At 39.2% G+C, this 72,089-nt stretch overlaps 1 protein-coding gene across 1 annotated transcript; it reads right to left on the bottom strand.

Moving 5' to 3' along the window:
* Nucleotides 1-27,438: 27,438 nt before the first annotated feature.
* On the bottom strand, nucleotides 27,439-62,970 carry igfbp5b (insulin-like growth factor binding protein 5b). The gene is made up of 4 exons (XM_057853040.1): nucleotides 62,257-62,970; nucleotides 36,033-36,247; nucleotides 35,830-35,949; nucleotides 27,439-33,364 (listed from the first exon to the last, which is right to left on the bottom strand). Exons 1-4 carry the CDS (start codon nucleotides 62,594-62,596, stop codon nucleotides 33,227-33,229), a joined length of 813 nt encoding a protein of 270 aa, XP_057709023.1. The 5' UTR covers nucleotides 62,597-62,970; the 3' UTR covers nucleotides 27,439-33,226.
* Nucleotides 62,971-72,089: the final 9,119 nt, after the last annotated feature.

The following is a 72,089-nucleotide window of genomic DNA, read 5'->3' as shown; positions in this document are numbered from 1 at the left end:
AGAAATTTTCCTGTGAAGACTTGTTGGTGAAGTTCCATCAAAGGAGATTATTTCAGCTACTTCCTTTGGTGCGTAAGAGGAAGTTTGGGCGGCTTGTCCCGGGTGGAATACTGATAGCAGGTTGTGTGGCCAGCGTGACCATGTCCAAGTATTCTTAAGCAAGATATTGACAGTTCCAACCACATACTGTGAAGCAGAATGGGGTCAACATCTGGAATTCACTCGGTCTACTATATATTTACAACCCTGAAACCCAGTCCGACGACACCGCCGCACGACTACACTGTAAAAGTGCGGTCGTGGACGTCATTCATTATTTTTTGCCTGACAAAATGTGTCGGCGTGATGCGGCAAAACTGGAGTGGGACAGGAAATACCGTGGAGACAGTTGTAAGCCTGAGTGTGGGAGTTAGCCTGGTTAGTGGAGAAAACCGCATCCCGTGTGCGCATCACTCTGTCTGTGCTATTTTTTTTTACGATGTGATTTGTTCGTCGGATGGAAGTGAGTGTAAAGACTTGTGGTGAGTTGAAATAAATAGTGAGCCCAGTCGTTCAAAAAAAATATTGTATCGATAGTGTTTACTATGAAAACCTAACTTTTCTTGCTTTAGAAAGAGGATAGTAAAGAGTTTTATTTTTTAAGTCACTGACACACTGTTGGAATTAGTGCTGCAACGATTAATCGATTAACTCGAGTATTCGATAAGAAAAAAATATTTGAATTAAATTTTGTTGCCTCGAGTATTCGTTTAATTAACCCTTTAACACCGAACGTGTTGGCAGCGACGCGTTTACGCATGTCGTCTTTGAAGCTTCGTCACGCTGTAATTACGTCACCCACGTGCCGCTGGTTGGTCTCATTTGAAAGTACGGAAGTTGATGTCCACACCAGTTTTTATTTGAAGTCAATCGACCAAGAAAAACGGGAGATAATGTCATTTGAGTTTTATAGTTTCATTGCACTCATAAATATGCATTAAAACGCTGCATGGACCATGTATCTATCTCCATATTTCCATCATTTCTTGTCCTTTTTCAAAACCGAAAGCAGCACAAAAGACTACATATCCCAAGAGCCGTTGTGATGTCAAGAAGGACGAACCGAATGTGGACATTTTTTATAAATTTCCGAGCGAGGCGCCAACTAAGGAAAAGGAGACATGCGAGGCAAGCAACGGCCGGTTGGTTTGAGCGAGAGACTTTGCAACGTGCAGAATGAATCTAAAACTAAATTTAGCGCAAGCTAATGCATTATTTCATTAACTCAAGGAAAAAGATGAGCCGTATTTGTCGTTGTTTTCCTGGGATGAGTCAGAGTCTCGGCGAGTAGAAGTGACAGGTTGACAGCAGCGCGCAAAGTCCGCAAACGTCGAAAGAGTAGGCTGTGTGACGTTGTGTGTGACGCAGCTCCCTGACCTGTTCATGCAGAAGCTTTATTGAGTTCGCAAAAAACAAACCTTTATTGGGTCATATGCCAGAAAAATTTGAATTAACTGAACTACTTGTCAGTATTTTTGAAAATACTTTTTTTTCAATGTTATATATATTTTTACTTCACTATAATCTCTTCAATTTTTATAAAGATGAGTGTTCAAGAAGCTCGATTGCATGTACATATATACTTTAGATAAGGTGATGGGTATAATACCTAACTTCACAAAGAGATATCCTCCAAACCCTTTTTGTGTTAGATGGTATATATTATTTTTTTTCTCACTATTTTGCACTGTATATATCCCGTTTTGACCATAGTATGTGTAAAGGCCAAAAACGCCTATGACCATACTTGCTGTTTGTGTTGACTTGTCAAACAAAAAACTATTCAATCTTATTTTTTTCTATTGAATGTTTATCCTAACAAGTGGAATAAATATTATCAAGCTTCAAAACGGTTGGTCGAGCATGTTTTGTTTTCAATGGAATATTAACATTACAAATTTTGAAAAAATATTTTGGGATTTTTTTGGCTTTTTGGGTCCAAAATGTGGATTATAATTGGTCAGTGAAGAAAACAACAGTTTGGACATGTAGTTCAAGGTATCCTTAAAAAAGGGACCCTGGTCTGGTCTGCCTTATTTCACATGGCTGAAACCAACTGCACCCTGTTAAGACCAACGTAAGCTAAGTTTTTCTTTAGGCTAATTTTTTTAATGCATTCGTAATTTAGTTTATTTGTACATTTGGCTGTTTTTGTGGTAATATGAGTCTGAACAATTTGTTAAGAGCATTGGAAAAAAAACGTTAGCATTATTATAGCATTTAAGCTAGCAGACTTTTGCCATGTAAGTTAGCCAATTGTTCTTTTGTTGTTGATCCTCATTTATTTATTTTTAATACCGTTTGAGGCTCAGCTCAGGTATTTTAATTTTTCATGTTCCTTTTCCGATTACTCGATTATTCGAACTAACTAGTTCATCGATTAATCGACTACTAAAATAATCGATAGCTGCAGCCCTAGTTGGAATAATTCTCTCTCCAGATGCAATCCCTTTTATTTGGTTTTGAATGCTTTGAAATCAAATTTAATAGGGTAGCACAAAACTAGAGTTGTCTGATATCATCGGGTAGCTGATAATAACGGTCAATGTAAGCATGTAAATTTTATCATATAAAAGCGACATTGGTTTTTCATTATTGCTTTAGAGCCAATATGCATGATACCTTCAAAGTGAATATAGAAGCCTTCTGCCTTTGTACAAGGGCTGGTCACAGCTTAGCACAGCAGTAATGCTTATTGACCATTAAATATCTCCAAACTAACATGCCTGGGATTTGTTGTATGAGCAGATCATTTGAATTTATGGTGCAAAAATTAAATGAACAATAAGTAACGAATTATAAAGTCATTACATAAAACTATTGCGTTACCAGAAAGAAGTAGTCACTAAGAAAAGTAATAAAATAGAAAGATATGTGAAAGAGCCCAGCAAAATGCATCTTGGGAATAACTCATTGACAATACATTGTCTGGACTAATTTGTGTCTTTCGTTTGCCTGTATTTGTGATGCTTTGTCGTCACCTATTGGCAATTCGGGGTTTGTTTGTGAATTATTCCTTTTATTTAATTACGGATATTTTGGCTTATTTATTTTTTTCCTATTAGTATGGGATTTGTTTTATTTTATCATTCATTTATCTAAAAATGAGATGCAGACAAGTATCGGTCCTTACTTTTGCTTTTATTTCCTGGTATGGAGGAATCAGCCTTAAGGAGAAAAATAACATTAACCATATTGTTAAGGTGGCTGGTAAGATAATAGACTGTCCACAGGTCTCCTTAAAGTGATCTTCTACCTTAAATACATGTAGGCTCTAATAAACCACAAGTGTTCTCTTGTACTAAATTAGATTGTTAGAAACACATAAAATGTTAAATCAATGGCAATATTTTATAATATTTAGAACACATTTTGACCGATAGCTGGCGCCATGTTTTGCAGGCTCGCAGTGATGACGTAAAGGGGATCTTTCCAAAGGTGTATCATATACAACAATTGCGTATTGCTGCCCAAACTCGCGAAGTAAAATGCCACGATGTGCTGCTTTTGGATGCAATTTCCAGTCAAATTGAAACAAGGGGAGTGACGTGAGTGGTCAAGGTGGAATTATTATTTTTTGTGAATAAATGTGCATAAGTGGAAGCTTCTCCCCTTTTTGGTCCCTGTATGCACGTATCCTACCTACCACCCGTTACAACTGGCGCACAAACATTTTTCCCGGATCCTTAGTCAAGAAAGGGATCCGTCTATTTTCTGGATCCGACGGTCCCACCGTGGCTGCAATATTGGTTTCGGATATGTCTATTTCTTTTCTGAATTCGACGGTCTCACAGCGGCTTTTCGGATCCGTCTAATTTGTGGATTTGACGGCCTGATCGCGGCTGCAACGTTATCATGGGATTGGTCAAATTCCTGGATCTTCGAGTGAGTGAAAAAAACGCGGATTTGGATTACTATTGTTATCTTTTTTGTTGACTATTCTTCGTGGGAGTTTCCCCCAAATCATACCAAATAATTAAAGCACTATGGCACGCTACAGTGACGACAGTGACTCTGACATTAGATCTTGCATGGAGCCCTAGATCGAGGGAGATTATTAGTGGTCTTGTATGTCTTCCATTTTCTAATAATTGCTCCCACAGTTGATTTCTTTACACCGAGCATTTTACCTATTGCAGATTCAGTCTTCCCAGCCTGGTGCGGGTCTACAATTTTGTCTCTGGTGTCCTTCGACAGCTCTTTGGTCTTGGCCATAGTGGAGTTTGGAGTGTGACTGACTGAGATTGTGGACAGGTGTCTTTATACCGATAATGAGTTAAAACAGGTGCCATTAATACAGGTAACGAGTGGAGCCTCGTTAGACCTCATTAAAAGACGTTAGACCTCTTTGACAGCCAGAAATCTTGCTTGTTTGTAGGTGACCAAATACTTATTTTCCACTCTAATTTGGAAATAAATTCTTTAAAAATCAAACAATGTGACTTTCTGTTTTTTTTTCTTCACATTCTGTCTCTCATAATTGAGGTTTACCCATGTTGATAATTAGAGGCCTCTCTAATCTTTTCAAGTCGGAGAACTTGCACAATTGGTGGTTGACTAAATAATTATTTGCCCCACTGTATATATATATATATTTGACCTCAGCTTGATGAGGACATTTATACAATATGTACAAAGACTGCAAGAGTAAAAAGATGAGCAAAAGGCATCTTCTACTTTTAACCTTCCTCTCATCCTGGGCCATTAAGTAATCATGAGACTACATCACTTTGAACCCACTCACCGTCTGACAGAAACTCTAAGGTTAAAAGTATGTGTCTATATGTGCACAAGTAGGTCTGTCCTATATAGGAACACGTCATGTCTGTTCAGATTTGGATGCATACGCAGGTGTCAAGTCAAGTTGTCTCCACACAGTGCATGAATAACACCTTAGGTTTTAACTCATACATGACTTTATTGGAATTCATATGCAGACATTTTTAAAAGGGGGCTTTTCTACTTGGGTTTATTCGCATCTGTCAAAAAAATTCCTTCTTTATTGTCTTAATTGCACACTCTTTTGACAAATTTGACAAATAATCTGTCTGAAAAGCTCAATAGCAGTCATAACCAGATAATGGAATTTCTGTCGAAATTGCTCAAGAATGACATCAAACTGAAATACTGTGTAGTTAATTAAAGTGTACAAAAGTACTGAATGTTATGTATATGTACAGTGGGGCAAATAAGTATTTAGTCAACCACTAATTGTGCAAGTTCTCCCACTTGAAAATATTAGAGAGGCCTGTAATTGTCAACATGGGTAAACCGCAACCATCAGAGACAGAATGTGGAAAAAAAAACTAAAAATCACATTGTTTGATTTTTAAAGAATTTATTCGCAAATCATGGTGGAAAATAAGTATTTGGTCGATGCCAAAAGTTCATCTCAATACTTTGTTATGTACCCTTTGTTGGCAATAACAGAGGCCAAACGTTTTCTGTAACTCTTCACAAGCTTTTCACACACTGTTGCTGGTATTTTGGCCCATTCCTCCATGCAGATCTCCTCTTGAGCAGTGATGTTTTGGGGCTGTTGTTGGGCAACACGGACTTTCAACTCTCTCCTCACCTCGTGGCGTCAAAATGATAACAAGAACGGCGAGCAAAAATCCCAGAACCACACGGGGGGACCTAGTGAATGACCTACAGAGAGCTGGGACCACAGTAACAAAGGCTACACAATGCGCCGCCAGGCCCTCAAATCCTGCACTGCCAGAAGTGTCCCCCTGCTTAAGAAAGTACGCGTCCAGGCCCGTCTGCGGTTCGCTAGAGAGCATTTGGATGATCCAGAAGAGGACTGGGAGAATGTGTTATGGTCAGATGAAACCAAAATAGAACTTTTTGGTAGAAACACAGATTCTCGTGTTTGGAGGAAAAAGAACACTGAATTGCACCATACCCACTGTGAAGCATGGGGGTGGAAACATCATGCTTTGGGGCTGTTTTTCTGCAAAGGGACCAGGACGACTGATCTGTGTAACGGAAAGAATGAATGAGGCCATGTATCGAGAGATTTTGAGTGAAAATCTCATTCCATCAGCAAGGGCATTGAAGATGAGACGTGGCTGGGTCTTTCAGCATGACACTGATCCCAAACACACAGCCAGGGCAATAAAGGAGTGGCTTCGTAAGAAGCATTTCAAAGTCCTGGAGTGGCCTAGCCAGTCTCCAGGTCTCAACCCCATAGAAAATCTGCGGAGGGAGTTGAAAGTCCGTCTTGCACAACGACAGCCCCAAAACATCACTGCTCTAGAGGAGATCTGCATGGAGGAATGGGCCAAAATACCAGCAACAGTGTGTGAAAAGCTTGTGAAGAGTTAGAGAAAACGTTTGGCCTCCGTTATTGCCAACAAAGGGTACATAACAAAGTACTGAGATGAACTTTTGGTATTGACCAAATACTTATGTTCCACCATGATTTGCAAATAAATTCTTTAAAAAATCAAACAATGTGATTTTCTGTTTTTTTTTTTTTTTTTACCACATTCTGTCTCTCATGGTTGAGGTTTACCTATGTTGACAATTACAGGCCTCTCTAATATTTTCAAGTGGGAGAACTTGCACTTAAAGTGCAATCACATTTGTAAATGAATGGCTTCTGGTTGACTAAATACTTATTTACCCCACTGTATATATACACACACACACATATACTCAATGATACTAAATGAGAATAATGAATGGTTGCATTTGTATTTTTTGATACTTCACTTCTATTCTGTATTTTTGTTGAACCACTTTTCAAAATTATTTTACTGTGATCGAGGGCCACCAACAACTTGAACGTATTTGTCTTTAGCGAGAAAAAAAAAAAAAAAAAAAACTACAAATTGAGAATTTTAATTACCTGAAACTTATTCAGTCACCTGAATAGTTATGTCACAATGTAAATGGAGAAGTTCAGAATTTTTTGATATAAGGCTTAATTATAGAGTTAGCGGAGGTTTAATTAGTCGGTGGACTTGGTGTCAACAACTCCTATGTAGTTTGTTTATTATTTGTTAGTTTTAGGGCTCCAGAGTAGCTAAACTAGCACGAGTCAATGGTGCTTGCTAGCATGCCAATAAAAAAACAACAACATATTCTTGCATGAAACTCACCGGTGACCCAGGTAATTAATAGTGTTGGCTATGTTTTCAGGATAAAGTTATTAAAACTCACCAGTGCATCCTCAATATTTGTAGTATTAATAGCAAAATTTGTAATCCATCAACTGTGCAGGGAACTGTCTAGGCAAGCAGGGCGGAGTTATATCATAATCCTGCAGAAGGAACTGTATCACGGCAGTTTGGTGTGACATAGTTTTGGCCGCATGGGTATTTCGAACAATGATCTGCATTTTGAATTTGTTTGACTATGTTAAATCTATTGTTTTTTATTGGCATGCTAGCAACCACCATTGATTCGCGCTAGTTTATGTAACAGAGTTATTATGGAATTGTGTAATTCCACTTGTCCACATTAGAAGGCACAATAGCGCCCCCAACTCATGTGGTGACTATAAATAGACGGGCGCGCTGCAGATGGTGCCAGTTGTATTTTGTCATCAGCAAAGGTGAGTTGGATAGCATTGCTAAGTTGCTATTAGCTTAACCCCAAAGAGCTAATCATTTTCAATTTTTCTTTAGCACTTTTTGGCGAGGCCTGCGAGAGTGAACAGCTCGCTTCGTGTGCGTGTGTTATGCAGGTACAATTATTGTTCATGATTATTATTTTCCTGACAGTTGTAATTTGTCATCAGCAAAGCACGTTGTGGTGAGGCCTGTGAGACTGACCAGCTCGCATCGTTTGCGTGTGTTATGCAGACAATAAAAAGTCGAAAGCATCCATGTCTCTTGGAACTATATTAAAACACAACACAACGCAGAGTCCAGGAGTTCGACTCTACAAATCGCAGCAGACAAAGAAAAAGGGGTTACACTGGTGCCGTGACCCGGATCGGCAGCAAAGGTTTCGGAGGGTGAGTGTAACCTGTACAAGCAGGTCCGTTGTGGAGCATGGAAACCTCCCTGCCGATTCCTTCATGCAGGGCCGGTCCAGGCCATTTGGGGGCCCTAAGCAAAATAATACCAAGGGGCCCATATTTTTGTAAAACTCTATTAAAATTGTAACCTTATGTGCATCTTTCTTGATTCCTGATCTCTTAACTATGTACACGACATTGCCCAGCATTACCTTGAATTGTACATTTGGGGAAATCATCATCTTGTGAAGAGGACGGCACTCCACCTCCAATTCCATACAGAGATACTTCTCAATAGCTCCTTTGAATCATCCAAAATACAACATAAGATTACGTGGAACAAAATTCAGCCCAGGAAAATATTCGTCATCAAAAACGTGTACAGTGGGGAATGCTCAACTAATTAAGTAGATTCACCGTAGACTGATACATGGCATACTACTTGATAATAATGTGCGATATAAATGCAATGAGACAGATAATTTTCTCCAGGGTATTTTGCCGACTATTTTTTTTTACCTTTCCACACTTCGTTTAAGGTGCGTTTAAGCCCCCCCGCTTCTGCAAGGTACACCTGCATTTGCGCAAAATACGCATGCATAGAAAGGAGAAGCCTAATGTGTTACGTCGTCGCCCGCGCGGTTTACCTCTGAACCGGAAACTCATTACTTGCCCGTGGCAAATTTTGATATCACTACACATTACTGTCATTATTTTGTGATCACTGTTTTTTTTGTGATCGCAGTTGAACGCATCACGCAGGAGCGAGACTGAAGGGAGAGCACTTTTACGAGCAGGCGCCGAGTTGTGTGTGATAGAAATAAATCTTTATAAAACAACGTAAGCCTGACATCAATACTTGGGATGTTACAATCGATGCTCAGTTGCGCTCTCACCACTTGGAAAATAACAAATAGAAGCATATGGTGTGGCGCTACGTGTATTTCCTGTAAACTTGTGCAGAAAAGTAGCGATCCTGGAATTGGCGACAATTTTGACAGGCAGAAATGACTTGGGGAAAAAAACTGATCGCGCGCCTCTTTGACTGGGGGTACCACGCAGGTCACTTTTTCAGGGTTTAATTTTTCTCTACGCATTTTTGTATACAGTAGGCTACTCATTTTTGGTCGGCATTGAGTTGGGAGGGGCCAGCCCCGCAGCTGGCTGACCGGAGACAACTCGGGAGACGAGCTCTGTAAAAAACGCTCATCTGCACCTCATCCGCGATGGGAGGACCCCAAATGGGCACTGAATTGAAGCATATTATTGAGACGTCACGTAGTTTGAAGAAAAGAAAAGAGCAGGAATGCCACGTCGTGATCGTCCGCCTCCATTGTTTACGATGCTATCATGCCGCAGTAAAAACAGCGACGGCATGACATCCCTTCCTGAATCTCCGAATGTTGTAAGGAGACAGCAGTCCATATTAGGCGGCGCGTAGGCGACGGGGACACTGCGGCTAATGGCAATTACCAGTACGTCATATTGACAAGCTCAGCTGACAACAACGTTCAAGTCGGAGTGTCTTGCACAACAACAACTTCAACAACATGCTATATTACCTTGATACTGTTGTTTCTTTTCTTCTCTGATTTTCTTCTTCTTTCGTTTCTCTGCTCCAAAGGATAAATTCTCTTCAACATATTCACGCATCTATTTTCCAATCAAGTTTGAGCACCAATCATCAGAAAGCAAGTTCAATGTCACTCCCCAGGTTGCCAGATTGTAATGACAAGAAAATGGATTTTTGCATAGATCAACGGCAATGCACGCCACATTATTCACGATGCTCTATTAACAACGTATAAAATGCGCTTGCCAGATTGGGGGCCTCCTAGTGGTGGCCCTAAGCAGCTGCATATTCTGCGTATAGGCTGGACCGGCCTTGCTTCATTTAGGGACGCTGGCGGCTGTGCCGTTGGCTAGAGCTTTATGAAGCAGTGGTTAGCGTCCCTACCTGCCGAGTCGAAGCGTCGTGGCGCCTCGTCAGAAGTGGGAGCGGAACATGGGCAGTGCTGACACATCGGTTACACTTAGCCACTCCGCAGCCCTGCAACTAAAAAGTACCTAACAAATTGCACAAATTTGTTAAAACCTAGTCCCCTTTAATTATCATTCTCCTGCAATAAACAATGATTAAGAGCGCTTCACTGATTTAATGACAATATTAAACAAATGATTCAAAGAGCTCTATGGGTTAAGCTGCACCTCCATGATAACATTTCCCTCCATTTTTTCCATGCTGTTCTCAATGTACAGCGGGCCCATTGAGGGCCACTGCTGCAAAGCCTTTTCCCCTCTTCCACTGGCACGGAAACAACTCTCAACGAAAAACAAGCCTATCCCGCCTTCGCTCCCTTTCTCTTGTCAAAACAATGAGACGCACTCATAAGTACTGTATAGGGAGACGTCAGCATACATGAGGCAACAGCTTCTGAGCTCAAGGTTACAAGGCACTACAACTGTTTGGCGTACTTCATGGGAAGGCTTTTGTTCAAGCCGGGAACAAACTGTGCTCCCGACAGTGTTTTGAATTTGAATTTAGGCTCGTCCGCTGAAATGTGACAGGGCAAGACAAACAGGGTCACCTATCTAGTGCTTTCTTGCGAGGATAGTAGAGCAGAAAAGAAGATTTGAATAGATGCCACCACTTCCTAAAGTAGGGCTCTCAACCACTCGGCCAATTTTCATCACCGGTCACAAACAACAGCATTGTTTCGGCGGTTCCCAGGGAAGAACACTGTACCTCCTCAACACTCGGCTCCCTTTTAGAGTTGTCCCTCCTTGTCGCGGGGTAATTACTGTAACTGTCACTTTTTTGTTCTTTCTCATCGAAGGAAGAAAATGGAAAGTCTCTCTAACCCCCCTCTTCCCCTTGCCGTCCCCTCATTCTTTTTGTCGGTGGCGTAAACTGTGTCCACTTCAATCACGACCTCATTTCTGAGTATATGTCAGCTCAGCTGGGGACGGAAAGGGGGTGTGGGCCTGGACTGTTAGTTGGGGTAAATAGTGACTGTGCGTGAATGTCTGTCATGCGCATGTGTGTCTGTAGATGGCTTGGAAGCGGGAGGCATGACCTACAGATGGCATGTTATTGGGTGAGGCTGGTTCCACCCAATCCAATTGCACCCTATCCTCCACCCTGCTCGGGGAAACACGCACACACATAGTTACACGCCCCCGTCTCAAGCCACCATACGCTAAACTTAATTAACACCCACCCACTCAACGTCCTACTGTGTTGTTCAATTTGTCTCAAATATTTTTTTCTTTTCTCTGCCCAGTGTCACATCTCCACGAACGACCGGCGGGGTGAATTTTGATGTGTTAACCCCAAGGGCGTAGGTTTGCACAGGGACGGTAGTGACATAACACTCCCAACTTTTCAGGATGCTTTAAATTGTCCCCACCAACTTTTAGGCAACCTTATTTGCATTATATAATGACTTCTGTTATACAGGTACAGAGGGGCAAATAAGTATTTAGTCAACCACCAATTGTGTTCTCCTACTTGAAAAGATTAGAGAGGCCTGTAACTGTCAACATGGGTAAACCTCAACCATGAGAGACAGAATGTGGAAAAAAAAACTGAAAATCACATTGTTTGATTTTTAAATAATTTATTTCCAAATTCGAGTGGAAAATAAGTATTTGGTCACCTACAAACAAGCAAGATTTCTGACTGTCAAAGAGGTCTAACTTTTTTTTTTTTTTTTAGACTAATTATTAATATGCTAGTGCCATCGTCAGCGAGATGTATTTCCGGTTTACACCATGTGGGGGCCTATTGGCCAGTGAAAGAGGGAGACAGGGGTGGGGGTGTCTATAAGCTAAGTAATTGAAAGAGAGTGTACATAAATCACTTCTGTGATCTAGAACCCAGTAATCATGTGAATCTCTTATGAATGTAAGTCCGTTGGCGACCAACCCTACGTCGCCCCATCGCCAATCCCGGCACCAGGACCCCCAACCCGAGCAAGTCCTACCGCATCCAGCAGCACGCGAGCCCCACCGGGCACGCGCGACAGCCACGCAGACGAGAGGAGAAACGCCAACCCAGGGCCACGGCTCCCCACCCAGCCAGCCCGGGTCAAGTGCAGCCCATCCCTCCTCCCGCCGCCCAGCAAAGGAGCCATCGTCCCCGCCCCCCCCAGGATCCAGGGTGGTCCCCCGGGCCACCCGCACACCCATCAACCGGCCTTCAGGGATGGCAGGAGGGGACGCACCGCCAACCCTCCGCCTACCCCCACCCCCGCCCGCCCACCCGGGCCATGAGCCACAGCTGCAGCCCCCCAACCGGCACGGCACGCCACGGGACCCCCAGCGGCCCACCAAGCCCAAGGCAGGGCAGGGCCCCCCGCCGGTGCAGGCAACACCCCGCTGATACACCGGCGCCCAGCCAGCGACCTGCGACGGAGCGCAGGGCGGATGTCCAGTCAGAGCAGGGGAAGGCGGAGGCAGGAGAACGCCGAGGAACTGCCACGGGGCGATGCAAAGTCGGAGCCCCGACCCCCCACCCCACTCCCGCGGCCGGCAGCCCAGGCGGAGGGGAGGCCACACCCCAGGAGCCATACCATAAAGAAAAAGTGTGGGACCCACTTACCACCCTATTACTGTGGCTGCCAGGTTCCCAGCTGGCAGCCATCACCCAGCACCGTGATGGGATTGTGAGGGGAGGGTAGTGCAATGTATGCATTAAAATAGGAGAGCTTGGCTTGGGGCAGTGGGACCGCAGCATGGAATTTCTGCCTAGCCGCCCGTCCCACCGCCCATTGCCAGAGCTCCCCTGTGGAGTATGATGTGTGTGGTGCGTTTAAAAAGGTGCAGGGATGGCGGGGCCTGTGGCGAGGAGGCAACCGTGAGTTACCCCCCCAAGCAGGTCCCAACCATCCCACAACCTTGGTGTGTGGTGCATTAAAAACAGGGGGGAGCCGGGCCGGGACTGTAAAGCCCCGTCCCAACTCTCCCCGGAGAAATGTATGAGCATGTAAGTGCCAGGGTGAAATATCTGGTCTAACTTCTTCTAACGAGGTCTAACGAGGCTCCACTCGTTACCTGTATTAATGGCACCTGTTTTAACTCATTATCGGTATAAAAGACACCTGTCCACAACCTTCAGCCAGTCACACTCCAAACTCCACTATGGCCAAGACCAAAGAGTTGTCGAAGGACACCACAGACAAAATTGTAGACCTGCACCAGGCTGGGAAGACTGAATCAGCAATAGGTAAAACTAGAGCTGTCCCGATCACATCATTTTCAAAGTATCGGAATCGGCAAAAAAATATCGGACATGCCTTTTTTTTTAATATATATATGTATATATATATATATATATATATATTTTTTTTTAATTAAATCGTTTTCTAATTGTACTTAACGTTACAGACATAATATGTTACACTCATCCAGAGTCTTTAGTTTAGGCTTAAGGTAAGGTTATCAAATGTATCCCATTAACGGCGGAAATTAATTTTTTAAAATATTTATCACGTTAAAATATTTAAAGCAATTAACGCATGCGCTGCACGACCCACTCACGCATTGTTTCGTTCAATCTGTAATGGCGCCGTTTTACCTGTATATAGAGCTAAAAGGCAGCGTAAAATGAGTAAAGTGAATTTTGGCAGCCTTTGGAGCCTTTTTTAATTAGCTAAAGCCTTACAATCCCTCTCCCTACGATTAGAAATATCGTGGGAAGCAATGTGGGGAAGAAAGGTAGTAATTGATCTTTTTCTTAACCCTATGTTATTTCCCAACGCAGAGAAGATATATCAATTGGTACCACTACGCACAGTCATGGTTGCACTTCCCATCATGCATTTGGGCAGAACAGTTAAATGGCTACAGTATCATTTACTGAAAGCTCAACAAATACACTAGATGGCAATATTTAGTCACAATATACAAAGTCACATTTATCCTTTAAGAATTACAAGTCTTTCTATCCGTGGATCCCCCTCAAAGAAAGAATGTTAATAATGTAAATGCCATCTTGAGGATTTATTGTCATAATAAACAAATACAGTACTTATGTACTGTATGTTGAATGTATATATTCGTCCGAATTTATTTTTATTTTTTCTTAATGCATTTCCAAAATGTATATGATCGGGAAAAATTATCGGGAATGATTGGAATTGAATTGGGAGCAAAAAAAAAAAAGCAATCGGATCGGGAAATATCGGGATCGGCAGATACTCAAACTAAAACGATCGGGATCGGTTCGGGAGCAAAAAAACATGATCGGAACAACCCTAGGTAAAACGCTTGGTAGAAAGAAATAACCTGTGGGAGCAACTTTTAGAAAATGGAAGACATACAAGACCACTGATAATCTCCCTCGATCTGGGGCTCCATGCAAGACCCTGTGGTGGCAAAATGATAACAAGAATGGTGGCAAAATGATAACAAGAATGGTGAGCAAAAATCCCAGAACCACACGGGAGAACCTAGTGAATGACCTACAGAGAGCTGGGACCACAGTATCAAAGGCTACTATCAGTAATACAATGCACCGCCAGGGACTCAAACCCTGCACTGCCAGACGTGTCCCCATGCTGAAGAAAGTACACATCCAGGCCCGTCTGCGGTTCGCTAGAGAGCATTTGGATGATCCAGAAGAGGACTGGGAGAATGTGTTATTGAGAGATGAAACCAAAATAGAACTTTTGGGTAGAAACAGAGGTTCTCGTGTTTGGAGGAGAAAGAATATTGAATTGCGTCCGAAGAACACCATACCCACTGTGAAGCATGGGGGTGGAAACATCATGCTTTGGGGCTGTTTTTCTGCAAAGGGACCAGGACGACTGATCTGTGTAAAGGGAAGAATGAATGGGGCCATGTATCGAGAGATTTTGAGTGAAAATCTCCTTACATCAGCAAGGGCATTGAAGATGAGACGTGGCTGGCTCTTTCAGCATGACAATGATCCCAAACACACAGCCAGGGCAACAAAGGAGTGGCTTCGTAATAAGCATTTCAAGGTCCCGGAGTGTCCTTGTCTCCAGTCTTCAGATCTCAACCCCGTAGAAAATCTGTGGAGGGAGTTGAAAGTCCGTGTTGCCCAACGACAGCCCCAAAACATCACTGTTCTGGAGGAGATCTGCATGGAGGAATGGGCCAAAATACCAGCAACAGTGTGTGAAAAGCTTGTGAAGAGTTACAGAAATGGTTTGGCCTCCGTTATTGCCAACAAAGGGTACATAACAAAGTATTGAGATGAACTTTTGGTATTGACCAAATACTTATTTTCCACCATGATTTGCAAATAAATTCTTTATCAATCAAACAATGTGATTTTCTGGGGGGTTTTCCCCTACATTCTGTCTCTCATGGTTGAGGTTTACCCATGTTGACAATTACAGGACGCTCTAATATTTTCAAGTGGAAGAACTTGCACTTAAAGTGCAATCACATTTGTAAATGAATGGCTTCTGGTTTTTGAAATGTAAATAAACCAGTCTATGGTGATAAAACAACAAAATTGCAATAACTGCATTAACCATCAAAGTGAAGTCTAACTGTAACTGTAATCTTGAAACAAATCTGAATAAGGAAAAACACTGCAATAAAACTTGAGAGTAGCTGAGATCTGTCATGACAGAACATCGCTTCAATGATATCTGGTGCCATCTAGCGTCGTAAAACACCGTCTCATAACCGGGCTAATACGGTATTTAGGATCTAATTTAATTATCAAGCCTTTTCTTTCACTTTTTTGGATGGATTTGTGTCCAAAATATGATCTGCTATCAGTTTGAAGTCACTTGCTGAAGTAATTTATAGCACCTTTACCTTGAAACATAATTGTTCATTTTTTTTAAGCTTCAAGTACATCATGCTGTCCTTTATTTATTTATGTATTTATTTTTTTGTTTTATTTTTTTTTTTAATTGAACCGCAAAAACATGATGTGATTGTCAAGGAAGGAGCTTATGACGATAAAGAGGAAACGTGTCAATAAGGGGAGAGCGCGGACATGTTGAAAGGGTATTGACAATGACTGATTGATTCACCCACTTTCTGCGACTGTGTTCAACAGGGAATTTTGTAAATGGCTGGAGCTGATGCTAAAAGTTTACGAAGGTGGAGTTGCTGGCAGGAAATTCAATACAATGAGCTGAAAGACATTAAAAGGTCCTACACTGTGGGAAACTACAAGGCCGGAGGTTTTTTCCCCTTCTGTTTCATTACCTGACCTATTTCGCTGCTCATTTTAGACCCCATGTTTGTGAAACAATTTAAAGTCGTTTTGTGTTGCAGCAAGATACTGATAGGATTCCTAACAATACCATTTTAGCAATTTCAACTCTAGATTATTTAAGAATGTATTCACTTTAAAGTGTTGTGCCACTTGCAACTGAATTGACAACAAAAGACTCCTTAATTATCTTAGTTTATTTGAGCTGTGAATGAACATGAGATTTCACAACAAATTTGATTGAGTTGTTTGTACTGAATGTGCATCCAGTGCTTTGTTTACTGGCAGTCATCCTTAGTTTTCCTGACTGCATGTGTTTGTGTATTCACTAATGAGGTGGTGACATGACATAAAATGAGAAAAGGGAGACTGGAGGCTGACAAATGTGATTCTAAATGACAAAAGATTATTTGAAATAAACAATGCCGTTGACTCTTAAGTTTCCAGTACATAGACACAAACACAAACCAGCTTGATTCTGTTCAAGAGACTCGTGTCACCGTCTTCACACAAAAGACAGACCTCTAATTTAGTCAATAATTAGGGGTGCTCCTAAAGCCTCACATATTATGGCTCCTGCTAGTAAGAATCCAAACCTGTGACTGAGCATTTATTTTTAAAGGAGACACACTGTAATATGAAAAATTGACTTTAACTGCTTGGAGACCAATATTTTGTCTCTGGTACTTTATGAGCCATTGGCTCAGCAATAGATTTTACCAGGTTTTGAGTCAATGCCTGATCTAGGAGTTTAGTGTTGATGGTGGGTGTTTTCTTTGGACAGATATAGTAATGATCAGTGTTGTCAGTAACGCTTTACTGTAATCTGATTACTTTTTTCAGTAACGAGCAATCTAACGCGTTCATTTTTCCAAACTTGTTATCTGATTAAAATGTTTCCTTAGTGTATGCGCCTTACTATTTTGTTATTGCCTCAAAATGTACGTAAAATGAAGAATATTGTAGTCATGTATGAAGAGCATTTTCAATAGATAATGTTAGAAAGGTTCCCAGTACGCGTTCGTTTCCATGGTAACCGCTCACAGTTCCTTCCTGTTTTTGTCTCGAGTCACACACGTTTTGTTACTGAGAAAGGCGTGGAAATCGTTGGTGTACATTCGAGCATAGTGCAGCCACCTGTTGAGATGTGCAAGGGAATGTTGATCTGTGCGCGTCCATGAATGAACGTGAGTATTTTTCCTTCATTTTGGAGGGTTACAGCGATAGGTTCAGCCGTTTCGTAGCTTTGACCTTGCAACAGCGGCTAGTCATTGCTCCAAGTCGGCAAGCGTTGTTTACAACAGTGTTTTTCAATGTTTTCAGAGTCACGGCACGTTTTTACATAGGAAAAAATGTTGCAGCACACCACAAACCAAAAATGTTCCAAAATTAATTCCTGTACAGTAGGAGTGGGAACCTCAGGGCACCTCACGATACAATACGATTCGCAATACAAGGCTCACGATAACGATTATCTCAAGATATCACGATACAGCGATTATCAATATATTGGTCAGAAATTTGATACATGATATTCTACGATACAACTGTTGAAAGGGGGAAAAAATATATTTCAAAATAGAAAAAGTACTGTTTAAGTCCTTTATTAAACAGTGACACCTTTTCTGTGAAACATCGCTGTAAAATATGAATCTACTCCAAATTGTGTACCTGCACATATAGAGGAACCAAACCACAACCACTGATATCTCTTGGAGCGATCATGATGAATGACACCCTTAATTTCTTTAAAGTTTTAAATCTTTAAAAAAAAAAAAAAAAAAAAATAACAGTGCTTTAGGTGTCAGTCAGCAGTTGAGCTTGGAGTGGGGGAATGATACAATTGGTGGGTCTTTTCTTCGTATATGACCTTTGTTTGCCAAAACCATTGGTTTGAGCACTTCCACCATTTGCTTCAGCATTTGAGATGTTGGACTCAGTCACAATTTTCCTCACCTTAAAAACAACAAAATAAAACAAAAAATATTAGTTACTTAATAGCTTTTGAGTTGAAATCCTGATTTTTTTTGTGTGTGTGTGTGTTGCAAGTATTGAGTGAATTAAAAAAAATATATATATGAATTGAATGTATAGAAATTAAAAATGCAATAATTACCTATTTTTAATATGTAGGCTACATTAATTATCATGCACATCACCTTATATATCTTGGAAGTTATTCAAACCATTTTTATAGCTTATTGCATCAAAATGGCAGTAATAACAGTTTGTGTAGTAAACTAGATGGAAAGTGGTTCTCAAATAATATCAAATAAATAAGTAAATTCATGTAGGCTTGTTCGATATTCATTTTCATCCAGTTTAGGGTCCTGGTTTATTTTATATCACTCAACACCAAATGTCATCAAAATAATACATGTAAATTAAAAAATCAGTTACATTGCAAAACTTTCTTACCTCAAGTGATGAAAGCAAAGCAGTGAAGAAATCTGTGTCCACTTCGTTACCAGGTGTCAGTGAACCTTATTTTTGTTTGACAATTCTTGCATACAGCAAAGTCCTTGTTCACCTTACTTCCTTTCTTGTTGGTGTAAAATCTAAAGTGTGTCCACATGTGTGATTTGTAGTAATATTTTTGTCACTTTTTCCTCCACCGTTTCCACGAAGCTTTTTTATTTTTTTTCAACCCACTTGGAGCTTCCTCTCTTCTTCTCTAGATAACTTGTGCGCACTTTACCTTCACCGCCACTCTTGAGCGCCCCTAGTGGACCGCCAAGGAATTGCTCAACAAACATTGAGCAGTTTACAGCATCCAATGGCCAATATGTCAAAAAAAGTATCGATACTTAGCAGAGCATATCAATAACCGATCGGGTTGCAAAATATCACGATATATCGCTGTATCGAGATATTGTCACACTCTTACTGTACAGTATACTTAATTATCCAATAATTTCTCAATATTTATTCGAACTCAGTGTGACTTGAGCCTGTTTAGATGAACACAAAGCCGATATCCTGGCTGGAATTGAAGAAAGATGCACACGAAACTCTTCTTTAACAGCTCTTTGTCTCTCTGTTTTAATTTTTTTTATCGCAGTTACGCTTGAAAAGCTCAGAATTATCAGACAGGGGACTTTAACAATGTCTTTAACTACATCAGAGCATCAGGGCCGAGCATCTCGCTGACAATGGCATTGCAGGCAGGTAACATTTATGTCACTACCACAGTGTGGGACTTTTTGAATTTAGTAACAAGTTCAGCAACAAGGTAACTGACTTGAGGGCATTCACATTTACCTATGTAGTTTTTCCTGCCTATTTCTCTGTGTTTTCATAAAAGCGAACAAGTCCATCGATTTGTTTTGAAGCGACGGGTGTTTCTTTTGGAGATGACGTTTAAAGAGCATACGACACCAGAAAAAAAGTCTTAAATGGCATTATTATGTGAATTAGAATCATATTTTGAGATGATTCGACTATATACAACAATTTAGCAAAGCGCAGATGACGAGAAATTAGTCTTTTAATCTGCCGGTTAGCCACGCCTACCATTATAGGGCTTTAGCGTCCCCAACAGGTGGATGACGTCAGCGGTAGACTAGGCTCATCGGTTTTACTATTCAGCCCATTGAGGGGGAATTGTTCAGAACGAGGAAAACGAGACGAAGAGAGCTGCAAAATGTCATTGTTTCAGTCTCTCTACTCCCAATATTTTTACAGGATATTCTTTTTATCCAAGTATTTTCCCCAATAGCTATATAAATGGCTTGAGAAGGACCAGTCAGCCCGTCGAGGGGGAACTATTCACAATGAGGAAAACGCGACGAAGAGAGCGGCAAAATGTCATTGTTTCTGTCTCTTTACTTCAATATTTTTACAGGATTTTCTTTTTACCCAAGTACTTTCCCCAATTGCTAAATAAATGGCATGGTCATGACAAATAACTTGTGCTAAATGGAATATAAAATAATAAAAATCCATTTATTCAAGACGACATGGCAAAATTACTCCATAATGGTCAAAACAGTCGACTTTACCTTTACTGTCACACCTGCCGAACGATATTTTATGACACCTAAATCGGACATATGTCATTTCCCTTCCCCGGCTTCGGAGAATGTAAACAGACCAGAAGGAGTGACAGCTAGCTGACATGCTAACCCGAACCAAGGGATGTTTCAAAGTCTTCGAAGTGGAAAATCACACATAACTAGCCTGGATTATTTGACATGACGACCCGGTTGTCGAGTTTCTTTGTGGATCGGCAAACCGCCCGGCGGAGAGCAATTTACAGTTCGTTCCCTGGAGGAGGGTGGCTGGAATTGTTGTGTAGCTAACGTGCTAACAGCTAACTGCTAATGAGCGTGAGGATAGCTTTTTACATGCCTATCAATGATCAAACGTAAGTAGTCCTTTATTTAAAGGAATTTTATAGTGTTTACTTTGTAATCACTGTATTCGTATTTGACATAATACAAAACAAGATGTTTACTCACTTCCTTGTAAGTCCAATGGTCCCACAGTAAATATCCACGGTGAATGGGAACCTTTTGAAACTCCAAAAAGGCGCATACGCCTCTCCCGCATACAGAATGATTTTTCTGCAGCCGTTTGGCTGGCGTGATGCAAAAAATAAAAGTATTAATCCGCAAAATCAGCTGAATCCTTCGTCCTCATACACAACAGTACACTGTAGCGTGAAGAGGACGTCTTCTACCGTACACGTCACAGCGCCCTCCTCCTCAATGCGAGACCGAAGCCGGAAGTCACTCATTTTCCTGGCGCGGGATTCAAAAAACTAAATAAATATAGCAATCGCTTCCACACACATCCAAGCGGTCCATATCATTCAGGAGCATAAAATACCGCGTGTATTATGAAATAAACATGCTTTTTCGTGTCACAAGCACTTTAAGCTTGCTTGGCACCATGGCGCTGTTGGATAGCTGCTCGTGTCACATGCAAGAACTGCTGTGATTTCTAGCCATTGACCACCTTGTTGTCATTGTGTTGGAATAAAATACAGCGGGAGGATTGACGGCCGTCACATATGGAATAAATAGAAAGAACACGTTGGTGTATATCAACACTTAACGAGTTTAATCCAATGACGGACATTAGACGTGCTGGGGTCCACATTGTTGCGGACACCAAAGTGGCTAGAAATCCAAACAGTTCTTGAAAGCGACACGAGAAATACCTCCCTCATTTGCACACAACCCAACCTTCTACCTAATCCTTCCTTCTGCAACTCCGCCCGACGACGTAAAATAAAAAATGCGATATTGGACCATTTCTCGCGGCACACCTGGCAATCTCTCACGGCACACCGGTTAAAACAACCAGTTCAAAAACACTGTTTTACATCATATTTGTGTTGCACATTTATGCCGTGAGGTGACGAGTTCGTTGAGCATCTTTGGGATGTGTTGTAAGTCCGATTGAGTGTAAAGTGCTTAGATGCCGCCATGTTTTGTGGCCAAATTGACCGCGTGTGCGTATGGCGTATTTCCGGGTTGTGCGCGTGCATTCGCTCTTGTCCCCATCTACAGTGGGGCAAATAAATATTTAGTCAACCACCAATTGTGCAAGTTCTCCTACTTGAAAAGATTAGAGAGGCCTGTAATTGTCAACATGGGTAAACCTCAACCATGAGACACAGAATGTGGGGAAAAAAAAAATAGAAAATCACATTGTTTGACTTTTAAATAATTTATTTCCAAATCAGAGTGGAAAATAAGTATTTGGTCACCTACAAACAATGAAGATTCCTGGCTGTCAAAGAGGTCTAACTTCTTCTAACGATGTCTAACGAGGCTCAATCCGTTACTTGTATTAATGGCACCTGTTTTAACTCACTATCGGTATAAAATAGACCTGTCCACAACTTCAGTCAGTCACCCTCCAAAATCCACTATGGCCAAGACCAAAGAGCTGTCGAAGGACACCAGAGACATAATTGTAGACCTGCACCAGGCTGGGAAGACTGAATCTGCAATAGGTAAAATGCTTGGTGTAAAGAAATCAACTGTGGGAGCAATTATTAGAAAATGGAAGACATACAAGACCATTGATAATCTCCATCGATTTGGGGCTCCATGTAAGATCTCACCCCGTGGCCTCAAAATGATAACAAGAATGGTGAGCAAAAATCCCAGAACCACATCAATCAATCAATCAAATTTATTTATATAGCCCTTTACAAAACCCGAAAGGTCCCCAAAGTGCTTTACAACAAAGACAAACATGGCACATAGTAAATAAAAGGCAGGAAAGTATTATACAATGACATTAGGAAGAAAAGAAAAGAAAAAAGAAACGAAACAACAAATCAAGATCAGTACAATAAAACAGATAAAATCCGAAAACATTAAAAACCCTAAAGAAATAAAACCAGGCTAAACTAATCTTGGGGAAATTGGGGGGACCTAGTGAATGACCTACAGAGAGCTGGGACCACAGTAACAAAGACTACTATTAGTAACACAATGCGCCGCCAGGGACTCAAATCCTGCACTGCCAGACGTGTCCCCCTGCTGAAGAAAGTGCACGTCCAGGCCCGTGTGTGCTTCGCTAGAGAGCATTTGGATGATCCAGAAGAGGACTGGGAGAATGTGTTATGGTCAGATTAAACCAAAATAGAACTTTTTGGTAGAAATACAGGTTTTCGTGTTTGGAGGAGAAACAGTACTGAATTTCATCCGAAGAACACCATACCCACTGTGAAGCATGAGGGTGGAAACATCATGCTTTGGGGCTGTTTTTCTGCAAAGGGACCAGGACGACTGATCTGTGTAAAGGAAAGAATGAATGGGGCCATGTATCGAGAGATTTTGAGAGAAAATCTCCTTTCATCAGCAAGGGCATTGAAGATGAGACGTGGCTGGGTCTTTCAGCAGGACAATGATCCCAAACACACAGCCAGGGCAAAAAAGGAGTGGCTTCGTAAGAAACATTTCAAGGTCCTTGAGTGGCCTAGCCAGTCTCCAGATCTCAACCCCATAGAAAATCTGTTGAGGGAGTTGAAAGTCCGTGTTGCCCAACGACAGCCCCAAAACATCATTGCTTTAGAGGAGATCTGCATGGAGGAATGGGCTAAAATACCAGCAACAGTGTGTGAAAAGCTTGTGAAGAGTTACAGAAAACGTTTGGCCTCCGTTATTGCCAACAAAGGGTACAGAACAAAGTATTGCGATTAACTTTTGGTATTGACCAAATACTTATTTTCCACCATGATTTGCAAAGAAATTCTTTAAAAACCAAACAATGTGATTTTCTGGGTTTTTTTCTCCCACATTCTGTCTCTCATGGTTGAGGTTTACCCATGTTGACAATTACAGGCCTCTCTAATATTTTCAAGTGGGAGAACTTGCACAATTAGTGGTTGACTAAATACTTATTTGCCCTACTGTATGTGTTTATTGCACTTTTTATTGCACAGTTCATTTGTGTGTTGTTGATTACTGTGCAGTCAATTTGCATTGTTTTACATTGACACTGATACGCTGTTAACCCTAACCTTAAGTTCAGAATTTTTGACATGAGGCTTAATCTTTGAGTTAGTGGGGGTTTAATTAGCCGGTGACAACTTCTTTTTAAAGTAACGGAAATAATTACTTTCCCTGGTAACTACTTACTTTTACTATAGAGTAATTCAGTTACTAACTCAATTACTCTTAACTATATATATATATATTTTTTAAAGTAACGTGCCCAACACTGCTTGTCTCTGAACTCTTAACTAATTCCGTTATTTTGCCATCAGAACACCCACCCATCAAAGCTCTCGCAGCCAGAGCCACAGCCACAGCCATTGACCATTCAACCCACCAGCCGCTCAACACCTTGCCCTTGTACAATAAATATCACTTCACACTTCATCTGTTTCCGGCTCGCATTTTGGTCCACATCAACTTTGCCTACTTTGCCTTAACACCAATAACAATTTAATTTCGTTATGTTTTCAGTTTAATTTTGCTATTTCCAGTTTGCTATGTTGATGATATTTGCGTCATCAGCCTTTGCGCTGTGACACGGGAATTAAATACCCACTTTCACACATGCCGCGTCCCGGGTAAGTCCCGGACAATATACTAGGACGCGACCTCGTAAATGTCTGTGTTGCCTCCGTGTCAGTCGACCTGGGAAATTGCTTTCAGACACTAGGGCTACCAGATTAAATCCCGGGATTTAAACGGAGTTTAGTGTATGTCTGAAAGGGGCTTATAATTCGAATTTTGACAAGTGTAAAAAGATGGATGGACAGATGATTATGATTATTATCGTATAAATGGTCACTCAGTGTCATCTTGATGGTTTTCAAGTATAGCTCGTGAATAATACATCAGTATAGTATCCTATAAAACCTTTTCTACCAGGGGAGTTATCTTCTTTGTTGTCTGTATCTGTCTCTCCACCATAAATGTCCAATTATTAGTTGATTAAAGGGTATATCACTGCCATATATGTAGGCGCCATTTGTTTGCATGTCTACACTGTTTCCTGTTATGCGTTAGCATTAAGCTAACAGATGAAAGGCCAAGCGATACGTTTGTTTTAAGTACAGCGTGTCATTCTTTAAGTTTTATGTTTGGTTTGACGATAAACGTCAGCTGGGAGCGGCAATAAAGCACTTGAAACTTAAAAATTATGTCACATACTGTAAATCCTGTACATGTTAGGTGTAATTGTTTGAGTAATGGATGTATGTAACAGGGGTCCTCAAGGCTACAAATCGCCATCTTTTGAATGGGGGATCCTGTTACGGCACCCCCTTGAAGTTGCAACTCATCTTAAATGACTTCCTTGTTCCTGTGCAATCTTTTTTGACTACACAGTGTTGAAAACCAGGTGACTAGCCCCCAGGCAAGGCTTTATTAAGTCACATCCTGCATGCTGTATGATATCCTCGTAGGCAAGCCATGATGTCTCAGACTCAAGTCTAAGAGGTTTATCAGCTCTACCCTTGGAGATTAGACACCACTTAATGCAGGGATAAATCTACTTTAAACTGTGCATTTTAAGACAATCTCAGGCTGCTTATTGGCCCTTTTGGAATTGCTGTTTAGCATTATTTGCCCAACAAATTAGTCGCCTTATTGGGGCCTCAACATGCCTTGAAACCCACCAGTCACAACCATGTGTATCTTAGGGGAAATACATTGGTCTGAAAAAGTATCTGAACCTTTCGGAATTTCTCACATTTCTGCATTAAATCACCATCAAATGTTGTCAAAATCACACAGATGAAAGTAAAGTGTCTGCTTTAACTAAAACCACCCAAACTTTTATAGGTTTTAATATTTTAATCAGGATAGCATGCGAACAGTGACAGAAGGGGGAAAAATAAGTAAGTGAACCCTCTGCCTAAGGAGACTTAAAGAGCAATTAAAACCAATTTTTACCAAACATTTTAAGTCAGGTGTGTGCCCAATCACTGATGAGTGGTTTAAAGCTGACCTGCCCACTATATAACACACACCTGGAGGAAATGTTTTGATGCGAAGCATTGTCTGATCTGTATTATGGCTCGGTCAAAGGAGCTGTCTGAAGGATCTCAAGTCCATCTCAAAGATTGTTTGATTTGTATAAAGCTGGGAAAGGATACAAAACCATCTCTAAATGTCTGGATGTTCATCAATCGACAGTCAAAGAAGTCTACAAATGGAGAGTTTGGCACTGTTGTTTCTCTCGAGCCATGCTCATTTATTTACTTTTTCTTTTTGAATCCCAACAAATTACATATGTGTTCCTTTCAGATGACAATTAATTTCTTCTGGAGGGAAAAATACCAATGACCGTAACTTTTGCACTATAAGGCGCACCTGCCACCCACCAAATTTGACACGAAAATGGCATTTGTTCATAGATAAGCCTCACTGGACTATAAGCCGCAGCTGTCCTCACTGTATTATAGGATATTTACATCAAAAGATATTATCCAGTAACACTTTATTTGACAGGAGCATCATACCACTGTCATAAGACCAAATGAACCACCATGAAGCTTTGAACCAATTGGCTGCAAATCTTCATTGCATCAAGAAGCTTCATTTGGCCATCTCTGCTCCCTTTGGAGACAATCAACCTCTGCTGCCACCTGCTGTCAACACTGTTGTTGTCCAACATGCCTCCTAGCATGCACTGCAGCACTACAGATGTAAATAAAAATCCAAATTCATGTTCTATGCTAATGTGTTCCAGTTTAGGGCTGCAGCTATCAATTACTTTAGTAGTCCATTAATCGATGAACTAGTTAGTTCGAATAATCGAGTAATCGGATAAGGAACATGAAAAATTAAAATACCCGAGCTGACCCTCAAAGGGTATAAAAAATAAAAAGATGAATATCCATAGATGAAATACAACAAAAGAACAATTGGCTCACTTAAATAGCTTAATAACTTAAGTCCGCTAGCTTAAATGCTATAAAATGCTAGCTTTTTTTTTTTTGTCAATGCTCCTAACAAATGGTTCAGACACATATTCCCACAAAAAACGGCTAAATATACCTATAAACTAAATTATGAATGCATTAAAGAAAACATTAGCTCAAACAAAAACTTAGCTTACGTTGGTCTTAACAGGTAGCAGTTGGATTCAGCCATGTAAAATGATGCAGACCAGAGGGCAGTGTATCCACCCTAATCAATAAAAGTAAATGCAAACACTTTCAAAATAAACCATTACAACACCACTTTAATTAAAAGAATATTCGGAGCAACAAAATTTCATTCGAATATTTTTTTTCTAATCGAATACTCGAGTTAATCGATTAATCGCTGCAGCACTATTCCCGTTGTTTCATTAATTGCTAGTTGCTAGTATTTGGTAACACTTTATTTGACAGTGGCGCCATAAGACTGTCATTAGGTAATCATAATTATGACATGACACTGTCATGAGCATTAATGAATGCTTATAATAGATGCCATTTAGTGTTATCCGGCAAATTATCTCGCTTTTAAATGGATGTAAAAGATGCAAGATGCACATCAATTAATTAGTGACGTAATTTGACACTTAATGACATCTGTCATAAGCATTCAGTAATTCCCATGATAGTGTCATGTCATCATTATGACGCTCTTATGACGCCGCTGTCGAATAAAGTGTTCCCAATAACCCGGATAAATAAACAAATAAGCCGCACTGGACTATAAACTGCCGGATTCAAAATTAAGGAAAAAAGTAGCGGCTTATAGTCCGAAAATGACAGTATTTAAGAGCAGGAAGACAGAAAAAAAAAATCTCCCAAAGTGCGTAAATGAATACATAGCTTTATTTAAATAAATGCTTTGCCATAACAAAAAAAGACAAAGGTTACAAGAGTACATATAAATTACAAGTTGAATAAATATTACACAGTGATATTCACTTGAATAATTTGACTTTTATTCTTATTTGTCTTTGTCATTCCAAATACTGACCAGTTCAATCCCCCCTTCCTCTAGCCACAAAAACCATTTCAGAACAACAAATTAATGCAAACCAATTAAACTGTGTCATCCTATCCAGAATGCGTTATGTATTCAGAAAAGCCTGTCATTACTGTACTACTAAAGTGTGAATTGTGAGTTAAAAACCGATCAGGATACGCGAGAGTGTTCCTCGCCTCCGGTCATACTGTCTTACTAACTTGTATCTAATGATTTACAGTCCGAGACCCCGCGAAGGGGAAGTGACTAGGCCCTGAATATGCCCACTGTACAAGGTGATCACTTTTAACTATGACACTGCTCCTGGAAAACAACCCCCCCCTCCCACAAAAAATAAAAAAATACTCAAGCTTAATTCATCCCTGTGGAAAAAAACGGCAAAAGAACGTCTGCTGCCACATGTTTATTGTTTCTGCTGTAGTGGAGGTCCCAGGCTGGGTTTTGCAGAGCCCCTGTCAAAAATATTACCCCAAGTAAACCCTTAAAAGGTGAGCACAACAGTACACAACATTGATTTTTTTTTTTTTTTGTATGTGTTTTTGTTATTCTTCCACTGACTTCATGTTACCACCACATCAATATCAATAGTGGGTGTTTGAAAGAAGTGCAAGCTGTGATTATTTTTTCTTTTTTTTTTTCCTTTTTTTTTGAAGTGGTGGTGGGGGATCAGGTGCCGGGAGTGAGGCAGTGCCTGGAAACGTCATATACTCACAATTGGAAGCCATTTTGAACATACTTGAGTCGACCCCCATACAAACATCAATTGCAGGGGGGCCCCTCTCTCTGGCAATAATATACATTGGCATTCACAACAACAAACATGTTTATATGAATCTTAGCTTATCACTTCGGAAACAAAAATGTAACGTTGAACAACCGATCGAGCACTTTGAATTGTTCCTCTCGTTTAACAAGCACCGACTTCTTGACCCCGTGTCCAGTGTCAGTCCTTACGAGGGGCCGTTTGAAATATCACCTGTGATGTCACTGTTGTGTCACTACTGAAACGGGTTGCATAAAGGAAGGCACTGGGGGCAGGGGGCACGTATTCACAGACGGAAAGCTGTTGAAACGACCATGTTTGGATGTGGTTTTCTCATAAGGTTTCGAGAGGTTTCTAGTAATTCTTTGATATTCAAATTCATCATATCTTTTGTCTGAATAAACCGTCAAAAACATTCAATGACTATAGTTCAAAGAAGAAGGGAAAACCACTTGATAAGAGGAACATGGCTCAAAAAATGTGGGCGGCGTTCTTCACTGTAGGCAAATAAAACAGCACAAAGAAAAACGACACCTCACGAAACACAATCCCGAGGAACCGGAAGGGCGCTGACATTTGATTGTGAACCCTCAAAAAGTCAAAAGTGAGTCCGGTCAGGTGGAGATTTTTGTCTGTTTGTTTTCACTTGCCTTTTTCATTTCAACAGGTAAGTCAGCACCCCCGCTTGGCAGTGTCTGTTCAAAATAGGCACAGTTGGCTTTTCAGGCTAACTACGTACATGACCAAAGAGCCACTTACACTAGTGTAACGATCGGCGTCCTTTTTGATGCCTAACGCTCCACGTCAAACATTAATTTACACTGAGAGCGCTCGCCAAGCAGTAATCGTGACAAAAAAAAAATCAAGAGAGAAAAATAAAATGACATTCCTTTTTCGTAATAGGCTCACTCCATTATACAGCAAAGCACGCACTCACACTGTAAACATACACGCGTTCAAGCACACTTTATTATGTGAAGTTACACAAGTCGAAGAAGATTGCTCCTATCTTTTTAAGTGCTCTGACAGAACCACATACCCAAAGAACTGGTGCAGCGTGTCCCTGTTTCGGGTTTCAATCCCGACAAGTGATACTTGGACGTTTCAATTCTGCCAATTGATATGCCCTTGTTTTTTGTCTTCGCAATTATTTACGTCCTGGCGTTCTGACACGACATGGGATTTTTTGTCTTTGTTAACTCATTCACTGGCAGCTAGCAATTTTACAGCATTTTCACAGATTTATAAAAGGCCTAGAGTCTCTTTCGCCGAATGAAAAAAGGTTTTGTTCCTTAATTTTTTTTGTTCTTTAGCAATCAGCATTATAATATGGGATTGTTTCATCAAAATGCCGCCATTTATGCCGCTCTCACCTCTTAATGCAGACTTACAAACACGACTGATAACTGAAATAGCGTACCACACGAAGGCTATTTTTAGACGTCACCATCGTAAACCGGAAGGGGGTCAACAAACAAGCGCGCTCGCATACAACCCATGCCAGTACTGCTTGTTTTCTTTCAAAAAAAGAACATGTCAAGTAAACACCGCTGCTATGGAACTTGTAGAAACGACTCTAGACATCACTAACGTCCACTTATCCAGGATGTTTTCTCCATACGATTCCCGAAGCCAAAAACTCAGAAGAAAAATGTGAACAACGGATCAACTTGTGCGGACGCCAAAAAGACCAGTTTAACGCTAGCAAGGGGAAGCCATTCACCTTCATAAGCAGTAAACATTTTATTAGGGGCCATTGTCCTACTGATGACAAACCCGATCCATTGCCTGCCACAGCCTGGCCTGAAGAGGTAAGTCATTTTGACATAGGTGGGCTCTAGATTTACCTTTTCTATTGTAAAGAAACAACCTTAGTAAGAGGGGAAGTGTAAATAAATTAAAATAATCAAATTTTGTTATTAAAGAAAAATTAAGTGTTTGTTATCTGTCACTGAGTGGCATTTGCGATCGCCACACAAAAATAGCAATATAAATTCTCCCCAAGAATGGTCAGAAATGTAAGTCAACCAGAGGATATAATATATAATAAAGACAGGGCATATGGTGGTAAAAGATAGCTTGTTGAAACAGGAAAATGTCATTGTCAGTGGCGTCAGGCAATGCACACAAGAAAAAGTTGTCGATAAAAAAAGCTACCTCTGGATCAGGTCGGCTCTTTTTCCCCATTTTTTCAGCCCCCGACACTCAAGCCATCTCTTTAACTGAACATTTGTATGTTCTTCCACATCTTTACCAGTGAATTTGGCACCAGGGACATCATTTTCGGAAATAATTTTAGCTCAGTAAACATCTCTTTCGTACACTATTTACATGCATCTAGCATGAAGGACAAACGCGAGATTGACCCCCCTAGCAACAGTTGCTAACGCCATGAATATTAATGAGCAAAGGTGACGTGTTACGTGCGGTACGCTATTTTGCATTGTTGCCATCTGCGAGCAGTTGCACAGTAGTAAGTTTGGTTCCAAATGGGATATTCACAGCTTTTACTCATCTTCCTCTAAAGCAGTGGTTCTTAACCATGCTATAGTTACCGAACCCCACAAGTTTCACAAGTGGATTGACCGAACCCTTCAGAACTAGATAAGCAATTTTTCAAAAATTCTAAACCAATATAGCTAAGCTAGTAAGCTAATACTTTAACAAATTCCCGTTCAAAATTCAAAAAACAGGTCAAACTCTGAGACCATGCTGCCAAATGGTCTGTTGTATTCCCTTATACCAAGTGCAAGTCACCCACTGAGCAAACCAGTTCTCCTCCCATCGTATCGAGGACTAGCAGTTAAAATAAATGGATTAAGCCTGTAAATTGGGAGCAAACCAGTAGGAAAAAACTGTATTTTTTGGACTATAAGTCGCAGGTTTTTTTCATAGTTTGGCTGGGGGTGTGACTTATACTCAGGAGTGACTTATGTGTGAAATTATTAACACATTATGATATCATTTCACATGTTATTTTGGTGTTTAAGAGTGACACTGATGGTTTCGTAAACTTGTTAGCATGTTCTTTATGCTATAGGTATCTGAATAACTTAATAGCTATGGCCACGTTCGCGTTCTGCCTTTGGCAATGTGTGTTCAATTGTATTATTGACTTTTTTTATATTGAAATGCATGCTTTTAGTTTGTGGCGCTTTCACGCACTCGCACTTGTTTACGTGAAGAAGAGCGCTCACACGCCAGAAGAAGACGGACAGCTACGCAGCGTCTATGAAATTGAGCGAGTGGGTGAGCGAGAGGGAGACAAGGCTGCGAACCTACGTTCATTGTTTATGCTTGTAAAATATCTCTATAGAGGCAACGCCTGTGTGTATCATCTTTTCTGTTGTTGTTGTGTGTTTTCCACCCGCGATCGGACACTTAGAGCCAGTTGTGTGGTTGTTTGAACAATGTGCTAATGCTAGAGAACGCATGCTAACCGTTTATGTCATTGCTGCAATAGCACCTAATTATCATTTATTTACGTTGATGCGAACCTGTTTTGGTATCAAGGACGAAATCGATTCAGCAAATTATACGGACGTCCAGCATCGTCATTTGGGAGTTTAGCTTGCTGTATAGCCAGGACCGAGCTGTAGCGTCCTGGTGAGGACAGTATATTCGTATTTTGTTGTCCATGCATCATGTTACATCACACTGTACACTTATTCAGCATGTTGTTCTCTATTGTATTTTTATATTAAATTGCCTTTCAAAAGGACATATCTGTTCAATGTGTTGGATTTTACCAAGTAAATTTCCCCCCAAAATGCGACTTATACTCCGGTGCGACCTATACTGTATATGTTTTTTCCTCTTCGTTGGGCATTTTATGGCTGGTGTGACTTGAGTCGGGCAACTTGTAGTCCGAAAAATACGGTACTTTGCATAGATTTAATCAGCGCACGAAAATAGGGCTCTGCGTCCCTTTTACTTCGCCAAACTCGTTAGACTTACGATCCCAGGTTAAGAACCACTGCTTTAAGGGTAGTAGAAAAAATATTGATGAGTAAACCAATTTTTGGCAGGGACCGGTTGAATTCCAGTTGACAAGAAATAATCGGCATTGTCAGTGAATGAGTTAAATGGTGGCCCAATTATAGATAAGAGTAAATGCAATTTGTTCTCACCAAATACTAAATTGACAACCCAAAATTAATATTTTGTGCGCACAATATATCTATATCATGTTGGAATTATACCGCCTCCATATGTCACGTTCAAGTCTCTGAATTTTTGCAAGTAATTTGTGAATATACATCTGCTGCACTGTCCTTAACCCCCTTAACCCTGCAGCCCGGCCCTCCGAGTAATGAAAATATATGCATGATATGCATTTATTTTTCGTTAATGGACTGCCACTGAACGTGGCTTGTCCAAAGGGTCCTGAGGGGTCCCGGGAGATGCATTCAAGTGATATTTTGGGACACCAGTCTAATTTGAGACGAGTGCTTGATCAACAACAGACAAAAATAATGTACAGGTGTTCTATTCATTTTGCACATTGTTTCTTTCAAAAGAAATCTCAACCCTCCTGTTATGTCGCGGGTCAAATTGACCCATGTTAAGATATTTCGGTACGAAGTGTCTTCTGCTTGACGTAAAATGTGTACTAAATTCAACATTTTTGTTTTTCACTTTTGGGTAATTTCACTCGCCCCTGGGTCAAATTGACCCTGGAACATCGTTGCCGTTCCTGAGAATCAAACCTAACAGGAGGGTTAATAACTCTTGAGGTGAGAGGGGTGCATACACGTGTCGTTCAGAGAGGAAATGTGGGCCGTGGGTCTTGTAGAAGTTAGGATTTGGGGGGCGGGTGGCTTTTGATTGTGGTCCATTTTCTTTGACGTTTACTCATTGTTGTTATTGGTGCTCTCCAGGTCTTTACATTGAATGTCTCCACCGCTGTAATCTGTCCCAGGAAGTTGAACACCGTACTTGTCCACACACCAACAGATACCCCGTTTGCGGCCACGGGAAGGCTTGCACTGTTGAAAACAGGATTTTATTTGAGTAAAAGCAAGATTTTTTGCATGTATTTTATATAAACAAGTTGCAGCCATATAACATATTTTACATATTCACATCGAGTAATCTCATGTCACATCAAACAAAAATCTCACAAAACTGTACAGCTTGACTTAATAAGCTTTACTTTGTATGAAAAAAGCTAATATTTGAGGAATGACCAGGCAACCATTCACTGCTAATTTATGAATACAGACCGAAATTTTCGAACTATAAGACCTACTTTTTCCCTCATTTTGAATACTTCTGCTTAGTGTGGCTTATTTGTTGATTTATTTAGGGTTAAGAGGTAACACTTTATTTGACAGCGGCGTCCTAAGACTGTCATAAGACCGTCATAATTATGACATGACACTGTCATGGGCATTAATGAATGTTTATAGCAGATGTCATTAAGTGCCAAATTTTGTCTTTAACTCCATTTATGTCCTGCTCAGACCTTTTACATCCACTCAAAAGTGAGATAATTTGCCCGTTGACAGTAAAGGACAACTGTCTTAAGGCAAGGCAAGGCAAGGCAAATTTATTTATATAGCACAATTCAACACAAGGCAATTCAAAGTGCTTTACATCACATGAAGATCATAAAAATCACATTTAAATCAACACAACGTAAAAACCAAGAGAAAAGATCGCATTTAATCACAGAATAAAAATAAATAAATAAAAATAAAACAAAAATAAAAATAAAACAAAAACTACTACTAATAATAATAATTGAAATCAGCAATGGAGATAAGCACAAGCATTCAGTAAGGCTCATGACAGTGTCATGTCATAATTATGACGATCTTATGACAGTGTAATGACACCGCTGTCAAATAGTTACCAGTTAATATCTTTGTGGGTAAAAATATTCCATAATACAGCCAGGACAGCTGCGGCTTATAGTCTAGTGCGGCTAATCTATGAACAAATGCCGTTTTCGTGTCAAATTAAGTGGGCGGCGGCTTATAGACAGGTGTGCCTTATAGTCCGAAAATTACTGCACGTCAACTTATGCCTGTTAGCCTTGGCTCAAGGTTTCTCTCATGAAATGACGCCAGGAAGAGTAGCTGTACTAGTTACAGCTAATGGAGATCAATATAAATACAAATACAAAAACCGCTAATTACCTTAATAAATAAATGTTTTGTTGTTGTCAGGTACGGCTTACAATAGTCGTGTTCATGCTCTCGGTTGCAAATAAACTATTGAAAACCCTAAAGAAGTTGACATTGTCCTTATAGACGCTACGATATACAGCAGTTTTCCCATATGATTTTTTAATGTACACCGTATCTGTTAAGAAGACTGAAAATCCTGTACAAAATACAGGTAGTCCCCATTTTACGATAGTTCCGTTCCTGCACTGGCGATGTAACCCGGATTTCCGTTTAGGTTGGAATTAACCCTTTAAATACCTCTAAACACCCCCTAAATTTAAAAAATATATATATAGCCAAAAACATGAATTATACGTCATTGTAATGTCCTTGCCGAGACTTTGGAGCTAAGCCAAAGCTAGACAGCGAGCTAAACTTCGAAATGGCGACGTCAGACGTCCGTGTGGTTTGCTGATTTTATTCAGCGGCTCACGACATCAACACTTGCAGAATGAAACTAAAATAAAATAAAATTCATTCAGTCTCATCTTCAATAACAGAAAATCAAATTTGCGTGTACAAGTAGCTGCTTAAACAGCAATAACAAACGATTAGCAAGTATCAGTTAGCGTCCGCACATCATCAAAAACAATCATATAAACTCGCCCCAAGTACTCGACCACAATTGAAAACGCACAATAAACAGTAGAAAAGGGGTTATAGACAGCAGTCGCCTATGGATGCTTCACAAGCAACAAATGTGCGCACAGGCTTTCACCTCTTCACTCGACTTCCTCATGTGTGTTCCTAGTGCCGTATGTGGAGTGGGAGGGTGTGTAAAAGCTCTCGTGTGCGGAAACACAACCTGCTCTACGCTTCCAGCGCCAAAATAAAAGCATTCATCACAAAACAAAAGTCAACTTAAAAAAAAAAAAAACAACAACAAAAAAAAACGACGACACTCAGACGTCGTAAAGTCGAAATCACCTAAGTCGGGTACTTCATAACCCAGGGACTACCCGTACGGGCAAACTGTACAGGTTAACAATAATGTCAAATATGTTTTTCAACGAACTGGTGTGGACGAGGGTCTCAAGTACGTGTTTGTTTGCTAAAGCAGAGACAAACCCATACAAAAACACACTTATAGCCAAAAAAGCTAAAAAGAAGGGTTATGATTCAAAACCTACACTCCACGTATTATAAGGCATAAAAGATTTTGAACTACTTTACCGAAATTCGATCTTTTTCCATATCAGAATAATGTGGTCAGGAAAAACTATACGAGAAGAACGAGGTACTGAGCATCATTACGAATAACGTGAAAGATGAAAACTCACCTGTTTGCGTTTGAAGAATCCTTTTCTGTCGCAGTTGGGAAGATACAAAGACAGAGCCATTACTCGAGAAGTATCTTTCATTCCCTGAATGATGCCATCCAATTTTCTGCGGCAGGGTCCCTTTTGAGAGGGGAAAGAATAACAAACTGATCATTTCTCCATTTTCCACTTGATTTCTTTGACATTCCTTATTTGATGCTCACAAATTCAGGTTCGTGTTTGTCCATGGACATTGGGGAGTAGTCCATCGAAGAACCCATGGAGCGTTGCTTTCCGAGCTTCCTCCTTATCTCCTTACGCATGGCGTGTACTTTTTTACTGTTGACAATGTCTTTGGTCATGAGCGGAACTTTAGCCGGCTGCAGCTCCTCTGTAATCTCTGTGGCCAAGGGGTCTTCATGTTCGCGTGACTCACGGTCTAAAACCAGACCCCCAACCCAAAATATATGGTTAATTTATGTCACAACTGTCAAACCAATTGAAACCATTCATTCATTCAGAAAGGGATCAAATCACCTCGTAGACAAAAACCAAGCATATTTGACACCTCCCAAAATGTTTACTTTCTTCCTAAACAATTGCTCTCAAAACAGAAATCAACTCCATTTTGTCAGCCTTTTATAGAATATTTTGACCAATTTTAAACCCACAATAGATACATATATTTATATTATATTATATTATATTATTTTATAGATAGATAGATGGATGGATGGATGGATAGATAGATAGATAGATAGATAGATAGATAGATAGATAGATAGATAGATAGATAGATAGATAGATAGATAGATAGATAGATAGATAGATAGATAGATAGATAGATAGATAGATAGATAGATAGATAGATAGATAGATAGATAGATAGATAGATAGATAGATATACGTATGTACAGTATATATATTAGGGCTGTCAAACGATTAACATTTTTAATCGAGTTAATTACAGCTTAAAAATCAATTAATCGTAATGAATCGCAATTCAAGCCATCTATAAAATATGCCATATTTTTCTCTAAATTATTGCTGGAATGGAAAGATAATACACAAGACAGACATATACATTCAACATACTGTGCATAAGTACTGTATTTGTTTATTATAACAATAAGTCAACAAGATGGCATTAACATTATTAACATTCTGTTAAAGCAATCCATGGAGAGAAAGAATTGTAGTTCTTAAAAGATAAATGTTAGTTCAGGTTATAGAAATTTTATATTAAAACCCCTCTTAATGTTTTCGTTTTGATAAAATTTAAAAAATTTTCAATCAAAAAATAAACTAGTAGCTCGCCATTGTTGATGTCAATAATTACACAATGCTTAAACCCATAAAATCAGTCGCACCCAAGCACCAGCAGAGGGCAACAAAACTCCAAAAAACACAAGTAACAAGTGGTCAATGGCACTGTGCTGTCATTTTAATCTGTGCGGGGCATGTGCGTTAATTGCGTCAAATATTTTAACGTGATTAATTTAAAAAATTAATTACAGCCCGTTAACGTGATAATTTGTACAGCCCTAATATATATATATATATATGCTGTATATATACCATCAGTTGACAAGACACCTCCCACAAACATTGCGCCACGCCTTCCCGTTGGGGGCCGACCCAGGCAGAGCGTTTGACTTTCACAGTGATACCGTGATTTGGTTGAGAATTCAAGGTAATAATTTCATTTTTCGCATCACACATGCACTTTGAAATGTTGTGAATCCAATTAAATGAATGGGAAAAAATTAGCCTAACTTTAGCTTGAAATATTTACGTAAAATGAATGCTAACTGCCCGTCTTTTTTTTTTTTTTTTTTTTTTTGCTTTTAACCAAGAATCTACACTGTTTTACATTCATATCTATAGACATTCCACAATTTAAGCATTTATCTGCAAGAATTTTCATCTTAAAAAGCTCTTTGTTTCGTGATGGCCGCCATGTTGGATTAAACAATACTGTAACTTTGGCTTGAGATATTTTCGTAAAATGAACGATAACTGACCATTTTTTGCTTTCAACCAAGAATCAAGACTGTTTTAAGGTCATATCTATAGAAATTCCGCGATGTAAGCATTTATTTGCAAGACTTTTCTACTTAAAAAGCTCTTTGTGACGGCAGCCATGTTGGATTTTGTATCTCTACACAATAGCGGAATTCAACCTAAATAAGTTGTTATTGTGTATAGAAAAATACAAAATTAGCTTTTGTTGAGTTTCTGATGTGAAAATAGAGTGATTTATTAGCTGTTGAAAACTTGCACTAAGTAAAAAAAAAAAAATTAAGTTGCTATTTTGAGCAAAAACTTTTAATTTAAATATTGCGATGGATCCTTAAAAAATTATAGGTGATTATGTGCATCTAGCATAAAACCTGAGAATTTTATAACAATTTTAAGTTTTGTTATACTTGTACAAAAAAATAATCAGGATTTTATTAGGGAACGGCTTTGAATTTTTTGATGTCGCTGCTCATGGAGACTAATATATGCCTAAGGGAGGTGTCTGTTATGGTTTTGAAAATATTTGAATTTGAAGGTTTTGAAAATAGGATACGCATCGGCCCCTGACCCCTGTCAACTGACAGTGAAGTCTATGGTAAAGAATTTGGTTTGTTATAGAATCTACTCAGGTGATGGGCAAATTGCTTACTAAACACATTGAAAAGGGAAGTTTGGACACAAATGCAACAGCAGATGTTCTTTCACTTGTGTTTGTGGAGACGCACAAGCTCAATCAACAGCTGCTGAAGCACAGCTGACACAAGTGTCCCAAAATAAACATTTCTCCGAGAAATCTGCTGTCAAACACACCCATTCATTTCGTTTAAGATAAACATTTGTTCAAACAGCTCATGAGGTGTATGTCTGGATTGTTCCCTAAAGCTGCAGGTGAAAGTATGTTGTGAAAAGAAACAGCACAGATGTCAAAATTGAATTCATGTAAATGTAATGTTGAAATTTTGAGTAACGGACTAAAAGTGCTGTAAAAATGAAAATTATTGTGTTTCATACTTTTGCGTAACAGGTCAAATTGCTATTCCTGCTGAACAAACGTAACTGGAGGGCGACTATGTGGCTTTCCACCATTGACACTTTCAAAGACCATATTCATTCAACCATATGTTTATTATGGTGCATGTAGTTTATAGAGGTGTCAAACTCCAGCGCATCCGAGAGCACCGTGTCAAATATTTTTACTAGCATGCCATTACATAAGTTAGCAAAATATTATACGCAGTGCTTAGCATGCTAACAACACAGACAATCAAAAAGGCACCATTATTACCTGGATAAATTGAGATCACACAAAAATGGCTCATATGAAAGCTAAGACCCTCCCAAATGATGTTGAATGTACAAAAATATATTTGTTTCACTGAAAAATGATTTATAATTTAATGAAGACATAAGGGTCAAATTTTGGCAAGACAAAAGTTTTGTCGCCTACAGAAAGTAGTGTGAAAATTGAACAAAATATGTACTTCAAATAAAAAAATAAGTTCTACAACATAAGCGAATTAAGTAGTGGTGCTGTGAGACCCAAATTTAATATTTTGTATGACTTCCATGGGCTTCGGCCACGATTCATACAATTTATTGATGAAGTCATCAGGTACATCAAAGAAAGCAGTCTTGCATGCCTCCCAAAGTTCATCAACATTTTTGGGTTTCGTCTTCCATGCTTCCTCTTGCATCCTACCCCAGACATGCTCAATGATGTTCATGTCTGGTGACTGGGCTGGCCAGTCCTGGAAGGTCTTAATCTTCTTTGCCTTGAGGAACTTTGAGGTCGAGATTGAAGTACGCGATAGAGCACCATCCCGAATGTGTCCCTTTTTATGGTTAGGAATGTAAGAGGCAGCTAAGATTTGCTGATATTTCAGACTATTTATGTTGCCTTCCACCCTGCTGATCTCTCGCACGCCCCTATACTGGATGTAACTCCAGACCATGATTTTGCCACCACCAAACTTCACTGTTTTCTGAGTGAATCTCAGATCCATGCGGGCTCCAGTAGGTCTCTTGCAATATTTGTGGTATAATTCAATGGAAGATTCATCTGAAAAATCCACCTTTTGCCACTTTTCCAGCGTCCATCCTTTTGACAGGCTGTGGGCCTTGCCAAATGCCAGACGTTTTTTTAATTGTCTGCACCCTGAGCGATAAATAGTCTGAAATATCAACAAATCATAGCTGCCTCTTACATTCCTAACCATAAAAAGGGACAAATTATGCAGCAGGATGGTGCTCCATCGCATACTTGAATCGCTACCTCAGAGTTCCTCAAGGCAAAGAAGATCAAGATCCTTCAAGGACTGGCCAGCCCAGTCATCAGACATGAACATCATTGAGCATGTCTGGGCTAGGATGAAAGAGGAAGCATGGAACACCAAACCCAAGAACGTTGATGAACTCTGGGAGGCATGCAAGACTGCTTTCGTTGATGTTCCTGATGACTTCATCAATAAATTGTATGAATCCTTGCTGAAGCCAATGGAAGTCATACAAAATATTAAATTTGGATCTCACAACACCACTACTTATTTCGCTTATGTTATTATAGGGCTGTCAAAATTATTGCGTTAACGGGCAGTAATTAATTTTTTAAATTAATCACGTTAAAATATTTGATGCATCTAACGCACATGCCCCGCTCAAACAGATTAAAATGACAGCACAGTGTAATGTCGAATTGTTACTTGTGTTTTTTGGTGTTTTGTTGCCCTCTGCTGGTGCTTGGGTGAGACTGATTTTATGGATTACAGCACCATGAAAATTGTGTAATTATTAACATCAACAATGGCAGGCTACTAGTTTATTTTTTGATTGAAAATTTTACAAATTTTATTCAAACGAAAACATTAAGAGGGGTTTTAATATAAAATTTCTATAACTTGTACTAACATTTATCTTTTATGAACTACAAGTCTTTCTATCCATGGATCGTTTTAACTAGGGCTGTCAAAATTATCGCGTTAACGGGCGGTAATTAATTTTTTAAATTAATCACGTTAAAATATTTGAAGTTATTAACGCACAGGGCCCGCTCAGATTAAAATGGCAGAAGTGTAATGTCCGCTTGTTACTTGTTTTTTGTCATTTGGTGCCCTCTGCTGGCACTTGGGTCCAAATGATTTTATGGGTTTGGGGAGTGAGCATGTTGTAATGACATCAACAATGGCGAGCTACTAGTTTATTTTTTGATTGAAAATTTCACAAATTTTAATAAAACGAAAACATCAAGAGGGGTTTTAATACAAAATTTCTCTAACTTGTGCTAACATTTATCCTTTAAGAACTACAAGTCTTTCTGTTCATGGATCGCTTTAAGAGAATGTTAATAATGTTAATAATGTTAATGCCATCTTGTTGATTTATGGTTATAATAAACAAATACAGTAATGGTAAATGGTTCTATACTTATATAGCGCTTTTCCACCTTTCAAGGCGCTCAAAGCGCTTTACACTATCTCGCCATCTACCTACTGGTGACGCAGCACCAGGAGCAACGTGGGGTTCAGTATCCTTATGTACCATATGTTGAATGTATATATCCGTCTTGTGTCTTATCTTTTCATTCCAACAATAATTTACAGAAAAATACGGCATATTTTATAGATAGTTTGAATTGCGATTAATTGCGATTAATTACGATTAATTAATTTTCAAGCTGTAATTAACTCGATTAAAAATTTTAATCGTTTGACAGCCCTAGTTTTAACAGAATGTTAATAATGTTAATGCCATCTTGTTGATTTTTTGTTATAAAAATCAAATACAGTACTTATACTGTATGTTGAATGTATATATCCGTCTTGTGTCTTATCTTTTCATTCCAACAATAATTTACAGAAAAATATGGCATATTTTATAGATGGTTTGAATTGCGATTACTTACGATTAATCAATTTTTAAGCTGTAATTAACTCAATTAAAAATTGTAATCGTTTGACAGCCCTAGTTATGTAACATATTTTTGTATTTGAAGTAGGGGTGCACCGTATCCATTTTTTGAAACCGATACCAATATCGATAACTTCCTGCTCCTGAAGGCCGATACCGATACGATAACCGATAATATATATATATAATTTTTCAATGTATATTCACCTGAGTTTTTGAACACCTGTAGGTCAAAAATACTAGTGGTTGATTTAGCATAGATTTGCCTTTGACCGAACCAGAATTTTCATGATGATATGAACATTATTATAATGAACAAAACAAAGACAGTAAGTAGCATACTGGAAAAGCAAGAGTAGAAACAAACACACACATCCAAATACGACACAGTGCCAAAAATATTATTAATAGGGCCGATAACATATTATGTTATCGGATTTATTGGGATGACGTCATAATTCCAATTATCGGACCGATAATTATCGTGCACCTCTAATTTGAAGTACATTTTTTTGTTCAATTTTCACACTACTTTATGTAGGCGACAAAACTTTTGTCTTGCCAAAATTTGACCTTTATGTCTTTATTAAATGATAAATCTTTTTTCAGTGAAACAAATATATTTTTGTACATTCAACATCATTTGGGAGGGTCTTAGCTTTCATATGAGCCATTTCCGAAACCAATTGAATAATTAAAAGTCAGGTTATTAGCAATTGTTTCTACAAAATGGATATTGATACTTTTGTCAGGCACTGTAGAACCATTCTATAGATTCTGGAAAATGTATACCCTTAACCTAAACCTACTCCTCCTGGTCTTTTGGGTTCAGCTTGTATAAGCCAAGACCCCAACCAGAAGTGCTTTGCAGCCACAAAAAGAAGCCCTCAGCCCCCCTTGGTTTAGTTGTACCACAAGTTGGGTTATTGTGGGGACTTTGCCAGACCTCGACTAGCTAAAGCAATGATGCCAGTGAATGACCCCGGTTATATTTATCTGACAAGGAAACCCGCTGTGGTGCAAAGGGCCAGACGCACTGAACCAAAGAGGAATGTTGGCTGGGGACCGATTGCCCGGCACTGGCGAAATACAGTTTCATCGCGTTTCTTTAGGCAATGCATCGGTGGAGAACGATTGAACAAGTTGCTCGCGAGTTACGACATTCTTTGGTTAGCCTGGCGAAAAGCAACAGGGACACAAGCCACAAGGAAGTGATGTTCAAAGAGCCTGACACAGCTTGAGTGTCTGGAGTCTTTCGCGGGGGCGGGCAGGGGGGCAAGGTGATTACCGGAATTGGGTCTTTGGCTTCTGCACAGCCATCTCTTTGAAATTAATCTCGCAACTCATGACTTGGCAGGCCTTGGGTTTGTGTTTGGATGTGTCCTTGTGTCTCCCTCCCAGACTACAGAGCCATTAGTTGCTAAATATAAATATGTCAAACAAACATTCCCATGTACACCAACCCCCAACTGCTGTTGGAAACATGTATTTACTGTGTTTTTTCTATTTGTATATGTGAAGTCTTTCACCGCACATGGATATGTGACCTAATATTTGGTTGGGAAATATATCAAAACTGCTATTTGGCTAATTCAAAACAGTTTAACCACCCGTTTGGCTGAATTTTATGCTATCACTTATCAAACAAACTCTTTACCAAATAAATCTTTTCTGTGAGCGCAGTCCCTCAATGATCAGTTTCACCTCGTTTTATAAAAAGGGAGGCTTAAAGGGTCCGTGTTAAGCTCCTGATACGCAGCCAAGTACTGGACAGAAGCCAAGTAGGCAAAGTCATGTGCTTCTCTGACCAATTACTCCAGCTCAAAGCCGTGCTACCATCTTCCTCTCCCACTTGAGATTTCATTAGGAAACCGGTAGCTAAAGAAGGGTGCAACTGATAGGGCTCTGTTTAAAAATTAACATCTGCACATAATTATGCTTCTTAAATAAGCCATGTTCCTGACCGCTAATTGTCTTGGCATCAATTGGGTTTTTCTCTTGGCAGGAAAAGCCAAACGATGATAACAAAAAAAATGGATTTTCGCACCTTTTGGTAGAATTCCCGGAAATTGCAAAGTGCTATGTCCTTTAATACAGTCAGGACACAACTCAGTGTCTTAAATGACATCGTTTTGAAGATGCAAGAAAGCACTGACTGGCTGCTGTTTAATCTCAACTGTGGGTAGGATCCGATAATTATAGGGATAAATGAGCCCGAGGGCCCGTGTCATGTAAGGCGTGACTTTAGTAAACTATCTTCCAGTCACTGACTGCCTCTTTAATATTTGAAGGTAAAGCCAGATAAAAGCTGGTGATGGGGATTCACAAAGGAGTTTGGTGGTTTGGAGTGGAGTTTTTAATGTACCGTATTTTTCGGAGAATAAGTCGCAGTTTTTTTTCATAGTTTGGCTAGGGGTGCGACTTTTACTCTGGAGCGACTTTTGTGTGAAATTATTAACACATTATGATATCATTTCACATGTTATGTTGGTGTTTTGGAGTGACACTGATTGTTTGGTAAACTTGTTAGCATGTTTTTTATGCTATAGTTATCTGAATAACTCTGTACCCTTATTCAGCATGTTGTTCTCTATTGTATTTTTATTTTAAATTGTCTTTCAATATGACATATCTGTTCTATGTGTTGGATTTTATCAAGTAAATTCCCCCAAAAAATGCAACTTATACTCCGGTGTGACTTTTATGTTTTTTTTCCTCTTCGTTGGGCATTTTATGGCTGGTGAGATTTTTACTCTGGTGCGATTTATGGTCCGAAAAGTACGGTAGTTCTGGCATTTCGAAAATATTTTTTTGAAATGAATATTCTCATATTTTAACATTTTAAACCTCCTCTGATGTTTGTGTCTCAGGAACAGCAATACTATACCTGAGTTAGCCTGTAGCCTGTTTAATCATACCAAAATATCCCCAAAATCCCAAAAAATATTCTTTACATCTCACAATTAATTTCAATTCTAACTTACCTAATATAAAACATACTGTAATTTTCTGACTATAAGCCACTATTTTTTCCCCTAATTTTAACCCCTGCGGTTTATAGTCCAGTGTGGCTTATTTGTTGATTTATTTTGGTTAATAGATAACACTTTATTTGAGAGTGACATCATAAGACTGCCATAAGACCGCCATATTTATGACATGACATTATCAAGGGCATTAATGAATGCTTATGACAGATGTCATTAAGTGTCACCTGGAAAGTTATGTCACTAACTCCATTTATGTCCAGCTCTATTTCAGCTGTAGTTCAGATCTATTCAAAAATTAGATAATTCCCCAGATGACACAACCCGATATCTGTCATAAGCATTCATTAATGCTCGTGGCAGTGTCATGTCATAATTGTGATTGTCTTGGACCAAAATACATGCTTGACTTCTTAAGAGTCCTATGAGACATCTAGACCCCTAAGGTCGTCTGGAACCGGTCTTCTGCATGTTCCAAGAACAAGAACCAAGCAGGTTGAGGCAGCATTTAGTTATTATGCTCCTCACCTCTGGAACAAGTTACCCGAACGTCTGAAGTATGCTCAAACTGTTAGCTCTTTTAAATCAGGGCTAAAAACGCTTTTGTTTAGCACTGCATATCTATAACTGTCTATATATTTCAATCTACCTGCTTTCTATTCCTCTTGTTTTTATCTCCATTGCTGATTTCAATTATTATTAGTAGTAGTAGTTTTTGTTTTATTTTTATTTTATTTATTTATTTTTATTCTTTGATTAAATGCGATCTTTTGTCTTCGTTTCTACTTTGTGTTGATTTAAATGTGATTTTTTATGATCTTCATGTGATGTAAAGCACTTTGAATTGCCTTGTGTTGAATTGTGCTATATAAATAAATTTGCCTTGCCTTGCCTTATGGCGCCACTGTCAGATAAAGTGCTACCAAATACCATAACTAGCAACTAATGAAACAACTGTACAACAGTAACTGAAGAAATAATTAGCAAAGAACATGATGTTGATTGTTATTTACCATAGTGGCCCGAATATAAGACGACCCTGATTATAAGACGACCCCCTTTTTTCAAGAATCAAGTTTGAAAAAAAGACTTTTTGAACACCAAATTAATTTTTATACAGAAAATAAATACAGTACATTAGAAACAAATGATTATAACAATACATTTGAGAGAAAAAGCATTTTATTTTGCCTCATTCAAAGCTTAATGTCTGAACATTTAAATATGTAAACTAAAGTGCAATTACATTCGTAAATGAATGGCTTCTGGTTTTTGAAATGTACAGAAACCAATCTGTTGTCATAAAACAACAAAATTGCAATAACTGCATTAACCATCATAGGGAAGTCTAACTGTAACTATAGTCTTGAAACAAATGTGAATAAGGAAAAACAATGCAATAAAATAATGCGAACTGGTTAAACTTGAGAGTAGCAGAGATCTGTCATGACAGAACATTGCTTCAATGATATCTGGCGCCATCTAGCGTCGTGAATGGGTATAAAGTCTAGACCGCGAATATAAGACGACCCCCACTTTTTCAGTCTTATTTCAATGCAAAAAACACCGTCTTATATTCGGGCCAATATGGTACATCTGAAATGCTGCAGTGCATGCTAGGAGGCATGTTGGACAATAACAGTGTTGACAGCAGGTGGCAGCAGAGCATGATTGTCTCCAAAAGGAGCAGAGATGGGCAAGTGAAGCTTGTTGATGCAATGAAGCTTTGCAGCCAATTGTTTCAAAGCTTCATGGAGGTTCATTTGATCTTATGACAGTGGTATGATGCCCCTGTCAAACAAACTGTTACTGGATAATATCTTTTGGTGTAAATATCCTATAATACAGTGAGGACAGCTGTGGTTTATAGTCCAGTGAGGCTTATCTATGAACAAATGCCATTTTCGTGTCAAATTTGGTGGGTGGCGGCTTATAGGTAGGTGTGCCTTATAGTGCGAAAATTGTGGTAATTAGGGTATTTTTCCCTCCAGAAGAAATTAATTGTCATCTGAAAGGAATAAATATGTAATTTGTTGGGATTCAAAAAGAAAAAGTAAATATATATGCATGGCTAAAATGAAAATAAATGAAGAAATTATTAGCACAGAACATGAATTTTGATTGTTATTTACATCTGTGATGCTGCAATGCATGCTAGGAGGCATGTTGGACACAAGTGTTGACAGCAGGTGGAGCGGTGATGGCTAAGTGAAGCTTCTTGAAGCAATGAAATGTGGTTCATTTGTTCATATGACAGTCTTACTGTCAAATAAAGTGTTATCGGTTAACATAATTTGGTTTAAATATCCCATAATACAGGGAGGATAGCTGCGGCCTATAGTCTGAAATTTTCGGTAATATATATTTGTTTGCGTGTATGTTTTGTATTTTTTAATTTTCTTTATTGAGATATGATTAAGTTGAAAGGAACCCTTCGTTTGATTGAAATTCCTGTTGTTTTGTGCTCTCTGGTCAGTTTCTTGCAGGAAGTGAGAGAAGAAATGTTTACTGCAATCAAAAGCTTTCCTGCTTTCTAACAGTACATCGTATAAATAGGAACAAGAACAATCAAATTCTTAGAAATCACTGAATACAAAACATACAGCGAATAGAAGCTCTTCCACGAAGGACAAACTGCTGTGCAGAACAAACTTTTTGAACCTTTTTACAGCTGCAAATAAATGTTCCATGTCCATGTTGTATTTAGTAATGTCAAAAGGCCATTATCAGAGGAATGTGAATTGCCCTTCTGCTGAACGTTCCAAATTTTGGTCTGAGGTCTCATCCCACATCTAAGTTTGGGTTCCTAATGACTTACATTGACGGACAAAACCTCTTTTTGGGTTAGCCGTCACCGCAAGACAATTACTGGGTGCAACCAGGCAATCTGATATCACGAGATAGCGCATAAACACTACACCACATGTTAAGAACACTTCCCTTGCCTTATTGGTGCGTTTTTAATATCTATGAGACATAGGGAAATAAAGTAAATCAGTCTTTGTTAATTCAACATTTAGACTTGTAGATTTTCTGCATGTGTGTGGGAAAAGAGTTGCATGATTATATCGATTTTAGAATATAAAAAGTATAAATGCTTGGTGCAGCTGTCCATTGGACATTGGGGATATCACCTAATTGTCATGTACGAGACGGAGGACCCAGTTGCGTATCGCAGACACAGGATTTTATTGATGTTGACAGGCAAGGGAAAACTATCAGGTCAAGCGATAATGGCAAGTTGACATGCAGACCTATGTTTAATCGCTGACGACCTGACACTGGATGTTGTCTGCTCGAGGCTTATATAGTGTTCTCAGTTATTCTTTATGACATAATAAAGGACTTTGTGATGCATGAGTGTGAAGCGACATAATAAAGGGCTTTGTGATGCATGAGTGTGAAGCAATATGATGAAACATTACTAGCTGAAATATTACACATGCAAGAAGATGAAACATTAATGGCAGAAACATTAATACATGACGTGACACTAATGTCCAATATTAATTTACATGCAATACACTATGTGCAATATTTACAACATCAACTGCTGCTACTTAACTTCTATTCACACATATTCTATCTGTAATACTTATTTACGTGCAATATTAATGTGCAATATTCAATGCCTTCACTGTCAACTGCTGCTACTTCACTTCAATTATTTGCACTGCCTAAACATAGGACTACTTCATACTAGGGCTGTCAAACGATTAAAATTTTTATTCGAGTTAATTACAGCTTTAAAATTTATTAATCGTAATTAATCGCAATTGAAACATCTATAAAATATACCATATTTTTCTGTAAATTATTGTTGGAATGGAAAGATAAGACACAAGATGGATATATACATTCAACATACGGTACATAAGTACTGTATTTGTTTATTATAACAATATATCAACAAGACGGCATTAACATTATTAACATTCTCTTAAAGCGATCCATGGATAGAAAGACTTGTAGTTCTTAAAAGGTAAATGTTAGTACAAGTTATAGAACTTTTATATTAAAACCCCTCTTAATGTTTTCGTTTTATTAAAATTTGTAAAATTTTCAATCAAAAAATAAACTAGTAGCTCGCCATTGTTGATGTCAATAATTACACCATGCTCACTCATGGTACTAACCCATAAAATCAGTTGGACCCAAGCGCCAGCAGAGGGAGCCAAACACCAAAAAACATGTAACAAGTGGACATTACACTGTACTGTCATTTTAGTCTGTTTGAGCGGGACATGTGCGTTAATTGCGTCAAACATTTTAACGTGATTAATTTTAAAAATTAATTACCGCCCCTTAACGTGATAATTTGGACAGCCCTACTTCATACACATTTTATATTTACTAAGATTTTATATTTTTATTCTTGCAAGTCACTTTTGAGATTTTTACTTGTCCTGCACAGTAAAGGGGGATGCGCCACAATTTTATAGTACAACTGTATAACAACAATCAAGGGCTATTCTATTCTATTCTATTCTATTCTATTCTATTCTATTCTATTCTATTCTATTCTATTCTATTCTATTCTATTCTATTCTATTCTATTCTATTCTAATCTAATCTAATCTAATATCTATGTCTGGTTAGTTGCTCATTTTGCCACTCACTTGTAGGAATTCATCAGTCAGAGCTGTGAAATTTGCCCATAATGGCTAATTCAAACTTGGCATGTGCCGATAACCGGTTTCAAGGTATGCCGTGGTATGAAAATGTCACATGTTCAAAAACGCACAAATTTTCTATCATACCGACCCTAAGGTATTAGCTATTTTTTATGTACCAAAAATGCAGGAAGAAATCCCTCGCTTGCAGCTGCAAGGCTCAACCCTCCCCCACTGGTTGTTGCTCAGTGTCAGTGGGTCAGCTGTGCTACACTATGGCTGGAGGAGGTGAAACTCTCGAACTTTTTACCGCCATCGAAGAAAAAAAAATAGCTGGTATGGGAATACTTCGGATACAGAAAAGTTACAGACGGTGTCGGCTTAGAGGAGGAGGGCCAACGGACATGTAAAACATGTTTGAGTAGGGTGGCTGCTGAGGAGGCAATACCTCCAATATGATTTCGCATTTATACAAAATTAAAGGTTAGTAAACACTATCATGAACGTTTCCCACCAGCTATGAGAGTTAACTCCAGCGTGTTTAGTAGAGTTGGGAATTTTGGGGCACCTAACGATTCGATTACGATTCAGTGGCTACGATTCAATTATAACCTATTAGCTGCTTTTAATATATATTATATATATAATATATTATATAAAATATATATATTACAAGACGCCCCCTCTTTTTCAATACTCAAGTTTGAAAAAAAGACTTTTTGAACACCAAATTAATTTTTATACAGAAAATAATTACAGTACATCCGAAACAAATAATTATAACAATATATTTGAGAGAAAAAGCATGTTATTTTGCCTCATTCAAATCTTAATATCTGAACATTTAAATATGTAAACTAAAGTGCAATCACATTCGTAAATGAATGGCTTCTGGTTTTTGAAATGTAAATAAACCAATCTATTGTGATAAAACAACAAAATTGCAATAACTGCATTAACCAGCAAAGTGAAATCTAACTGTAACTGTAGTCACGGAACAAATCTGAATAAGAAAAAAACATTGCAATAAAATATGCAAACTGGTTAAACTTGAGAGTAGTTGAGATCTGTCATGACAGAACATCGCTTCAATGATATCAGGCGCCATCTAGCGTCGTGAATGGGTAAAACGTCTAGACCGAGAGTATAAGATGACCCCCTCTTTTTCAGTCTTATTTCAATGCAAAAAACACCGTCTTATATTCGGGCCAATACGGTAATAGAAATGTCTAAGATATTTTTTGTTGATCTGAAACCGGAGTTGTAGAGTTGTCCCGATCACATATTTTTGCACCAAAGTTCGAGTCACCTAACTTCTAGAATCTGCCAATACTGACTGATCTGATACCTTGGCAATGTGTTAATTTAAAAATGTATGACTTATTATTTCTTCTGACGAAATCCTTGTACATGTTATTGTGTTGCTTTAAGCCCTTAGTTAAAAAATTTAAAAAAAAACATTTTTTTATTCCGATGATCTAAAAATAACTTGCCAGGGCACGATTTACGGTCACGATCAGATCGGGGACAACCCTGGATTATTTTGTTGCTTGCAGTGTTGGGAGTAACGCCATTATAAATAACACCGTTACGTAACGGCGTTATTTTTTCAGTAACGGGGTAATCTAACTAATTACTTTTTCCGCCGTTACCGTTACTGACGGTCAAAAGCGGTGCGTTACTTACTCTGAATAAATTGAAGAAACTACCAGCCGTGTCGAGTCGACTCTCTGCTCTGTTGATATGTCATCCAAGACTTGGGGTGTGTTCAGGTTCGAGAATAGCGCACGTACTTCTGACTCCAAGCTGTTTGTCCCTGCTCATTCAATTAGACAATGCTTTCCAAAGTTTGGTAACGTTTCTGTGTTTGCCACACCTGATGCTAGCCTCGTTCCCATCTTCCACTGTCAGCCAGCAATATTTCTGCTTCCATCTTGAGGACGGCAGACGCTTTGAAGGTGATGTGAATTGTCGGGAAACTAGCCTACCTGAATGCAGCCCCTCGAGAGATGCGATGGAAGTGATTGTGATTGGCTGAGGGTTAGAGTCATGTGTCGTGGTAAGCCAATCAGAGCCGGTGATTTCACAAGAAAACCGGAACAGCGCGTGCGGCAAACACACACGCAAACCTGATGCACAGGGTCAGGATGGCAGAGCAGTCAGAAGAAAAATTGTCCTTTAAGAGGTGGAGATATAGACACTATTTCAAGTTTGTCGAAATTAAAGGAAAGAACCTGCATGTAATGTGTAATTTATGTCCCGGGGCAAAGCTTTTGTCGACATCTGTGGTAAGCAATTCAAATCTGCTGAAGCACCTAACAAGTTAACTACCTGTCTGTTCTTCTCTATTCCACTGACTCGAATACTGCTCACAAAATTTCAAATTCTTTGACATACAACAAGTTCTTTTTAAAGTAACGGAAATAGTTACTTTCCCTGGTAACTAGTTACTTTTACTATAGAGTAATGCAGTTACTAACTCAGTTACTTTTTGGAAGAAGTAGTGAGTAATGTAACTAATTACTTTTTTAAAGTAACGTGCCCAACACTGGTTGCTTGTACTGTAGCTCTTAAGTCATTCACTGCCATAGACGTCACATTTATTTGAACTGGGAAAGGTGGCATTGAGCGATCATGTTTCACTGCCATTGGCGGAAATAGACATCCAATCCAATTAGACTGGGATCGTTGACAACCCTCCCGTTCAAAATGGATTGGACATCTATCACCGTCAAAGGCAGCCAAAGACTTAATATTTAAAAATAAATGCATTTTTTAAAAGACTATCTTTTTCACTCTATTCACCTTCTAAAAATGACATGATCGGGCCTGATTTCTGGCTAAATTAGAGGAAAAGTTAATTAAAAGTTAAAGTAGACTGCACTCTTTAACAAACCTCTGCTGAAAAAGGTCACAAAATGTGTCAAGACTAGAGAGTTCAATACTGGTTGGGGATCACACGGAGATACTGAAATACAAAGACATAAAATGTAAACAAGTTCCAAGTAAGCTACGGCGCGAGAACTATAGGATTTTGAATTGCGCTAAGACTGCCATGTGTGTTTGCTGACAAGTCGTGCGTGTCGAGGAGACTATTTGTTAACCTGCGACAGCTCCGGCGGTGTTGTGTGTCACTGTGATGACAATGTAACTCAATATATAATATCACTGTCAGAAGCGTATGTACATGTCTTTGGCATGACATTTTCCATGACTTGTACACTTTTTGTTTTTTTTGTAACGACAGGCCATGCACTCAAACTTGAACCCGAAGACCTTTGGAAGTAACTCTAGTACCTGCGAGCTGCAAGGGATCTGCAGCAGCACGCTAAAATTGCACTGCACGATCTCAAGGTGAGACGGACGGAAAGCCAGATTGAGTCTTTCCACTTGGGTGGGTCCGTCATGAAGCTGTCAGTCTGAAGGCTCCACACGTGGGGGCATACAGTACCCCTAACTTGACTGTCTGTTAATCTATTGTAACTTTATCGCAAGAAGAAAAGACAACATCTCAGGTGGAAAAATCACCTGATTCTGGTAAGCTTGTGGTAGCTTTATACAATGTTTTAAAGTATTCATGCTTCAATATTTAGGGAAAATGGGCAGAACCTTCATGAAATTGGTGAAAAAAACAATACATGGCTGAAAACACAGACAAGGCAAAAAAAGCAGTTTCTGCTCTTGCACTTCTCTTTAAAATAAACTGCTGTATTTTAAGCCAAAAAAACTTGTGTTTGACAGAACAATATGTCTATATGCTGCCATAGCAAATTCATGGCACAATAAGCCCCGAAATATTTTTAATTTGTCCGTTTTACCCTGGAAACCCCCGTTTACAGACGTCGCACAACCGCTTTTGTTTCAACCTAGCCATAAAAAGAAGGTAAGTAATCGTATTTATTATTCAAAATGTCTGTCATTTTTAGCTTAGAATCATTCATTGATGTCTAATATTTAGTTTAAGAAAAAAAAAATGACTTTAAAAAATTATTAACTCGCATAATTATCTGGTCTTTGCCAGATAATGTTATTCTGCGACTTTATTATTATTTATTAATCAACTTATTCTCCGCGTTTTTTCGGCGCGCCGCACAGCTCTTACCGCTGCACCGATCGGCACCGTTCAGGTATCGACACGTCCGGAATTTTCGTGTGACTGTGGCTTTTTGTCAAACGGCCCCGAAAAATTTTCTGTTTTCACGTAAACGCCGATTTTCCGATTTTTAAGATTTTTTTCAAAACGCTACTTGTCCTACAATTTTTGACCAAATCACATAATTTGGACATAAAAAAATTCCGAGACAGTGAGGGGCATAAAGACTGTATACAGAATTTGGAAAAAAAAAGTTACGGTTCCCCGGGAATTTGCCAAAAACTTTCCCATTCATTTTTAATGGGAAATGTCCCATTCACTTTCAATGGGATATCCAATAGAATCTACATTACATTGTTGCCATTGACGGCCATGTATGTCAAATCTATCAATGCTAATGGACTTGAATTCTATCAACGCCTATGTAACTCAATGCCATTGGCGGCCATGGACGTCCAATATTTTTCCCATTCATTTTCGATGGGAATAACAAAAAAATCCCCAAATCAACAGGAAATGACGAGATATCAATAGGACGTGTCCCCCAAACTTCCCCAATTCCATTGACGCTTTTGAAGGGTGCTGCCATTGACGGCCATAGACGTCCAAATTTCCCATTCATTTGTAATGGCATTTACTTTGTTTAATGCCATTGACGGGCATGTTTGTCCATTCTATTGATAGCCCTGGGCGGGGGTAAGATCTGTATCTCCACACGGCAAAGACCAAAAGTAATTTCTCCAGAAATTGCAGTTTCTAGTTTTTTAAACAAATTACGTCACAATGAGAAAATTAGCATCTGTAAAAAGGTCACAGATATCTACTTCATAACTATCGCTTAGTTGTATTTCATTACCATCGCATTTCCCCCAATATTTCAGATGACAAATAATTGATCCAAATAAAAAAAAATTGAAAAAAATGTTTAAAAGGGTAAATATATGAAAAAGAAAATCTTGACCACTCCTTGATGTCTGCGATTTCTGCATCCCGACGCTTGTTATATTACCATGTTTCAGCCATACAATCCCAAAAAAATCCAGCTGTGGCCATTCACAGCTGTGTCTTGACACTCGGTGATACATGCTACATGGAGTTTTTGGATCGAAACAAGGTAAGTCCGCGATAATATCTCGTTAAATTTATGCCGTCTGTAATTGTGCTCTCACCTCCAGATAGGGTTTTGCTGTTTTTTAAAAATTTTTTATTGCCCTCCTGTTTAAAAACTTTCTTCCCCCAGAATTTTTTTTAAGAGATTTTAAGCTTTCCAATGATGTATCACGCATTCATATCGGACAATTTTGAAATTTGGACAAAACGGGGGTCTCAGAGGCGTAACTTCAAGTCACCTCAGTGTTTTCCGCCATATATATAAAGTAGCTGCCTAAATTGATTGTATCAATAATAACTATCAGTATACCACAAACTATGGTACCATCTACATCTAATTTTGGGAAAAAAACTTTTGATACGCTCTCATTTTACACATGTTGTGAGACTCTCCCTAACTCCAACTATCAAATTAGCTCTTCCCCAAAATCCAAATATTTGAGTCACTTTTGAACGTACATTTTTGACAAATTATAATAATTTCCTATTTAGCCAAGACTTTAGCGCCTACTTGTGGAAACAGGACATTACAAAATGGGTAAAAACAAGCGTATAACAAACAGACTGTATTTAACAGCTTAATAATGAGAGGGTTACTCTATGACAAATTCTGTTCTGGTATGAGGGAGAAGACTCAAGTTTGCCACATTTGTAAACACTCTCAAGCATCTTTTATTTTTTGGCAAAGAGCAATCGGCTGGAACGAGTGTTTTTCTTTTGGCAGCTCTTTTAATTTTCTTTTTAGTCTTTTCGACCAAAATACTTATTAGTGTTATTCATATTTTAGTTATTTTTACGATGTGTTCGTCTTTGTCGTGTTTTACTCAACGAAAACTCCGACAAATTTCGTCTAGTTTTAGTCGAAAATTCTCAGAATGTTTTCGTCTATAAACATCAAATGTTTTAGTCCATGAATAAATAAATAAATAAAAGGTTTCCAACAATTTCAAATGAAAATTGACAGAGGAGCACATAATTGTAGTCTACAAGGACATCAACATCTTCATGATGATAATACACACTAATACAGCAGGAAAACAGCAGATTATTTGCAATTAGTTTTCCAAGAGTTTAAGAAGACACTCACCGAGTCACCGCGCTAAATGCTAATGCTAACGCCAAAAATATGCTAATGGAAACGTTATGCTAACGCGAACGCTATGCTAACGCTACAAGTTAGTTTAGTGTGTGATAATCACTCAACACAAACCTTTAAAGGCTAAAGCACCATTCCACATCTAGCCAAGAAATGAAAACAAAATTTACCAAGCAACACCTGACACATGTTTCACATAAGGAGCCTGGTATGGGCTCACCGTTAAAGCCTGTGTCTGAGGCGGGGGCTGGGAGGGGGCGATCGCAGCAGGCCACCAAACACTGCTAAAATGCGTGCTAACGACACATACAATAAGAAAATATCACACATTGTGAACTTATGACGGAAACTACGGCGAATTTTCGTCTCATTCTCGTCTTGTCGGGCAACACCTGGCATCCATCTCGTAATGTTTTGGTCTCCTCAGACACGGTTTTAGCTCGTCATCGTGACGTCATAGTCATGAAAAAAATGTCCGTTGACGAAATATTATCGTTGTCATCGTTGACGAAAACAATACTGGCTGGAACTAAAGGTTCTTTCAGAAGACTGGAAGATGAAGTCGCATGCTTCCACATCTGTTGGCAAGATTTTCGGGGGGCAATCATGGTGAGTGTACCTGTATACAAACTCTCACAATTGATCATTCAGATCGCTCCATTGGTCAAAAATCCTACAGCAAATTACGAATAAACAATGCATAGCCCAGACCTCAAAGGGAATGATGATGATTAGAGCTGCAACGATTAATCGATTAACCCGAGTAATTTGATTAGGAAAAAAAGCTTCAAATCAAATTTTGCTGCTTCGAGGATTCGTTTAATTTGTTGGGTTGCAATGGTTTGTTTTGAAAGCGTTTGCATTTATTTTATTGATTTAGTTGGATACACTGCCCTCTAGTGGTATCAGTGAATATGACATAACTCCTCTAACATGGCTGGATCCAAATGCTCCCTGTTCAGACCAACATAAGGTTGTAAAATTTTGTTTGCGCTAATATGATTATTTATGCATTCATAATTTAGTTTAGAGATATATTTAGCAGTTTTTTTGTGGGTGAAGAGAACAACGAAGATGCCCTGCCACAAGCTTTAACTGCTGGAACTACACTGAAAATGGTAATGCGGATTGCTGTCTGCGGTGGTGAGCCTCCACTCCTCTGGAACCCTTCAGCATCATCAGCAGGCTTCTCAGGGTCTTAAGTGTTTCGCCCCATAACCTAACCACTTCACCTGAGTGGGGCAGCAAAGCAAAGATGGATCCAGCTGCTCCCTGTTAAAACCAAGATAAGATTGTAAAATTTTGTTTGACCTAATATGATTGTTTATGCAGTCGTAATTTACTTTAGAGATATATTTAGCAGTTTTTTTGTGGTAATATGTGTTTGAATGATTTGTTAAGAGGAGTGTCAAAAAAAAAAAAAAAAAGTTAGCATTTTATAGCATTTAAGCTAGCGAACTTTTGCTATGCAAGTTAGCCAAATAAGCCAACTGTTCTTTTGTTGTACTTTGAACCACATTTATTTATTTATTTTTATACCATTTGAGGCTTAGCTCAGGTGTTTTAATTATAACTCTTGTGAAATGAAAGTGGAATTTTGCATAGTTTACAAAAACTATATTTTGTATTAATGCTGTTTTGAAAGTGCAATCTTAGCAACCCTTCATTTAACATCTGGTAAAATTTAGTTCGTAATCTGATTAGTCGATTATTCTACACTATTAATTAACTATTAATCGACTACTTAAATAATCAATAGCTACAGCCCGAAATTGCTGATTGCTTAAATGAAGTACAAATTTTCTGAGTTGTAGTGCCTACTGTTGGGCTAAAAAAAATTGGAACCTGCTAATGCTGCTCCTAGGCTGTGAACACAAAGAGAATATGAAATGTTGCTTTAGCCTCTGTGCTGAGTGATGGTCTCGCACTAAATGTAACTCGTAGCATTAGCATAGCATCCCCATTAGCATTAGGCTAATGCTAACAGCGCGCGTCCTCTTCCTTTTTTTTTTTAATGTTCATTCGAAATAGCTGGAAACCTTTATTTATTTATATTTGTCTTACAGATGAAAACACTGAGTAAATATCGGCCAAAACTAGACGAAATTGGTCTGAGTTTTTGTCAACAAAAACTAGACGAAGACAAACACATTTTGAAATGACTAAAATATGACTAAGACTAGGGCTGCAGCTATCGATTATTTTACTAGTCGATTAATCGATGAACTAGTTATTTTGAATAATCGAGTAATCGAATAAGGAACATGAAAAATGAAAATACCTGAGCTGAGCCTCAAATGGTACAAAAATAAGTAAATAAATGAAGATCTATGTACAACAAAATAGTAATTGGCTATATTTACATAACAAAAGTCCGCTAGCTTAAATGCTACAAAATGCTGACATTTTTTTTTTTTTTTTTTTTTTTTTTACAATGCTCTTAACAAATAGTTCGGACACATATTCCCACAAAAACGGCCAAATATACCTATAAACTAAATTACGAATGCATTAAAAAACATTAACTCAAACAAAAACTTAGCTTATGTCGATCTTAACAGGGAGCAGTTGTATTCAGCCATGTGACATGAGGCAGACCAGAGGGCAGTGTACCACCCTAATCAATAAAACTTCATGCAAACACTTTCAAAATAAACTATTACAACTTCACTTTAATGAAACGAATACTCGAAGCAACAAAATTTAATTCGAATATTTTTTTCTAATCGAATGCTCGAGTTAATCGATTAATCGTTGATGCACTAAGTAAGACTAATAAGTAATATTGTTCAAAAGACTGAGACTAAGACCAAAATGAAAAGGGCTGCCAAAAACAACACTGCTTGGACACAATTTTACTGCCAAACAACCACCAGTAGATGGCAGTGATGCACCAGTTTTGTTTTGATCTCATTCCAGTCCATCTGAGAGGTCGATCATACCAACAGAAGTTCTACTACCGATTAGTAAACGCAAAACAGTGCAATCAAAATGTTTTTTCTGGCAAAGAAAATAGTCTGCTCTTTCATTGGCTAGATATTCAAAAGAAAAAAATGATGATTAGTCAAAATGCTCTCAAAATGTTGATTCTGTTCTGAAAATCACTAGCAGTGAATGAGTTAAGGGATATGAGTTGTGTTGAAAAAGGGAAAAATGGAGCCTAGCATTCGATACCTCCATTTTCGATTCTTTCGATTGCTGATTAAGAGTGAATTATCCATATTCAAAATGAGTCCAGAATCAATAAAGCCTCAAATGAGGCTCACAGCCAAAAACGTTTGCGGTTACCAACTATTTATCTACTTGCTGACAAGCTGCTAAACCTCTGGAGTGCCAGACCCAGTGCAACTCTTGAGAAATGCCTTCACATGATTTAAAACCCAAGGGCTCAACTTGCCTCTCTGCCTTTGTCTGACTCTCTGTCTCTTCCATTCCCTCCTGCCTGTCTCGGTCATGTCTACCGATTTAGAGGTAATCTGACTCTTGGGTATAGAGCTCTGCCTTTTAAATGCACTTAGACAAGACTCAAAATGTGGTGAAAAGAATTCCCAGCTGGATTGCCGTTTATTTTATATTTTTTGTCTTTTGAGTTTTAACAGCTATTATGTCATCACAATAAAAGCAACGATGAAAAGGGAGTGACATCGAAGATGAGGGGAGGAAATCCGGAAGGGGAATGGGAGTGACACTGAAGATGAGGGCGGGAAATTATCATTTGCCAATTGGAATTCTACCATTTACTTGCATAATGGTCAAGTGCTTTTGGTGGAGGCAGTTCGCAACAGCAATGATAGCTTCCTATAGATGGTGGTGTAACATTATATTCAGATAAGCATAGCTTTTTAGTAGAAGACAAAGATTTGGGGCTGAATCTTGACTTTTCTGGTCAATTGAGCGAGAGAAATACCAACATGTAGAAGTCAGACAACTGACTTTCTAACAGAGTAAAATAATAATCTGTGTTGTAAATAAGAGTATGTATTGGGGTAGTTAGTAAAATTGTATCGCGGCTGTTCATGGGGAAAAAAATCCAATGGCGCTCAACTCTAGCCATGCAATGAGTCAGATTCACCCACGATGTGTGTCATAATTGGGCATCTGTAAAAAAAAAACTGTTTATTTTTGCCATCAAGAGACTTAAAATATTAGTCAAAATACTCTAAAATGGCATGCAAATGCCTGATAAAGAATTAGTTAATAACCTGATTGACTGAAAGCTGTCAATCAACCAGCCCCAGGTTGTCTTCTTTTTACTTTGACAGCACAGCTAAGCAGGAACCATCACATGTGCTTTCACAGCAGATTAATGAGTGCCGATAAAGTCGCCTGTTCTGAATGTTTGCGCGGTCTCAAAACTGCCTGGAGCAAGCATTCATAAAGCGCCCGCACGACACGGATCGCGTGAATCATGCCGACTCCCGCGTTTAGATTTCCACGAACGACCTGCAGAAAGCCTGTTTCAAATCAAATTAAGGCGCTAAGTTAATCAGGTGGCACCTCATAGACTGCCATCTGTCAAACTAATGGCCTGTCAGGGAGCAATGCTAGTTTTTTTCTTGAATTGCCGACCATCTGGGGTCTTGATAGATTATCAAATAAGGATGCATAAGGGAAGTTGTTGATTAACCCCTCCCATTTTGTCTGTTTCTCAGGAATAGCAATAATGGTCTTGTGTCAATTTTACCCAAGGCGTAAAATTCAGGTGGGGAAAAAACGCTTTATTACCCGTATTTTTCGGACTATAAGTCACACCTGAGTATAAGTCGCACCAGCCATAAAATGCCCATTGAAGAGGAAAATAACATATATAAGTCGCACCGGAGTATAAATCGCATTTTTGGGGGAAATGTACTTGATAAAATCCAACACATAGAACAAATATGTCATCTTGAAAGGCAATTTAAAATAAAAATACAATAGAGAACAACATGCTGAATAAGTGTACAGTATGGTAATGTTACATGATGCATGAACAACGAAATGCGAATGTGGCCGGTGTGTTAACGTAACATAGCTATTAAGAGTTATTCAGCTAACTATAGCATAAAGAACATGCTAACAAGTTCACCAAACCATCAGTGTCACTCCAAAACACCAAAATAACATGTGAAATGATTAGGGCTGTCAAAATTATTGCGTTAACGGGCGGTCTTTTTTTTTTTTTTAATCACGTTAAAATATTTGACGCAATTAACGCACATGCCCCGCTCAAACAGACTAAAATGACAGTACAGTGTAATGTCCGCTTGTTACTTGTTTTTTGATGTTTGGCGCCCTCTGCTGGCATTTGGGTCCAACTGATTTTATGGGTTAGTACCATGAGTGAGCATGATGTAATTATTGACATCAACAATGGCGAGCTACTAGTTTATTTTTTGATTGAAAATTTTACAAATTTTAATAAAACAAAAACATGAAGAGGGGCTTTAATATAACATTTCTATAACTTGTACTAACATTTATCTTTTAAGAACTACAAGTCTTTCTATCCATAGATTGCTTTAAGAGAATGTTAATAATGTTAATGCCATCTTGTTGATTTATTGTTATAATAAACAAATACAGTACTTGTGTACTGTATGTTGAATGTATATATCCGTCTTGTGTCTTATCTTTCCATTCCAACAATAATTTACAGAAAAATATGGCATATTTTATAGATGGTTTGAATTGCGATTAATTACGATTAATTAATTTTTAAGCTGTAATGAACTTTGACAGCCCTAGAAATGATATAATAATGTGTTAATAATTTCACACATAAGTTGCTCCTGAGTATAAGTCGCACCCCCAGCCAAACTATGAAAAAAAACTGCGACTTATAGTCCAAAAAATACGGTAAGTACGGGTGTGTTTAATTGTCCGAAACGGTCGGGAGAACAACATTAAACTTTATGATTAACTCTATTAACTATTTTATCATACATCCTGTTACGTGTTTTATTGAGTGACCATCTGGTATTGATAATAGATCACACAGGATGAATGTTACCAGATAAATTTGTGCATTTATCCAAGTGTCTAATAAAAAATTTAAAAAAAAATCCCAACCCATTTTATAGTCCAAGCGGGAACATTTTTGTAGGCAACCATCTGGTGTGCTGATAGAGGATCAAATTGGATAAATATTCCCACTTGGAAAAATGCCAATGAACACAGTTTATATTTCATGATTGACTCCATTACAAAGCAACTCATCGTGCATCCAGCTACTTAGTTTTGAGATTGGACGACCATCTGGGGTCTTGATAGAGGATCAAATTGGTTAAATGCTTCTGGGTCAGTTAGACAGGTTGGATTGGAAAAATGCCAGTTAACATCATATTATATGTACTAGTACATTACTATTAACCCCATTAGAGCTTAATTGCAAAGATGTAAGCATATAAATTGCATTGACGAGTTAATTGTACATGGGTCAAATTGACCATCAGTTTGTATGTTTTTGCAAATATTCTAATTTCATGTCTTTGATTTGGACATCGGTCAACTGGACCCGCAACAGAACAGAAGGGTTCAACCAGCTTTACATGGCCCCCTACAGTGCGCGCGCGCCATATGCATTGAGAGGTCATCATCGCCAAACGCGGTCCGACGGCCGCCTCAAAGGTGCGTGCTTCTTACCTACGGGTGGGTGCGCCGGTTTGTATCCCTTCTCGTTGCTGCACGCTCCGCGGCCGTGGAGGAGGGCGTGCAGCGGCTTCTCCTCACCGCTCCGGGGCAGACAGCGCAGGCCCTGCGCGCACGTCCCCGTGTATACGCCGCACGCCTGGCCCTCGCTCAGGGCGCACGTGAGGCAGCAGCCGCAGCCGGGCTCCTTGACCAGCTGGCAGCCGCTCGGGATCGGCGGACACATGGACATCGCCTTGTCGTCGCACGGCTCGCACGGCACGTACGAGCCCCAGCAGCAACAGCCGCGCAGTCCCCACAGAAGCGTGACCAGGAAGCACAAAGTCCCAAACATTGTTGTCGTCTCGTCTAGTTATCACGTAAAAAGTGCGGAGGAGGTGGAGGGAAGGAGGAGGAGGAGGAGGGGGGGAAAAGTGGACCGCTCTAATGAAGCACAATGCCTCAATCAGATAATCCCAGTCTTAAAAGCTAAAGCCAAGAGTCTTTATCCAAGTAGTGTTGCTATCTAATGCAAAAACAAAAAGCACGTTAATTACAGGCTTGAAAAAGTTGCTGGTGCTCTTTCATCCGAACCCTCCAAATGACTGTCCGCTGCAAAGACCCGAAAAACCTTTGCATAAAAGAGAGAAAGAAAAAAGACCAACTCCAAGCACACCCCTTCAATTGTCACTACTTTCTCCAGCTGAGCTTCCAGAGCAGACTGATCAACTTGGGAGCTGCCTTGGCTTTTTAAAAACAGCCCAAACCCCGAACTATGAATACGCTTAACAGCAGCCGGAGAAGGGAGGCGCACTTGTTCCACGACTTGGCCCGCAGCCAAAAGAGTCAGAGAGTCTCTCTCTCTCTCTCCCTCCCTCCCTCTCTCTCTCTCTCCCTCCCTCTCTCTCCCCCCTTCTAGGAGCAGCAAGCAAGCGAGGATCGCTCTGAAACACTGCTGAGCGCACGCTGAGGTGCCTTGAGAACAAAAATCTCACCCAAAATCTCCTTGCAGCAGGAGCTTGAAAAGGTTATGCGTTGCAGAATTCGTAAGACATAATCAATGACAACTCAATAACCTTCCTGTTCCATTGGTAAACCACAAATTGGCCAACTATCCTCCTTGAAATGGAGAGTTGCCAAAAATTGTACTCAAGTAAGAGTAGCGTTACTTCAAAAATAATTTTGCTAAAGTAAAAGTCATCCCCAAAAGTAAAAACGCATTTGCAGGGCCGGCCCAGCCTATACGCAGACTATGCAGCTGCTTAGGGCCCCTGACCACTAGGGGGCCCCCAATCTGGCAATTGTTTAATTTATATTCTATTTTGTTTACTACAGTTTGCTTTATTTGACTTTTGTGAGTTTTGATACTTGATTACAAGCTTAAAAAAATAAAAGTTCTTCCTTAACTTTTTTCTTTCCTCTTTTAGAAAAAGGTTTGGCGCTATCTACTGTAAGTACTGACAATCATTCGGGGTGAGAAGTTTGAAGTATGCAGTGCAACAAAATCTGACTGATATACAAAATATGGATGTATGGGTTGGATTGCATGTATGGGTTTCACAGTACACTGTGATGAAATGGTGGGCCAAAAATATGGGCCCCTTTGCATTATTTTGCTTAGGGTCCCCAAATGGCCTGGGCCGGCCCTGAAAAGTAGGGGTGTGACAAAATATCAAAATGGTGATATATCGTGATACTTTGTATCCCAAAAGGTTATCGATATGCTCCTGCCAAGAATCGAGATATCGTTTTAAAACGGTGTCAATGTCTAAAAAAAAAAAAAAATAGTTGCTACCAATATCTTCCAACACAAGTGTCTCAGTTAACTCTAAGGCAAGGCCTGCCCAGCCTATACACAGACTATGCAGCTGCTTAGGGCCCCTGACCACTAGGTGGCCCCCAATCTGGCAACCTAATTTTATAAATTGTTAATAGAGCATCCTGAATAATGTGGCGCGCATTGCCGTTTATCCATACAAACATCCATTTTCTTGTCATTACATGTGTTTTGGGGGGAGAAGTTTGAAGTATGCAGTGCAACAAAATATGATTCATATACAAAATATGGATGTATGGGTTGGATTGCATGTATGGGTTTCACAGTAAACTGTGACAAAATGGTTGGCCAAAAATATGGGCCCCTTGGCATTATTTTGATTAGGGCCCCCAAACGGCCTGGGCCGGCCCTGCTCTAAGGCCGCATTGACGGTACTCGACACCCAATCCATTTAGACTGGGAATGTTCGTTCATTCAAAACCTGAGAATTCGCAGTCATTCTGTCCGATTTTCAGGGCATTTACAGGTCACTTGCTGTTCATTTTAAGGCATTTACAGGTCATTTTCTGTTGTGTTTAAGTCACTGCCTATTCAATGGATGATTCCCAGATTTCATGTTCTGTAACTCAAAATAAACAGAGAGAGACCCATAAAATACCCCAAAATCAACAGGAAGTAACTGAAAATCAACAGGTAAATGACCTTAAATGGCCCAAAATGACCTCATTGCCTGGCATTGGCTGCCACTACTGGCCAAAGACATTCAATCCGTTTGAACTGGGAGGGAAGGAAACGAATTAACGAATGTTCATTCGCTGGACGTCTACTAGTGATAAACTCATTCCAATTAACAGCAAAAGCTTGTATATCCTTTTATTAGTTGTTTAGAATATCCTAGAATGATTTCCTGACCAATGTGTCGATAATCGTTGTATCGCTATATCGTAAGATCATCGTTATCGTGAGCTTTGTATCGCAAATCGTATCGTATCGTGAGGTACCAAGAGGTTCCCACTCCTAGTGAAAAGAATACTCAAGTAATGAGCATAGGCAGATCGACTATTCAGGCGAAGTAGGCGATCGCGTTAGGCCCCCAACCAGTAGGGGGCCCCCAACCAGTTGCCCTTGCCCCGACGAGCAAGGGCTTGGGCCACCGGAGCCAGCAGCACCCCCAACTATTCGTCATGTATAATTATGTCAGCATACCAAACAAACAAATAAAAAAACAAAAAAGAAATCCATTTGAATGCTGCATTTGTATTATCTCTCCCCCACATACACGCACTACAATGGACTGTTCCACAACGACGAACTGAGGGTCATTTTACATGGCGACTCTGTGACACAAAGACGCAATGACTGAGTTGCGGACTCGCCTCGCGTGCATATGGTGTCGGCGGAGACGCAAAATTCTTAATCCTGCCTCGAAAATGGAAGAATTCGATTGCGGGGGAATGAGGGGGGGTTGCTTCGCATGCATATCAAAGGCTACTGCTGCGCCAGACCCCGCGACGATAACGAAAGCACTCGTAGTCGTCACATTGCAGCGGTGCTATTTAACATTAAAAACTGCAAATGGCGGAACGCCGGCTTTAATTTACTGTTTTAATAATATTTTTACATTTAAATATGTTTAATGTTTCCATTTTTGTGCCTTTTGGAGCAAAAGTAAAATGCCACTGCTTCGAATGGGCGGGCATGTTTTCTTCCGGGCTGAGGAGCCCCGCTGGGTCAAAGTGCATCATTCGCTGTCACCTTGTAAATCTGCACTGCCCCCTAGGGCCTGGCATGAATACTACATCGTTTTCATGTGGAATTGCGACATTGTTCGAATGGAAACGAAACCATGTAGATGCACATTTGAAATTTTTCGTCTTCTCGGAGAGTCACCATGTAAACGGCCCCTGAGTATCAGTCGCTTAGCTTCATTTAGCATCGCTTAGCTGTTCTTAGCTTCACTTAGCTCTCCCGCGTTTTTCACGCCACTAAGCTCACTATTTTTACAGCTCACTTGCTACTTTGCACATCAGCTATTGTTTATATCGAACACATGAGCGAACGTGCTCTCCATGAGAGCCAAAGTGCAGTGAGGAAGACGTTGAGAACAGGCCGCTAATGCCTCTTTTAACTTTCTTCTTCTTCACAACGAACATAAAATACACGACAGCACACCCTGTGGCGAAACAATGTAGTACAGTTCCAATCAGTCATACAATAACACTCAACAACTGGTTACAGCATTTGCTAACGAAAAAAATACATCTATTAGTGACACCACAAGCAATGACGAAGAATTTTTTTTTACGGAGTGTAAAGCTTTCAGTTAGCGGTTTAGCGAACGTACCTCTGGTGAACATTTTGAAATAAAAGCACGTCATGTTCGTCAAATAAATAACGATTTCTGGAGTTAAATCCCACATACTTCAGAATTAATGTTATAATGTTATATGCATGTGTTTCCCTCTCATACTTTTAAGCACTGTGCATTAAGCATTTCTTGTGGTTGATAGCTGATCTGTCGACCATATTTGTTACGTAGCATATTTAAACCACCTTTATTTGATAATACTATGTTTAAATATTTTATTAACTTTAGTATGTTCAGTCTGGATGCATCTAAACAAAACGAGCTGAAAGCGCACGGTAGTCTCATCTCGTCTTTCCTGTTCATTTTGCTTTTGCTGCTCGTTTTGTGAAAAATTGACAGTGCTGTCATACTCATTAATGTTCCTCTCGGGTTCAAATTGAAACGGTTGAACAGATGACATGTTTATGTCGCTAGAGTCATTCTCTGGAAGCCCGGCAGCGTAACAATGTGACGGCACCACCCTGCAACGTCAATAACAATGGCGACCTACTAGTTAAACTAATTTAACAAATTGTATAAAACCGAAAACATCAAGAGGGGTTTCAATATTATTTTACTTTAACTCATGATAACGTTTATCTTTTAAGAATTAGAAGTCTTTCTATCCGTGGATCCCTTTAAGTAGAACATGTTTTTGTTTTTTTTTTGTTTTGTTTTTTTTAATCAAAATGCAGCCTTTTTCCACAGTAACCTAATATGTGTAATAAAAAACTGACCCATTTGAGTTTTTTTTCTGCTTTCGTTTTCTTACTTGGGAAACTATCTTGTGAAAACTCACTTATTTGCATATTTTTGGTAGCTTTCTGCAATGACCAACGATGCCACAGGAGGCCACCAAAGCTGTGGCCGATGGGAAAGTACCAATTGGTTTCAAAGAAGCACGTTGAAGTTGTGTCTAGACTTTTAAATGAGCTAAATTTAGCCTGTGTGGATTCTTGTTGATGTTATCTAAATGATTAATGTGTTATAAAGAATGGAACTGGAAGTACTTTGTTCATTTTCCACATTTGCTTTGCATTCAATAAATCAAAACAGTGGAGAAACAGTCCTAAAAAGGCTGGAAAGAGCGACGTCACATTTTAAACCTCTTCCATCTGTTCAGAATACCTGCTTCCGATTGGGTTGAATTCCTGAATAGATGTTTGTCAAAGTAGGAGTGCTGCAATTTGCTCTAAACGTCTTGTTCAATTTCACTTATGTATGATAGTGTACTCTATCTAAAACTATTATTCAGAGCTCATTTTGGTAACGTTCAAATCACAGAGGTGTCCAAATGGCCACTTGGGACTTCAATTTCAGTCCAATTTCCAATTTTTCAGTTGAACTTCTGTCCAACATAATTTTCTTATATCCCATATGACGTGTACTCTCAGTTCCATGTCGATTGGTGAAATTAGTAGGGTTGTCAAACAATTAAAATTTATAATCGATTTAATCACAGCTTAAAAATTAATTAATTGTAATTAATCGCAATTCAAACCATCTATAAAATATGCCATATTTTTCTGTAAATTATTGTTGGAATGGAAAGATAAGACACAAGACGGATATATACAGTCAACAAATTGTACATAAGTACTGTATTTGTTTATTATAACAATAAATCAACAAGATGGCATTAACAATATTAACATTCTATTAAAGCGGTCCATGGATAGAAAGACTTGTAGTTTTTAAAAGATAAATGTTAGTACAAGTTATAGAAATGTTATATTAAAACCCCTCTAAATGTTTTTGTTTTAATAAAATTTGTAAAATTTTCAATCAAAAAATAAGCTAGTAGCTCGCCATTGTTGATGTCAGTAATTACACAATGCTCATGGTGCTGAAATCCATAAAATCAGTCTCACCCAAGCACCAACAGAGGGCGACAAAACACCAAAAAACACAAGTAACAATTTGACATTGCATTGTGCTGTCATTTTAATCTGTTTGAGCGGGGCATGTGCGTTAAATGCGTCAAATATTTAACGTGATTAATTTAAAAAATTAATTACCGCCCGTTAACGGGATAATTTTGACAGCCCTATAATAACCAGTGTTGTTAATAATGGCGTTACAATATAACGGCGTTACTAACGGCGTTATTTTTTTCAGTAGTGGGTAATCTAATTAATTACTTTTCTCATCTTGGCAACGCCGTTACCTTTACTGAGGACGGAAAGGCATGCGTTACTACGCGTTATTATATTGGTCGAAAAGTCTGAAGGAGACGGACTCACCGAGACGACAGAGCAGAGCAGGAGTAGGGAGGAGGCAAGAAAGTTGTGACGCCGAGCAAACGCGATGCTAGGTAGCTCCAATAATACATGTTGTAGCCGATAGCCTACAAACTACGCCCGTATGTTATGGTAGATATGGTAGACATAGTAGATATCACATATACTATATATACAGTGCCTTGCAAAAGTATTCGGCCCCCTTGAACCTTGCAACCTTTCGCCACATTTCAGGCTTCAAACATAAAGATATACAATTTTAATTTTTTGTCAAGAATCAACAACAAGTGGGACACAATCGTGAAGTGGAACGAAATTTATTGGATGATTTAAACTTTTTTAACAAATAAAAAACAAAAGTGGGGCGTGCAATATTATTCGGCCCCCTTGCGTTAATACTTTGTAGCGCCACCTTTTGCTCCAATTACAGCTGCAAGTCGCTTGGCGTATGTTTCTATCAGTTTTGCACATCGAGAGACTGACATTCTTGCCCATTCTTCCTTGCAAAACAGCTCGAGCTCAGTGAGGTTGGATGGAGAGTGTTTGTGAACAGTTGTTTTCAGCTCTTTCCACAGATTCTCGATTGGATTCAGGTCTGGACTTTGACTTGGCCATTCTAACACCTGGATATGTTTATTTTTGAACCATTCCATTGTAGATTTGGCTTTATGTTTTGGATCATTGTCCTGTTGGAAGATAAATCTCCGTCCCAGTCTCAGGTCTTGTGCAGATACCAACAGGTTTTCTTCCAGAATGTTCCTGTATTTGGCTGCATCCATCTTCCCATCAATTTTAACCATCTTCCCTGTCCCTGCTGAAGAAAAGCAGGCCCAAACCATGATGCTTCCACCACCATGTTTGACAGTGGGGATGGTGTGTTCAGGGTGATGAGCTGTGTTGCTTTTACGCCAAACATATCGTTTTGCATTGTGGCCAAAAAGTTCAATTTTGCTTTCATCTGACCAGAGCACCTTCTTCCACATGTTTGGTGTGTCTCCCAGGTGGCTTGTGGCAAACTTTAAATGAGACTTTTTATGGATATCTTTGAGAAATGGCTTTCTTCTTGCCACTCTTCCATAAAGGCCAGATTTGTGCAGTGTACGACTGATTGTTGTCCTATGGACAGACTCTCCCACCTCAGCTGTAGATCTCTGCAGTTCATCCAGAGTGATCATGGGCCTCTTGGCTGCATCTCTGATCAGTTTTCTCCTTGTTTGAGAAGAAAGTTTGGAAGGACGGCCGGGTCTTGGTAGATTTGCAGTGGTCTGATGCTCCTTCCATTTCAATATGATGGCTTGCACAGTGCTCCTTGAGATGTTTAAAGCTTGGGAAATCTTTTTGTATCCAAATCCGGCTTTAAACTTCTCCACAACAGTATCTCGGACCTGCCTGGTGTGTTCCTTGGTTTTCATAATGCTCTCTGCACTTTAAACAGAACCCTGAGACTATCACAAAGCAGGTGCATTTATAAGGAGACTCGATTACACACAGGTGGATTCTATTTATCATCATCGGTCATTTAGGACAACATTGGATCATTCAGAGATCCTCACTGAACTTCTGGAGTGAGTTTGCTGCACTGAAAGTAAAGGGGCCGAATAATATTGCACGCCCCACTTTTCAGTTTTTTATTTGTTAAAAAAGTTTAAATTATCCAATAAATGTTGTTCCACTTCACGATTGTGTCCCACTTGTTGTTGATTCTTGACAAAAAAATTAAATTTCATATCTTTATGTTTGAAGCCTGAAATGTGGCGAAAGGTTGCAAGATTCAAGGGGGCCAAATACTTTTGCAAGGCACTGTAGATATAACTAGATGCAAAATGACAGACACGGCACTAGATGCGTTAGTAAACAGCCGCCATCTTAAAGCAGTAGACTTTTTAGGACGGCTCTGTTGTAGAGAACATTCCTAGCGAACCTAAGTAACTTTTTATCTAAAATACTTCTAAATCGGCAAAATCTTGACTTGAATCTATCTTTAAGTGATGAAACAGTTTTAAAACTTTCATACGTCGAAAGTAGAAGGGAACTAATGCAATAATGGGAGCAATTTTAACAACTTTTAACAGTTGATTCAGGGTAGAGGGTAAATTAGGATAAAGAATTGGGCTCGGGCCAATTGTACCAAAAACCTTCACAAAAAACTTCACATTGGCTACGTTCATACTGCAGGTCTTAATGCACGAATACGATTTTTTCGTGTTTTTCCGACTCGAGTGATACATTAACTTGACGGTCTGAACGTGACAAGTCGCATAGAACTGGACCATTTCAAATCCGATCTGGGTCACTTTCGTATGTGGTTCAAATCCGATCTGGGCAACATTTTTCCAGACTGTTGCGGCGGTCTGTACTGTCCACTCTCCCAAATCGGATTTCATGCAGCAATTACGTCATCAAATAGCGAGAGAGACGCTTACCGTAGCGGTGCCGCTGTGCGTTATTAGCGCCTAGCTTGCAGTGACCACGGCTTTTGGGGAAGGGCTGGGCTTGACAACAGTCATAAAAAATAAAAATGGGTTGAGGATAAACCTGAGAATGCTCAGTTTTCTCTCTGCTCCAAGTGAGCAATATTTCAACATTGCCTACACGGCCGAGAGTCGAGGCAAACTGCGCGTACGTGTGTGACATGCAGGGACAGTGCGTGCATGCTATCGATCCATATAAACTTTGAATATAAGCCTAAACGGGGATTATTTAGTTCTGTTATTTGTGTCCTCCTTTTGTAAAGCAAAATATGATATCCCTGGAATGACGGATGACGTGTATCATTTGTTTTGATGCTTCTGCGCATGCGGGTCTTCATGCTCAGCGCGTGTCGGACTCCGAATTAGTGCGCATGCGTAATACTTGAACGGTCTCAATGAACAAAGTCAGTCTGAACGGGCACGCCAAAAAAACGGATTTGACAAAAAATCGGATTCGTGCGTTAAGACCTGTAGTATGAACGTAGCCATAGTGTGGCCAATGTTTTTTTTTTTTTTTTTTTTTTTTTTTTTACGGAAAAAAAAAAGTAATTATCACCAATTACTTTGCCAAGTAACTAATTACTCTTACATTCAGGTAATTGAGTTACTAACGCAATTACTTTTTGGGAGAAGTAATTTGTAACTATAATTAATTACTTTTTTTCAGTAAGATTAACAACACTGATAGTAACATATGCGAATTAAGTAGTGGTGCTGTGAGATCCAAATTCAATATTTTGTATGACTTCCATGGGCTTCAGCAAGGATTCATACAATTTATTGATGAAGTCATCAGGAACCTCAAAGAAAGAGAAACAAGATGGCATTAACAATATTAACATTCTGTTAAAGTGATCCATAGATAGAAAGACTTGTAGTTCTAAAAAGATAAATGATAGCACAAGTTATAGAAATTTTATATTGAAACCCCTCTCAGTGTTTTTGTTTTAATAAAATTTGTAAAAATTTCAATCAAAAAATAAACTAGTAGCTCATTACACAATGCTCATGGT

Source organism: Corythoichthys intestinalis, chromosome 12 (assembly GCF_030265065.1).
Source record: "Corythoichthys intestinalis isolate RoL2023-P3 chromosome 12, ASM3026506v1, whole genome shotgun sequence".
In the NCBI taxonomy this organism is placed as follows: Eukaryota; Metazoa; Chordata; class Actinopteri; order Syngnathiformes; family Syngnathidae; genus Corythoichthys; species Corythoichthys intestinalis.
The sequence above is the reverse complement of the archived record's forward strand: the minus strand, read 5'-3'. Positions and strand labels throughout refer to the sequence as shown.

Excerpts from the sequence above, each read along its gene's own strand:
- igfbp5b (XM_057853040.1), bottom strand. The coding sequence starts at position 62,596 with ATGTTTGGGACTTTGTGCTTCCTGGTCACGCTTCTGTGGGGACTGCGC. Across the intron at positions 35,950-36,032 it reads ACAAACACGAACCTGAATTT|GGACCCTGCCGCAGAAAATT; the intron begins GTGAGCATCAAA and ends CCCTCTCAAAAG. Across the intron at positions 33,365-35,829 it reads GATTCTTCAAACGCAAACAG|TGCAAGCCTTCCCGTGGCCG; the intron begins GTGAGTTTTCAT and ends TGTTTTCAACAG.